Source organism: Diceros bicornis, chromosome 7 (assembly GCF_020826845.1).
Source record: "Diceros bicornis minor isolate mBicDic1 chromosome 7, mDicBic1.mat.cur, whole genome shotgun sequence".
NCBI classification, from domain to species: domain Eukaryota; kingdom Metazoa; phylum Chordata; class Mammalia; order Perissodactyla; family Rhinocerotidae; genus Diceros; species Diceros bicornis.
The window spans coordinates 56,387,198-56,459,286 of NC_080746.1; the positions used below are offsets into that span (position 1 = coordinate 56,387,198).

The 72,089-nt window shown below is 40.1% G+C and overlaps 1 protein-coding gene across 2 annotated transcripts; it reads right to left on the reverse strand.

The window, feature by feature from the left end:
• Positions 1–11,483: 11,483 nt before the first annotated feature.
• On the reverse strand, positions 11,484–56,717 carry POLD3 (DNA polymerase delta 3, accessory subunit). Of its 2 annotated transcripts, none has more exons than XM_058545608.1 (12): positions 56,510–56,717; positions 55,094–55,149; positions 46,643–46,745; positions 41,905–41,944; positions 40,266–40,398; positions 35,092–35,347; positions 33,830–33,902; positions 30,428–30,593; positions 27,878–27,984; positions 22,099–22,211; positions 20,544–20,622; positions 11,484–16,152 (listed from the first exon to the last, which is right to left on the reverse strand). In XM_058545608.1, exons 1-12 carry the CDS (start codon positions 56,567–56,569, stop codon positions 15,950–15,952), a joined length of 1,389 nt encoding a protein of 462 aa, XP_058401591.1. In that variant the 5' UTR covers positions 56,570–56,717; the 3' UTR covers positions 11,484–15,949. The 2 variants fall into 2 exon arrangements, with proteins under 2 accessions (XP_058401591.1, XP_058401590.1); XM_058545607.1 differs by having other exon boundaries at positions 13,882–16,152; positions 35,083–35,347; positions 56,510–56,716.
• Between the last annotated feature and the right edge of the window lie 15,372 nt (positions 56,718–72,089).

The window sequence follows — 72,089 nt, forward strand, 5'->3', positions numbered from 1 at the left end:
TTCTTATTGAGTTTTGAGAGTTCTTTGTATATTTTGGATAACACTGTTATAGCAGATATATCTATTGCAAATATTTTCTCCCAGTCTGTGACTTATTTTCTCAATCTTTTAACAGTATCTTTCACAGAATGGAAAATTTTAATTTTAATGACATCTAGCTTATCAATTCTTTCTTTCATGGATCATGTTTTTGATGTTGTATCTAAAAAGTGATTGCCACACCCACAGCTCTCTAGGTTTTCTCCTATGTTATCTTCTAGAGGTATTACAGTTTTGTGTTTCATATTTAGGTCTATGAGCCATTTTGTGTTAATTTTGGGGAAAGGTGTAAGGTCTGTGTCTAGATTAGTTTTTTTTTTTTTGGCATGAGAATATCCAGTTGTTCCTGCACCATTTGTTGACAAGACTGTCTTTGCTCCATTGTTCTGCCTTTGCTCCTTTGTCAAGAATCACTTGACTGTATTTATATGGGTCTACTTCTGGGCTCTCTATTCTGTTCCATTGATCTATTTGTCTATTCTTTCATCAACACCACACTGTCTTGATTACTATAGCTTTATGGTAAGTCTTCAAGTCAGGTAGTGACTTTGAACTTTGTTCTTCTCCTTCAATATTGTGTTGGCTATTCTGAATCTTTTATGTCTCCATATAAACTTTAGAATCAGTTTGTCCATGTCCACAAAATAACTTGCTGGGGTTTTTATTGGGATTGCATTTAATCTATAGATCAAGTAGTGAATTTTTTAAAAATTATATTTTTCAGTTCTATAATTTCTATTTGATTCCTTTTTATAATTTTCAGTTCTCTATTGAGATTCCTTATTTTCCCTCATTAAGTTTATACTTTTCTCTAATGCCTTGAACATGTTTATAACTATTTTAAGCTCCTTGTCTGCTAATTCCAACATTAATGTCATTTATGGATCTGTTTCTAAATTACTTTTCTTCTGGTTATGAGTCACATTTTTCTGCTTCTTTGCATGTCTACTAATATTTTCTTTTATGCTGGACATTATGGATGCTACATCGTTGGATGCCTGGATTTTGTTGTCTTCCTTAATGGGGTGTTGAGTTTGCTCTAACAGGCAGATAACTGACTTGTGGATGAGCTTGATCCTTCCGAGGCTGGTTTTAAAGCTTTGTCAGGGTGCATCTGGAGTAGGCTTTACTCGAGGGCTGGATTAGCCCTCCCCTTAAAGCTTGGCCTTTCTGAGAGCTCTAATGAATGCTTGGAGTACTCAATGAGATCTCTATATTCTGGCTAGTTAGCACTCAAACATATCTCAGTTCTCTGTGTGCAATGGTGGTTGTTTAGCTCACAGTTCTCCAGTAGTTGTTCTCTGCTTGGCCTTATGGAGTGTCTTCCTATGCATGTATGTGTAGGGGACACCTACGTGTATTTCTGGAGCTCCTTTTCTGTGTAGCTCTATTTTCTCTGAAACCCTGCCCTGCAAATTTCAGCTGCCTCAGTAGCCCTGAACTCCGATTTGTCTCCTTATCTTAGCAAATGTTCTGTTTGGCCTCCTCTTCCCTGTGTCAGCGTCTAGATAATGCCTCCAAATTGGGTGATAATGAGGCACAGTGCATTTTGTTTCTTTCTATTAGGGATCATATTCCTACTCTGCCTGTTGTCCAATGTCTGAAAACAGTTATTTAACATGTTGTATCCAGTTTTATAGTTGTTTAGTGGGAGGGCTAACTCAGTATCAGTTACTCTGCGTGACCAGAAGCAGAAATCCCTCTATCATTTTTTAATTGTGTGATTTTGGCAAGTCACTTAACCTCTTTTAGCCTCAATTTTTTTCATGTCAAAATCAGGCTAATAATAGCTACTTCAAAATATTGTCAAGATGAAAAGAAATAATATTTATGAATTCCTGATAGTCCCTGGAGCATGTGTAGAAGCTCCACAAATGACTGTTGTTTATTATTGTGGTTATGTTACTGTGTGTTAAAATCTGTATTGGGCAGATGCAGTTGAAAAGACTACCAGGAGATCAACACGGTCAGGTGGAGAATCATACCTGAAGCCACAAGCTCTCACCATCCCACACACCAGAAGCTCAGCAGCAATGGCATAGCCTGTAGGCTTTGCATTGTCCTAACCAGCTACTGACAGGCCTGGCTAAATGATGGTGTTCTTGTAGCCAAGGACCAGGTGAAAGGCACTGTCCATCACCAGAAATGAAAGTGAGAGCAGCAACCACAATGGAGGCAGCGGGACATAGTGAACAGAATACACAGGCTTTGGAGTCAGACAGGCCTGAGTTTCGATCCTAGATGTGTTATTTGACCGTAGGAAAGCCACATAATCTCATCTATAAAATAGGCGATAATACATACCTTGCAAGGTTGTTCTGAAAATAAGAGATACTACATGTAAAGTCTCTGGTATAGAGCTGACATGTAATAACTAACTGCTATTATTATCTTTATCATGATTATATCACTTCCTTGCTTAATAACTTTCCTTGGTTTCTTATTTCCCTTAAGAAAAAAATCCAAACTCCTTAGTATGGCTTATAAGACCCATAACCTGACGTCCTTTTATCTCTTCCGCCTTGACTCTTGCCACTCTGTGCTTCCTTGACTTTGCTTCAGCCACATTGAACTACTTTCTTAATCCCTCCAGGCCCTTACACTGCTTTTATCTCTGTATGGAACATTATTCCCATCCTTGACTTGGCTTACCTATTTAGACATCACTTTATCCATTCATTCTTTAGGTCATTCACTCATCAAATGTTTATGGAGGACCCATCATGTAGCAGGTACTGGGATACAGCAGTGAACAAGGTATATACAGTCCCTGTCCTCATTGGAATTTACCCTGTAGCCTTACCGTATCCACCAAGTCTGAACTTGGGGCCTCTGCTCTATGCTTCCATGGCACCCTGTATGTCTCCTCTCATAGCCTTTCTCTTATTACCTATAGTTAACCCTCACCAGATTGTAAGCTCAGTGGGGCATGAACTGTGTTGTCCTAATCTTCACTTTATTTTCTAGTGCCTAGCACCTTGAATATTTGTTGAATTAATGGAAAATTACTGAAAACTCAGCTTGGCTCTGCAGTATACCCAGAGCACCTACTCTGTGCAAGGCACTCTAGGAGATAAAGATACGGCCCATCACACCAGCCCAAGTGAGGGTAACAACCACCAAGATCTCTGGCTCTTGGGCGCGTGTCCCCACGCGCTGAGCTAACAAGCCCACGTGCTGATACTCTCTCAATTCTACTGGCAGTGATAACTCACCACTGCTCTCCTCACCGACTCAACTTCTGCTGGAGAATTTTTTTCCTTCTCAGTACTTTTAAGGCCCCCTATTCACAGAGTTCTGTTAGCTTCACAGGTCCTGCTTACGTCTCCAGGAACCAAAGCAGCAGCTGCACACGCAACAGCGCGTCCCTGTCAGTGAATGACCAGACCCCATGTGAGGCGCCTTTCAGCTTCTCCTAGGCCTTGGGGAGTTTCCTGCCTCCCTTGGGCACTATCTGTATAGCTTCATCTTCTTTCCTCAATTAAAATGGTCAAAGTCTGGTTGTATTTCCTGTCTCTAAATGAACAAAATAAGTGTGACTGGAAACTCAGCTTTATTTAGTTTTGCTTAGGTTAAATTAGATTGGTCTCTGTTACTTGAAACAGTGAGAAAATCATTCTCATGTACTGATGACAAGCATCAAAATCGGTACAGCCTTAGGGAGGGCAATTTGGCAATATGTGTTAAGAGTTTATTAAAAATTTATATTGTTTGACACAATAATTCTAGTCTTAGGAATCTATCCTAAGGATAATTTAAAATATATGAAAATTTGGTTGTAGTTATGCAAAATGTAAGCATAATACTCAGGAGAAATTTGTCTCTAACAGACTTGCTTAAAAGTTACTTATGAGACATTCAATTTTCAGATGAGAGTTATTATTACAAGGTATTTAGGTCCAAAACTTAGCCATTGTGAGGATTTGAGACGGAAAAAAGCTCTCAACGCTGTAATGTGGGGAGCATTGATAGGAGACTAAAATATCAGAATCAAGCTCCACCACTGACCTACTGACCTGCGTGGTGGTCTTGGTAAGTCACCTACCCTCCTTGGGCCTGTGTCCTCATCTACAAAATAGGGTACTACCTGCCCTCTCTACCTTGGCCGGGCATATAAGGAGGGGATCCAGCTTTCCTGTAAGACTGAGCTCTCTGTAATAATAGGACTGGTCTTCACTGGCTTCCCTTGGCCTTTAGAACGACAAAATCCTTACCACAACCACGAAGTTCCCAACAGTCTGGCCCAGCCTCCCTCTCTAGCCTCATCTTGGGCACAACCTGCCTGTTGGTCCCTGTGTTCCAGCCACATCTCCCCCAAGGGTCTTCACATACGTTCTTCCCTCTGCCTGAAATCCTGTACCCCTTTTGCCTGATGAACTCCTACTTATCTGTAAAATCTGAGCTTAAATGTCACTTTCACCAGGATATCTTCCCAGATGACCCCCAACATGGTTAGGTCCCCCTGTTACATCCTCTCACAGGCGGGCCCCCTGCAGATCCTTTGTAAGGCTTATCACACTGGTCCTTAAATACCTGTTTACACCATTATTTATTTGGTTGCCTCCCCCTTTCAAAACTCCATGAGGGCAGGTTGTGTTTCTGACTTGTTCATGACTGTATTCTCAGGGCTTGGCAGAGTGCCCAGCACAGAGACACAAGATAATTTGTTAAGTGAGTGAATTCTTATAATCTGAGAGCGTCAGGGATAGAAATCTAAGGCCTTCATTTTACAGCTGACAAAACTAAGGCCCAGAGAAGATAAAAATGACTTTTCCAGGATGACACGGCCAGTGAGTGGAAGAGGCAGTTTCAGAATTCATTCATTCATTCAATAAATGTTTTCCAAGAGCCTACTATGTTCCAGGCACTGTCCTAGGTGCTGGAGATAGAATGATGGCCAAGATAGCCCCTGACCTCCTCGAACTTACATGGTGGGGAGGAGGTGGCCAAAAAGCAAATAAACAAATAGCAAATACTATCTCAGATCTTATATATCTATGAAGAAAGAGGTGCTCTGAAGACAAAATTACATAGCCAGTGAGGACTCAAAACCATGTTTTCTGCTTCAAAGTGCAGGGCTCTTTCCACTACACCACGCTGCCTGCCCTGAGTAAACAAACAAAACCATAATTTATGAGGCTCCCTCAGCTGCCTCTGTGTGTGCTTGGTGGGGTGAAACCCTCACGCTGTCCATGAAAAAGGGCCAACATCATCAGAAGCAGCAGCTGACTGGCTTGCCTGCTAAAGCAGGTGTCATAGCATTAGCCAGCCTGGCCTCTACTGCCTTGAAACTTCACATCTGGCACCCAAAGAGAGAGGGAGTGTGTTTAAATAAGACAGCTATTGACCAAGTGGACTGAGGAGGGTTGGAGTTGGCTGGTCTCTGGGAATGATGCAAACCACGAGGGGACAGTACTCAGGAGGTGAACAGAGAAAACAGATGGGCTCAAACTGCAGGCGTGACAATGGACTGCACACCCCATACATCATCAGGGGAGGCAGCGGGAGGCCTCTTCGCTGCTGGAGATCTGTTTATTTTTTCACTTATAAAGGCACCCTCTGATGTCTGTACGTGGGGAAATAGAATGTACACTCAGACCACTGGCTTTCCTCTAAACTGTTTCAAGTAGAAATGTGGTTGAAACAAGAGTACAGAACGCACGCAGAGTGACACGGCAGCCCCCCTGAAAGGGTGCTGATGGATCAAAGGGGAGTCGTGGATTGGACAGGGGAGCAGAATCACAAGGATGACCACTGAAACACTGGGTCCACCAGCACTCCCTCCTCACCTGTCATAACATCAGTTTTGACAGCCCAATGTGTTGTCTGTAACATAAAGTGAACACTCAAATAAAGGATAGTTGAAAAAAAAATAAGTGACGACAACTCATTTTTCTCACATAGGTAAGATTAAAGCCCAAAGCACTGCTTTGAAAATAATAAACAGGCTCAGAGAAGTTAAGTGACTTTCTAGAAGTCACACTAAACGTGCAGTGATTTCCAGTCTGTCTGACTCTAAAGTCCATGTACTTTCTACAAAACCAAGAAGTGACAACCATGTGCCTGATAACAAAAAGCAACTGGTACCAGCTGCTCTGCCGCTTCTAATGTTTTGTAGGCTGGGAAGCCACATAACTCATACAGTGAGCTATGTGCAATTCTAAGTAAGGGTAGGGGGGCTTCATGCAGGAGCTTCAGGGTAACCGTTCCCTTATTTTAGGGGTGAGCTTTGGGGTTTGCAGCAAAAAACTTACTGCTAGAGTGGAAGCATATCATTGTACAGTCCCAAGTATAATGGCTGTTCAGTGGCTGCCTGATATGCACCCTAATTATGATATGCAAAACCACTTACTGCACTCCACACCACTGGAAAAGAACTCACGGCAAGAATGGATGACAACAGGCCACTCACAGTCTGCCCCTCAAATCCCAGCTCTCCCATGTGCTAGCTGGGTAGCCTCTCTGCCACTCAATTTCCTAATCCACGAAATTGGGCTGATATCTATGCCTCACAAAATTGTTACGATTAAATGACAAAGTATATGGAAGCACCTGGCATGGGATAGACGTACAATAAATATGACTTGGGATATTTAGTCTGGGACTATGGGTCATTTTGGCCCAAAGAACTCCGAGGAGATGCAGTCAGTTCCAGGTCTAAATCAGACTGTGCGTTCGTGCGTCAGAGAACGGCCTACATGTATCCTTAGTGGAACCGTGGAACCAATCCCATCTCCATGGTTTAACTCAGTCCATGGCTCAGGCAAGAGCCAGAGGATTTCCAAGCATGAGATGACCCAGCAAGAGGCTAATCATTCCACATTTGAAGTCACTCCCAATTCTCTCCTGTCCTGTTTCCAAGGCAATCAAAGCAGTCATTTGCCTAAAACTGAACTAAATCCAACTTCATATTCTTTTCCTGGGCTTGCTCTATCTCAAGATGCAGGTGCAATTTGGCTCTTACTTATGACCTCCTTCACATGGTAAATCTTTCTCTTCGGCTACAAAGGGTGATTTTTCGAATGTACAAATCTGACGTGTTAAAAATTCTTCAATGGCTTCCTATTGTCTATATAGTGAAGTCTAAACTACTGAGCAAAGACCTCTGTGATCTGGCCCCTGCCTACTTATTTGGCCTCATAATCCACCATTCCATCTCTCACCAAACCACCTATAACTCTCTAAACACCCCATGCTTTCTCTTGTGCCTGTGCCTCTTGTCTCGTACATCTGTTCCTTTTGCCTGGGATGCCCTTCCCTTTCCCATTTGGCAAACTCCTATTCTCCAGACCGCAGTTTAAGCACTTCCTCCTCTGTGAATCCTTAACCTCTAAGGAGTCACAGACAACCCTTCCCTGGGCCCACACTGACTTTTGGGCACATATCTCCTTTACACAGAGGAGGAAGGACATGGTACAGTGGAAAGAATACAGGCTTCAAGTCAGAAAGCCTAGAGTTCAAATTCTGGCCCTCCCTCCAGGCCAGCCAGACACCAACCAGAGGAGAGGAAGCCTCAGTCTCTAGCCTAATGTATAGTCCACTGGTGTGGTTTCCCTTGTAAATATAGATGCAGGGGATCGCAGCCAAAAGATTCAGTGACCTGAACCACTGGCAAGATCATCCCTATCTGGGATCGACGATTTTAACAATTTCTTTTTTTTCTTTCTTTTTTTTTTTTTTGTGAGGAAGATCAGCCCTGAGCTAACATCCATGCTAATCCTCCTCTTTTTGCTGAGGAAGACCGGCTCTGAGCTAACATCTATTGCCAATCCTCCTCCTTTTTTTTTTTTTTTCCCCCAAAGCCCCAGAAGATAGTTGTATGTCATAGTTGCACATCCTTCTAGTTGCTGTATGTGGGATGCGGCCTCAGCATGGCGGGACAAGCAGTGCGTCGGTGCGTGCCCGGGATCCGAACTCTGGCTGCCAGTAGCGGACCACAAGCACTTAACCGCTAAGCCACGGGGCTGGCCCAGATGGCCGATTTTAAAGGTGTAATTCATGTTGCTCCTTTTGTTCTAACCTCCATCGTAGCTCACCCACTCATCTGACGGGCAGTCAGCTTCCTATACAGGTTTGCTAATCACAACCATTCTAGTTTCTCCAATTTTTCTCTATACATTTATCATTAAAAATAACACATCTCCGGCCGGCCCCGTGGCTTAGCGGTTAAGTGCACACGCTCCACTACTGGCGGCCCTGGTTTGGATCTGGGCGCGCCCCGAGGCACCGCTTGTCTGGCCATGCTGAGGCGGCGTCCCACATACAGCAACTAGAAGGATGTGCAACTATGACATACGACTATCTACTGGGGCTTCGGGGAGAAAAAGGAAAAAAAAAAAAAGGAGGAGGATTGGCAATAGATGTTAGCTCAGGGCCAGTCTGCCTCAGCAAAAAGAGGATTGGCATGGATGTTAGCTCAGAGCTGATCTTCCTCACAAAAAAACTAAAAAATAAAAAAATAACACATCTCAGGGCCAGCCCAGTGGCGTAGTGGTTAAATTTGCGCACTTTGCTTCGGCGGCCCTGGGTTCACAGGTTTGGATCCTGGGGACGGACCTACACACTGCTTATGAAGCTATGCTGTGGCAGGCATCCCACATATAAAGGAGAGGAAGATGGGCACAGATATTAGCCCACGGCTAATCTTCCTCAGCAAAAAAATAATAATAATAATAACAACACATCTCACTTTTGTCACTGATTGGGCAAATCATTTTAACTCTCTGATCTTCCTTATCTTCATTTGTAAATGAAAAGTGTTGTGAGGATTAGAGAAAATGTATTTAGATATCCAGCACAAATTTTGGCCCATGGTAAGCACTCATAAATATATTATTATTATAGCACGTTATAATTATTTGTCTATGTCTCTCCCTTCACTAGGTAGTAAATTCCTCAAGGGCAAGAAATTCATCTTTGTATCCCCAGCACCTAGCACAACAGTGCTGAGCACACAGTAAACTTTTAACACAAGCCTGTGAAATGCACAAACATGCACGTTTTGCCTAATAACTGTCAGTCCTAGGAAGGCAGAGAATTTGTCACGTGCTTCTCTTATATGTTTCATAGCAGCCACTATGGTTGTTGAGCAAATCGGCAAGCATTCATTCAAGGTACACTTACGACTGGACTAACACGTCCTTCCTCTCAGGGGTTGCTTACAGGGGACAAGTCACATGACGTGAAGTCTGAAGACCTAGGTTCTAGCCCTGGCTCACTCCCTTACTGTGAGATGTTGGGCAGACTAGCTAAATAACCTGGGCTTGTTTTCTGCAAAATAGGAGAGAGAAAAACCTTGTGAGTTATCACAAGGATGAAATGAGAAAGTAAAACACCATATAAATAAAGGTAGAATATAACTAAGAGGGACAAGGGAAACGCATAGCAGGATTTACGGTTTGTAGGAAAATGGTTCTGCCTCCTGTACATCCCATTCCAGGATAGAATAAAAAAAGCACAATACCAGGACTATGCTATGTTTACGTAATCTTCGCACAGCTTTTAGGAAAACCTGGTTTTGATATTCAAAATGTAGAACACTGCCTTGGCCTAACCCAATGCAATCAGCAGGCAACAAAGGCTCTGGGGCCACTTTTCTACCTATGAACCTGCAGCACGGCTTCAATAGGGCAAAAAAAGCCAAATTTCCCCTTCCTTTTCTTATGAAGGCTAAGTCAAAGGCAAGGCCAAGAACTGGATAGTCTTTTTCGAGGAAAAATAGTGTTCTTGATATAAACTGAAATCAATTAAATGGATTGCTTAAGGAACTATGCTCTATTTAGAAGAGTTTCCTGGTGATCTAAAATTAATCAGAAAACAATTTTATTTTAGCTTCTCTGTAAATTCTTCTTAATGTTTATTAGTCTACTCATCTAACTTTCTAAGTTAGTAAGTATAGTATACTGAACATAACTGAATCTTGTTTATAGAGTCAGACCACTTGGCTGGGATGTAGTAGAGAGGACTTGAGCAGCAGATGAGTGGTTGAGCTGGAGAAACATTAAGATTGCCTTCAAATCTAACAATCTGGGATCTGAACAACTAGTTGTACTTTCACTTATAAAAACGAACATCCATCATCACTGGGCTGTATGGAGCGTGAACTAATATGTAGCCAAGAGCAGTAGAGCATCGTGGTTAAGACTGCAGGCACTAGAGCTAAACTGTCAACATTTATATCCTGCCTTTGTCACTTGCTAACTCTGTGACCTTGAACAAGTTACTTAACTTCTCTGCCTCGGTTTCCTTGTGTGTAAGATGGGAATAACAGTACCTATCTCATAGGGTTGCTAGGAGGATTAATTAATACATCTAACATACTCGGAACAGTGCCTGGCACATGGTAAGTGTTCAAAAAACTTGAGTTATTCTGCTTTGTGTTAGTTTAACATACCTCAGAATACTAGGGGCTCCCCATGCAGTATTTCACGAAAGCCTTAAAACAACCATGTAAGGTAGGTGGTAGCTCATTGTAAAGATGAAGGAACTGAAGTTCTCAGAGGATGAGTATCTTACCTAAGGTCAGTGTCGTAGGTAGGGGTCTGAATCCAGAGCCCTCTCCCTCCGGAACCCGGTTTCTTTCCATCACAGCACCCTACTTCCTCAGTATGCCAAAACTGTTGAGTGTGTACAAAACTGAGTTGAATTCATGCTAATCCAGTATATATCCTATAAGCTGCCTTTTGGAATAATCATTGGTCCCTGCTTGCTATCTTGTCAATATTCTCATTTTTAAGGTAGGACGGAAATAACTCCATTAAGGGTTCACTTAATCATGGTTTACTCACACCGTGATTGTGTAAATGGTGAGTGACGTTCAAACAGCTAAATAAAATCCACTAAAATGGTCAACCTTCCTCAGCCTGTTTCTTGTTTTAAATCCTTTGTTGTTCTTTGCACAGGACTATAAAATTTTGTCCATTATGATTATCCCAGTTCTTTTCTGAATTATTAAGTCCCTTGTCTACCACTTATCTAAACATCGTCTCAACTGCTCTATAATGCTATTTAGTGTGCATGTCTTGCCACTTCAAAGTGGTAATCTCTGAGCTCTTGCAATCTCTGAAGTATCTTATCCAGGACTAAACACAGTTAGCATTCAACAACTGCTTGACGCTTCGGATTTGAATGATCCAAAGCAGATACCAAACGTGGTTTTTCCATTCTTCAACAGCAGTCCAGTAAAAGACATGAAATAAGAACCTTAAGACAGCCTAAAAGACCAAAGACAGAAGTTAAAGAAGGACTAGCCATGAAGAACTTTGAGTATTAAAGATAAGACGGGGACAAGCCAAGGTGAAGCCTCAAGAAACAAGGCATCTGGCAAGAGCAAATGAGAAAAAGAGGGGGAGACGGGGGGAGCCAGACAACATTCAGAGTTTGAAATGGAAGGGGAATTCTAGAGTTAAGGTGGGTTTGGATCAGAAGCCTTACCAAGTTTCTCTAGCGAAAGAGCCTGGGTGGCAATCTGTGGGTGGCCCACACTTAAGAACACAAAAAAACTGGACACCGATACAAGTGGTGAGCAGTGTCATGCAGCAGGGAGTGGCAAGAGTCAATCCTACATGCAGTCTTTTGGGTACAGTGTGCCCTTCAGAGAGGGCATGGTGACAGAGCCAATTTACAGAGCCACCAGGGCAATAACTCAGAAAGCAATACTGCCTTCTCCCAACAAAACGAGGCAGCACCAGAATGTTTCACAGTGGTAAAAAGCTGCATTACAGCATACTAAGATCTCGGAACCAATGAAAGGAGACAAGTTTACCAAAACGAGTCTTGACACAGAGTACGTTTCTGGCAAATACGTTATTATGCACTCATTCTACTCAGGTCCTGGAGAAACTATTTCGTTTCCTTATATGGCCCTTCTCTTCAGCTCTCTCCTGTGTAATAACTAATGTCTTCTTAGAGAAACAAAGATAGAAAAGGAATAGAACTGTTCCACTCGTCCCCCCCACCCTGAGTTTTTTTTTCAGGGAGGTGAGTAGAGGCTCATATCTCTTTTTTGAGAGTGTGGGAGAAGAACTACCAGCTTTTGAAATCACTTTAAAAACTGAAATCATTTCTGCTGGAGAAAGCTAATGTTGACGGGAGAAGACAAGGGAAATACTGCAATTGTCTACGCTGCCTGCCAGAATTAAGCAGCCTTATTTTAACTGTGACATCTTTCTTTAATCCCATTAGAACTTTCATTTTAATACTACTAGAACTAAGATACAATGTGTATGCATGCGTTGAAACATTCACTATATGGCACATAAAATCAAGGAAAATGCCAGCTGTCACTCTTAAACGAGAATCAACTTCTAATGTTACTCCTCTTCTTAAAATCCTTCAATTGGCCCTCATAGTCTTCAAATAAATCCAAACTCCTTAGCAGGACCCCAACTTCATTTCTCAATATATTTTCCTCCCTACTCCCAAATTCTACAGTCCATTTCCTCCCAAAAGCCATGCTTCTCTGCCTGGAAAATCCTTCCCATTCCTCTTCGCTTGGTAAAACCCTACTCATCCTTCAAAAAACTGTTTGGCTTCCTCTCCTCGAGGAAGACTTCCTTGACACCCACCCTCCTGTTGTAACCGCGGGCCTTCTAGGACGTTCAACTGACCCCATCTTACCAACAGAGTAATTAAGAGTGGTTTTTCAGGAACTGAGACCCCTTATCCAGTTCAGGCCAGATGAGACCACCAACCCATCAAGTGGGCCTGTGCAAATGCTCAACAAGTGACCTTTTTGATGTCAAGGAGCTAAAAATCTCACCGTCAGATCATGGTAACGCTGCCATTTTGTGAACATGCATCCTATGAAGAGGCATGAAGCTTGACTACGCTTGCACAGATCATCAATTACCTCACTTTTCCTTACCTCTGATCATCAATCTCCACACTTCAGACTACCCTGCCTTTCATGCCATAAATTGTGCCCCAAGCCCTGGATTGGGGAGACAGATCTGAGAACATACTCCCCTGTCTCCTTGCAGATCGATCTCACAAAATAAAGCTACCTTTCTTCTCCCAAAAGCTGATGCTGTAAAATTGGCTTTTTTTATGCGCATCAGGTAGGAGAACCCCATTTGTGCGGTAACACTATGAACTCTCAGAGGATCCTGTGCTTATTTGTGGTTGCACTCACCATATGACATTATAATTTCATTTTACTGGCTTGTCTCTTCCACTAGATCCTGAGGACAAGTGCCAAATTCTAGGATTCTATTATATCTTCGAGTGTCCAGGTCAGAGGCCTGACATATAGTACATACACAATGTTTTAGTAAATAGTAAATATAGCCATCTATGAATCTCACTTTCTTTCAACAGGAAAATAATCTCTTTAAAAGCTTTCATAAAATAGGACAACTATTTTCCCCCTTTGACCATATTTACAGCCAGAATGATGACTGTGAAAGAGTGTAACATTTGGGTCATACCCTTGATAACATTTCAGGAAGTTGGTAGCTGACTGCATCATTAAGACATCAGGAAGGAAGCCATCATTTGGGGAGCACCTATGTGCTGCCACCATGTACTGAATTTATGCGATATATATATTACTTCAGTCTTGACAACCCATGGTAACTTGTTTTAGCTCTATTTTGAAAAAGAGCTTGAGGCTTAGAAATTTGCCCAAGGTCACACAGCTAGCAAGTGATGAAGCCAAACTAAAGTAATGTACAAGATCAGGACTAGATTTTCTTCTAAATGAACTAAAAAATGAGGTTGGCTGAAACTAAGATTTCCCACAGGGCTGAAAAAATGATGAAGGCAGCAAATAACTTGTCCATCTCAGACTATGGGTATGCAGTTTTAACAATATAAACTGAAAACCAGCCTTGTTCCTGGTTCAGAGTTTAAATAATTGCACACACTGCTGCCGTCCTGTCAAATAACAGACTCCTCAGACATTTAGTTTGAAGCACTGTTTTAAAACAACTTCTCAAATTTATTTAACTCCTGTGGATAACACGGTTGAGTTTTGTATAAAAAGACAAAAAAACCACCACTTACTACTTCCTAAGCTGTGCAGACAGCTCAGAGTTCAGGCAGCATATTGGGCACAGTAATCACAGGATCTGCATTATCCTTTCAAAGATGGAACTCCACCAGCACCGGAGTTTTCCAATTCAAAATTCAGTTTTATTAGAGATCCAAGCATAATAATTAAAAAAAAAAAAAAAGACTGGACTGTTGTTTTTTTCTTTAATTTTGCATTCCTATTTAGAAAAACAACTAGAGGCAATGACAAAAATAACCATTTAAAAGGGATTCCTCTCCAAAAGTTTTTCGTAAAGGTTTAAGTCCTAGCTTTCCATCCTTCTCTCCATCCTTTTACATTTTAAAAAGAAAGGGGTTTGGAATATGTCAAACTTTACTCAGCTTGCTACACAAAGACTCTGCCTTCTCAAATCCTAGATGTCATGCCAGGACTCATCTCCCAAACTCTGGTCTTAATCAAGTCCGTGGGGTGCCTGGCTGGAGAGCCCTGGGTGACGGTTGCTAAAGAAGCTCCTATTAATCCAAGGTCAGTCACAATCCTAACCTTAAACAGTAGACGGCTGACTACATCACTTACGACATACACCAAGCTAAGGCGGAAGGAGCAAGTCAGACACCCCTCATCTGTTAGTCATGAGTCACAGCAGCCCAGCCTGTGTTCCCCTCCCCAGAGCTCACTGCAAGATCACCACCACACCACCTCGATCCACTGAGCTCACTGTCCAGCCATCATGGAAGTCACTTAAAAGTTATCTCCGGAAGAGATGATTTTCCATAAGTAACAAATGAAAATGTTTTATTTGCTGTTTAGCTCTACCAATAACTCAGTCTCTCCATCCCTTCTTGGAGAGTCTGTACTTCTAGGCAAATGAGAGAGTTAAAAATACAGAGGCGCAACATCTGTATATAAATGTGTGCTTTATCTCTTCCTCATTATCCTCCTGGAAAATTGCTGTTTTGAACGTTCAGGTTCCTTGAGAGCACAAATTTTACTTAACTGTTGTATACAGTATACAGGAAGAGATATCTCTTTTTAGCCTTCATTTCACTGTATGAGTTTCACTCTCTAGGTATTGAGAGTGGGAAACGGAGAGAGGAGAGGAGACAAAAATCACAAAGAGCAGTATAAAGCATGCCGTGTCAGCAACATGACAAGTCCTCTAATATCATCAGTGCTGACTCTAAGTAATTTCTGGTGGAGTTGAATACATCATTACATTTCTATTTCTGCTCTGCCTGAGGCTTTTCCCTAACCACTAATTGTGAGTGAAGGTCTAGAGACAGAGCTTTTGTGAAAGGGGTAGAACACTGTAGCCTAATGTCAGTGTACTTTATAATGGAGGAAAAGAGGATTACAGGGAGATTTTTGTTTCAGCCTTTAGTCCAACCAAGATTTAAAAGACTTATAGAAAACGGCTTCACACAGAAGTGTGGTAGTGGGGAAGGGATGATAGGGAGAGTGGTAAACACATCTAGTAGAATTCCGGGATGAAAAAATACCCACACAAGTCCACAGAAGACAAAGGAACAAGGAGGAATACTTCCTGAGCCATAAACAGATCAGGGCATAGGGCAGGTAGAGTGCAGTGGATTAGTCACTAAATGGCTTCAGTGATAATTCTGAAACCTGTTCCAATTTATTTTCAGAGTGAATTCTTCTCCTGGGCAGGTCAAAGATTGTGCTTAAAAAATGTCATTAGAAGGTAACAGCTTTTTAAATATTCTTTTGCCTCTTGCTTCCAGGTGATTTCCTTTTGGTTAAAAACCATAAGCAGCGTAAACCGTAAAGGATGGAAGAACAGTCTCTTGATGCAGGCGAGGTGAGGCGCTGGATGAACTTACACAGTAAGTGAGAGTCTATATGTCTCGGTCTTCTCCTTTGACCACTCCATATCTCTGACCCAACAGAGATGGCAGGTCACTTCTTCTGGAAGAAGCCAGTAATGGATGGTTGTCTGTTGGTCTTGCCCAGAGCAGCAGTCCCTTTCTTTGGGCCCTTTCGTTCCTCTTTGGGTTCTTTTTTCACAGTCATGGCAGGGTGTCTGTGTACAGACGATGTCTTCATCTGAAGCTCCTCTTCACTATCTGTGCAGGATTCACTTTCGTAGACTTTTTCAGTCACTGGTAGAATAAGGAAAAATGGGATATGAGTGGGTTGAGTCATTCAGAACACTACTCTATCAAGAGAATGAGATGCCATGTTCACCCCTCAGACCCTCTGATCAAGGCAAGTGTGCTCACCTACTACCTAAGCTTTCTCCCACGGGGAGATCTGATCCAGCCTTAGGTAGGAAGTATGTATCTTGAGCTCACACAGCCTCTAGCTAGGGCTCAGAATCAACATTTACCTTTACTCCCTCACTGCTGTGTCCCATGCCTTTACATGGGCCCTGATCATTTGACTGCCCAAATCCTGTATCTAGGCCCTGGTCTATGCTAGCTTACTCTCTCAGCTCTACATCGGTATCTCAAACACCTACTTCTACCTCCATGCTTTGACTGACTTCTTCCATCTCACCTCCCTGATCCACAGTGCCTGCCTATTTGCATCCCTGGTTTTTCTGGTCTTAATCTCTGCTTTACCTGCCAGTCCCCATCCTATCTAGCCAGGCTCATAGCCATGGACCCTCCTGGCTAGCTCTATCCTGATGTCACCTACTCTCTGCATGTCCTAAGTACAGAGAATTGGGGATCAGTTACTCAACTGTTCTGTGCTTACTTCTGAGTGACCCAAGATTTAGTAGTTGTCTACAACATGAAGATAACTGTCCCAAGCAAACTCAATCAGATGACAAACCTGATAGTTTTAAGGAAGGATGATGCTAAAATGAGAAACAGAGTTACCATTTCTCTTACTCCCTATTAGCCAAAGGCATATTTTGCCTTCTCTCCTAAAATAAAATTCATCAAACCTTCTCAAATGGAAACTTTGAAACAAAGTTATACCAGCGAGCAGTCATTATAAGGAAGCTCCAAAGGGCACAGGCACAGACAACAGCTTCCAACAACGATGTCACAGAACCGATAAGAACTCTTCAATATTACTGGAGTGCACACACCAACCACAAGAAACAGTACAATGCCACCTTCCTGTGACTTTAGAGAGCTGCAGCAGCTGTGTAACCAATGTCAGCTAATTTCCTTCTCAGCCTTCCTGGTTGTAGCAAATGATGGAGAAACAGGAAAGGAAAACATCTTTTCTTAGCTGAACAGAGTAAGCTACTATGCATAATAAATGCTCAAATGATTAAACTGGAAGGTATTTTTCCCATTAAAGAACAACGATAGTTTTAAGCTCTTAATTATTGATCATTTCTAATAAAATATATTAGTCAAAGTGTTCTGGAAGCACAGGCTTTGGAATCAAATATATCTGTGTTCTAATACCTAGTCTGCTGCCTATATAATCTCAAACTTTAACGTGCATCAGATTCACCTGGAGGGCTTGTTAAAACACAGACTGCTGGACTCTATTCCAGAGTTTTAGATTCAGTAGGTCTGGGGTGGACCCAAGAATTTGCTTTTCTAACATGTTCCCAGGTGATCCTGATGCTGCCGGTCTGGAGACCACACCTTGAGAGTCAATGTTCTTTCCTCTCCTCTAAAACGGGGATAACACTGCCTCCCAGAATGTATGGATGCACCTAGTAATCATTAGCAAGTACTCTTCAGTACTATTTTTTCCCCTTACAATGGGCCACGCTGGAGGTCAACTGGCTATTACCAGTGGAGCATTCCTTCACCTTACCCATCTAATCCCATTAAAGTCACATAATTAACAGTCCCCTCCCTAAGAGTTCCTAAGATTTGTTATTACTTTCAAGAGCCTAGAAGTCACTTTGCTGACTCCTGCCAACTTAGAGGCTAAAAAAAACACTGATAAGCTTCAAATATATATTAAGGGTTCTCAAAGGCCTTAAGGTTCCACAGACCAGAGGCATTAGAATCTCCATGAGCTTATTAGAAATGCAGAATATCAGGTCCCACCTCAGGCCTACAGAATCAGAATTTGAATTTTAGTGAGATCTTCAAGTAATGTACATATTTAGCGAAGTTTGAGAAATCTTGCTCTAAGATACTTAGGTAATTTCGAAGGCATACCTATTAGCTCAGCAATTATGATTCCAGAACACCATCCCCATTTCATATGCAACTTGAAAGCATTATGTAACTGGATTATTGGAACAAATTATGTGCGTTATTTACTCAATATCTCAAATTAGGAAAGTCTGAAGAGCCATCTGCAGATATAGAAAAGAAATTACTACTAGTTGGTGGTATGACTTACTCCTTCTGTAAGCTATAAGCTGTATTAAGCTGTTAAGCTATATTCTGTATTCAAATGGCAACATGTCTATAATATTAAACTCTAGCACCAATTAGCTCATTATTTCATTACTTATTAATGAAACCACTAGTGGTCTCATTGCCAATTTTGTACAATGCATTGCTTGGGTTAAAAACCAGTGTGGGCAGCACCAACAAAATTTCTTAAGCAGCACACTTGGTATACTTGTAGAGCTAAAAGGAGCATTTCTATACTCAAAGCTGTAGCTACTTCAAACTACAGGAAAAAGGAGATTTCAACTTAAAAATACAGGACCTTTATTTTAGCTGAACATGATGCCACTTTTCTGGGCTGCCATAAAAAAAAGGCCCAGTTTAAGCAGTTAACATCAGAATTCTTTTCCATTTGACTGTTTAACTCTTAGAAATCCACCTTGTCCAGAAGTCCACCCCAAACTTATCTCAGGGGTCCAACTCTCAGCCCCTGCAGCAAACTCACAGAAAGGGAAAGATCAGCTTTTTAAACCCACAGACCAACTCTGATCCAGCACAGGACAAGGCAAGCCCCCTGTGCTGGTACATTTGGAACAGTCTGAGCAGAGAGAGAAAAGCAGAACTCCTTTGTTGGTAAAAGGAGCCAAGATTCATTAGGTTGAGCTTGGACTAAAAACTATAAAAAAAAAAAAGTGCTATGTGAGCACAGTTTTCATTGTTGCATCCAAGGCTCTTAATAGTCCTGTCTGGAGACAGGAGTGCAAAAAGTCCACATCCCATACCTGGCCAAAACTTGAGTACTGTTTTGAACAAAGCAAGAGGTAATTAGCCACAAATTCCCAATGAACTCTCACAAAGATATATTTGACATTTTTCTTTTGGGGTAGAAGAAGGAGGAAAAAACTAGTGGCACTGATGCTTTTGTCCTTTTAAATTTAAAAGAAAAAAAATGAGAAATTCAGCAGTAAAATACGTATATTACCACCAACAGTCAAACCAAGAGGCTTGAAAATGCACTATTAGAAGACTGAAAGAAAAAAAAAAAGAAGAGACCACTCAAAGTCCAGAATTCACAGGCTCACAGGAAATTTGGCACTGAAAAGACAGACCGTCCACATGTAAGGAATTATTCCCCAATAATATGCTACAATTCAAATGGCAGAGGCCTTCTCAGGGGACTGGGAGGTGGAGAACAATGGAATGGGGCTCACAATTCATGAGATGTCTTCACTAATTTCAATAACCACATTGCCTAGGAAAAGTTGATTCTTCAGAGTCAATCAATCTTTTTAAGACAAAAATTTGAACCAGAAAAGGAAAATCAAGAAAGGGAAAAAATGCTTCTCTAGGAGAGCCCAGCTGCGGCAGGTGCCACAGGAAAGGAAAAACGACAATTATGGGCTATCCAACTAACAAGAGGTTTAAGAACCTAAACCCACAACTCTTTCCAACCACAAAAAGACAGTACCAGGATCTGAGCATCCCATCAGGCCTTAAGTGCTAAATTCTAAAAGCCCCACAGAAGTCTGGGTCAATTGTGGAAAGGGTATAACAAGCTAAAACATGGCTGAAGAATCAACCAATGATTCAGAGCCTGAATTCTAACACCCCCCTAGACCCCCCGAGACCCAACGTGGCTTACAAACAGGAAACATAAAGGAAGTGATGTGGAGGAGTCACACCCCTCTGTAGAACAAGTGGGACAAAATACCAAGACTCTTGACACTCTCTTCAGAGTCTAATCATCTGTAACAGCTTCTTTTCCACTGTTCTTATGTATGAAACAACCATTTAAAAAAAAAACCCAAATGTTTCTCAATGTCTATGATAACATTTTAAGTTGGTATTGTAGTTTCCATCTTAAACATGTTTTCAGATATATTAATTACTGAATCTTCACAACAACCCCCAATATAGTCAAAATAGTTGTTTTACCTCCATTCCACAGACCAAGAAACTTCCCACCAGAGGTAACGTGACTTTTATCCAAGATCTCAAAGCCTGTTTTTATAGCATATGGCCCAAATAGAAACCCAGGTTTTCTGATGTTAGTTGTAGTGTGCTCTATACTCTGCTACTCAAAGTGTGGGCCACAGACAAGCAGCACAGCATCAGCTGGGAGTGAGTCATGTGCACATTAAAGTTTGAGGCACACTGCTCTGTAAGGGACTACGGTGCCTCTCTAAGGTAATAACTCTGTCTCTGGATTTGGAGTCAAAAATGTTTCTTACCCATGCAGCCTTCCTCATCCACAAAGGTTCTAGATTTCAGCACACGCTTTCGTTTTCTTTTGTTTTCTCCATTTGAGCTCTAAAAGATCATAGGAAGATCAGAGGATACAACATTAAGTTGACCAATGAAGCTACAGAGAAAAATAACAAAAGCTTTTTAATCTACAACAATCACCCTCCAACATTCCATGATGATAAAATGTTGAATAAGGAACTCTACAGATTTCCTTTTAGGGGACCAGCCATACCAAACAGACAAATTATGCTCATTGTATGTGCAGGCTCGATATTTTGTTGTTTGTGAGAAGAAAAGTAGCATGTTGAGCAAAGAACTGTGTTCATTCAGTCAACAAACTCTTGCTGGGAAATGCAGGTACCATGGCTAAAAAGACCAATAGGACAAGGAGCTTAGTGGAGGAGACGGACAAGGAGAACAGACCATTGCAATCCACTGTACTAAGGTTTTTTTTTTTTTTTTTTTTTTTTGGGTGAGGAGGATTAGCCCTGAGCTAACATCCGATGCCAATCCTCCCCTTTTTTCTTGAGGAAGACTGGCCCTGGGCTAACATCCGATGCCAATCCTCCCCTGCTTTATATGGGACACCGCCACAGCATGGTCTAGCAAGCGGTGCATCGGTGCGTGCCCGGGATCCGAACCTGTGAACCCCGGGCCACGGCAGCGGAGCGCACACACTTAACAGCTGCGCCACCAGGCCGGCCCCGTGTACTAAGGGCTTTAATGGAGGGCTGTAGCAGGTATTATGGGAGCACATAGGGAAGCCCCTAAACCAGACCAGAGGTTTCCACAGCATCTGCCCTTGCTTTAGACACATGCAATTTGAGCCTTAACACTGCAACACTACAACCATCTAATTTAGTCTCAAACAGGTATCACTGATACAAATTTCCTTTTCTCTCCACTGGTCTTTCATCCCATTTTCTCTTCAGCTAATGAGAAAATTAGTGCAAAATTTAAAGGACAGTCTTAACACAACAAATTAAGGAAAACTAATAGTCAAAAAGGAAAAAAAACTTGTCAGCACCCATCTTCTCAACTCTTCATTATCTATACTAATAGATGTAGCCAAGATGTAGCTTAAGACCATTCAAAACTATACTTTCCCATTTGTTGCCAGCTTTTCTCATCTAGCCCTTTCCAGAAGAGCTTCTGAAGAGCAACAAATCTGTATAAGTTGTTTGTTCTGCTCTATCTTTCACACACTTTGCTCTGATGCAGGCAAGACCTCATTTTGCACAATTCCACCAGAAGTTGAATAGCATAGCAGCCCCGATAGTGGAGGTCATGAAAAACAAAACAGCTCCCAGGATTGACCTCTGCCACCTTGCTGAGATCACGTCCTACAGCTGAACTCGCACTTCAGGTGAGAAGAGAGGGAGTGCCCATTCTGTACTACCTATGGGAGAGCAGAATGAGACAAGGGCCATCTGCTGGCATTTGTGAAGTCTACAGCAGCGAACTGGTTTAGCATAGCAGTTCTGGCTCCTTGGGTGATAAAGGAGACATGGACAGGCAACCATCCCAGTAAAGTTGTACCTTGACAGAAGGAGGCTCTGGCTCAGTCTTCGGCACTGGTTCAGGAGATGGAGAAGCAGCGGGAGGTGGGGATGGTGACTCAGCTTCATAAGCCCCAGGAGAGTCTGGCATGACTGAAATAACGAAAGCAGCTGAGATAAGAGAACTACAGCACTATCTGGTACACCACCTTCTCCACTGGCTCTCTAAACTTCCGTGTCCAGCAAAGGGCATTTTGCAAGCAGTAATTCATGACAACCAAGGACTCTGCAGTTATATATCTTTAAATATATATATATATATATATATATATATATATTTAAAATACATGTTTTATTAATTTTATGCAAAGAAAATCAGAGAATCAAAAATTATTTGAGCTGGAATGTACCTTAGAGACCATCTTAGCTAAATTTTTTATTTTACAGATAAGTCAGGGTATGAAGTTGTTTTAGAAATATCCACTGATCATCTACCACGGGTCATATATTTCACTTACATTGTTTCACTTTATCCTCACAAAGAGACAAGTATTATTATTTGCACATTAGAGTTGAGTTAACAGAGGCTCAGAGAGGTTAACTTACCAAGGTCACAGAGCTTGCAGGTGAGGAAGGAGGTTTTAAATCGAAGTCAATCTGATTCCACAGCCTCCCTATTCCCACTATCCCATGCTGCCTTACCATTGAGGGCCAGACATTTTCTCTTAAGATCAAGTAAGTGGAGATAATCCTCAGATTATACCAATTGTTCCATGCCAGAGTCTTTGTGACTCTTCTGAGGATTATTTGCAGTCTCCTGAGATGTTTGTTAGACTGAAATTTTCCAGCTGATGTTAAGAGCATAAACTTTGGGGGGGAAATCATCTTTGAAATGATGATCACAATTATAGCTCTAACAATTAAGACTTCCTTAATATGTTGTATGGGAACTACTTCTAGTGATTGCCCCACTGATGAAGCATGTTTTGCTACAGTGAGATTAGCAGGAAAGAAATACAGCTATGGAAGTGGTACCACTCAAGAAGAGAGCATCACCAGAGGGATCCCATCATTTCTGAATAGTTCTGGAAATAGTGGTCTTAGTATAAGGCCCATGAGAGGGGAAATGAAAATCCTCAGCTGACCTATTGCTTAATCACGACAAAGAAACTGCTGGTCAAGGGACTGGGTAGCTGCTTAGCCTCACCTGCTCCCTGCATCTCCTGGCTATATTCAAATTCTTAGCACAAGTCTTGGATCTGACATTCTCCCAACTGATTAGGTCAGTGTTAAAAACTATGACAGTGGAGGGTTCAAGGCCAAATGACCTGAAGAGGTGAAACAGAACAAGAGCCAGAATGAAACAATAAATTATGCACTTCAAGTATGAAATGGGCCCCAAAACTTTATAAGCTCTGGGAAATGAGAGACAGAAACATAAAAGGAAAGTGGTCCAGCTATTAACCCAGCTCTGGGAGGCTAGAACATGATGGGAGCTGAAGAAAGCAAGAGCAAAGTCAAACCACAGAGCCAAGCACCCATTTTTCTGAAGGTATAGTTATTAAGAAAGCTGTGTCACAATGTGTTACAGTGGTAGGAGGAAAGTTTATACAGTGAGAAAGCCAAAGAAAAGAAATTTTGAGTACTCACAGTAATAAATTTAGTAGTTCTTATTCTATTTCCAGTTCTGTAACCACTTGACTTAACCACAGAAAACACTTAATCCCAGTCGCACCCTCTAACTGCACTGTGTGGAACTGTTCATCTAGAGTCCCCCTCCAGACTCTAAGCTCCAGAGAGGCAGAGGCACCACCATTTCCCTGGCATTGAACACAGAGTAACAATAATTTTTTCTTAAATAAAGGAAAACAATCATTTTCTGAACTAAATTTGGGATGAGGGGCTTCTAGGTCATGAAGATTCAACACATACTTCTCTCTCCCTTCCACATACCCCCAAAAGGAAACACTATAATGATAACAAAGGAATGAAATGTTGTAACCCCCCGTAACAGGGAAGAGAACAGAAGAGGAGCCAAGAGCTCTTGATGAATAAGAAATTTCAACAAATCCCTGGAAAGTGGCAGGCAGATGGGGAAAAAGTTGACAAGAGAAGCATCGGTCTGTTAGATGAGTCAGTTAGGAGAGGTTACTATATATCATAAAACTTCTATTTTATCTGATTTTTGAAATTGTGTATTTGTATTTCTTTAAAAAAATTTTTTTTTTTTTGGTGAGGAAGATTAGCCCTGAGCTAACATCTGTTGCCAATCCTCCTCTTTTTGCTGAGGAAGACTGGCCCTGGGCTAACATCCGTGCCCACCTTCCTCTACTTTATATGGGATGTCGCCACAACATGGCTTGATAAGCGGTGCATAGGTCCACACCCGGGATCCGAACCTGTGAACCCCAGGCCACTGAAGCAGAGTGCACGAACTTAACCACTACGCCACTGTGCCGGCCCCTAAAATTTTTTTTTAAATAAAATATTTTAAGAAAGGAAGGACAGGGAAAACAAATAGAGTTTTCTGGGCTTTACAAACACTAATCATTCATTCTCATAATCCCACAAAAGCACTATTACTATTATTTCTGTTTTATATAACTGAGGTTCAGAGATTAAAAAAAAAAAACAAAACCTTGCCCACATTCATATGCTAGAATCCATGTCTGTCTGCCAAGCATTTATTATCAAGCCAAGCATTCTCCCTCAATATATTTTTAGTGACATAAACGTAAGAAATGATTGATGCATTGGTGTATTTTAAATATATTTGTAACAAATTTCCAACTCTTCAGAGGAAAGGTACTCAAGTAGTGAAATATCACTTATCCCAGGAAAGCAACCTTTGTTGGAGCAGAAGAAGAGTTGTGGTAAAATTAATTTTAGGAATCCAGCAATGTAACCACTGTTTATCAGAGAGTTTTCTGGCAGAGATGGGTAATTAGAATTCCTGGAAATCATTCACAGCTTCCTAGGAAATTTTTTTAAACTACCTATCTTAACCTGAAAAGGGGTCATTTCCTTAACATTCTCCATAAGCAACTTACAAGGACTGAAAATGTTAGCAAAGACTTAAACATATCTTCTTTTATATCAAAAGAAATATAAAACTATTTCTTCCTAGCAATGAAGAAATTACTCTTAATGTTCTTTCTGGGTCTGTTTTTTTCTTGCTTTACAAAGAGAGTATGTAGAACTGCTAAAGGTGCTTATGACTCTGCCAGCGAGAAAGAGAAAGGAACGGTCCTTTGGGTAGAGAGTTAAAGATACAAAGTTGAAGGGAATTTTCTGAGAGAAGGTACTGGCGAGTATATTTACTACTGTTCAACACCTACTGAACACCTCAATAGCAAAAGCGAAGGGAATAATAAGAAAACCTACTATGTGTCAAGCACTGTCCTGGCACTTGACACGTTATCTTATTTGATGTTCATAAAAAGCCTACACAGTTTGTAATAACATCCCCATTTTAGGGATGAGGAAACAAGGTATTAAAGAAGTTATCTGCCTAAAGTCACACAGTAAGCAACAGAGGGAAGATTTAACCCAGGTCTGTATGACTCCAAAGTCCTTGCCATTTCCTCCACCCCTGCTGCTCATCTCCTAACTTCTAGCTGAAGACAGCATATTGAACTAATAGCACATATTCAGTGCAACAGAAATAATAGGTTAGAGATTGTGTGAAGGTTTAAAATAAAATCTCACTGGCTTTGAGACAAAGAAAAAATTTAGGAATAAAATGGCAAAGGTTTATAAATTTAGATGCCAAAAATTATCTTTGCCAGAGAAAAAATCTGAGAGCCTCTGCTCTATATCATCTGTTATTATAGGTTGTCTGCCTCTATCACATTTCTTCTCACTCCTTTCCAAACTAAATAACCCCACTCATATTTCTAATCACCCACGAGTATTATTTTTCTGGGCTAAGGATCACAACTACAGAGAATATTTCAGAAGTATGTAATGAGTACTCAATCAACCACAGTAATTCCTTAACTTAGAGCTGACTCCTTCACTAATACCAGAGTACCTAGTTTACCTTTTTAATGTACATTAGGCTGATGGCATCAAAGACTTTTCCAAAATCTTCCCCAATTTCTTTTCCTGCTTGGAAATAGGGAAGACTGTTCCAATTAGCACATATTCCTAAGTTACTTCCTAATTATTTTCCTGCATTTTTGCATGGAGTTGCCTCTATTTCCTCAACTCTTAACTAGTCAGAATGTTCCTTGATGGTTCCTGTTTCATCCACACACTTGGGAATCTTCCTTTCAGTAGTCTTGGTCAAGGCATTTTGGTAAATGACATGGAACAGGTACAGAGCAACTATCCCTACTCATTCCAAAGAGTCATTAAAAACCCTAACTCCATGGAGGAGTCAAAGATGTACCTTCATCAGAGACATATTCAACTTCCTTGCACAGTTTCTTAAGTCAATTAATTTCTTTTGCCTTACTGTCATCTCTATAGAGAATTTGCTTTTTCACTCACTTGTACAGTTGAGCTAATACCTCCTTTTGGGGGGTGACTCTGTTGCTACTTTCAGTTCTTCTTACAGCTGTTTCTGCTAAGAGTTGAGTCTAACAGTTTAGTTCTGTTCTTCAACAGCACAGCAGCTTCCTTTTTCTGCATTCATTATTCTTCTTTAATCCCTTTCAGCATCAGTTTGTTTGCTTTTGTCTACGTACCTCTATGTGATGCTAAATTGCCTTGGACAAGAGTTCTGCGTGCCATTACCTAAAATGTTGTATACTCATTATGCCATGAATTCATGGAGAATAGATTACAGCAGCTCAAGTTTTCCACCATTGGTTCTCAAAGCAGGCTTTTCAGGGTACAAGTTGTTTGGCATATCAGTTCAACCTAGGTATCTTTCTCCTAAGCCTCCTTCTCTTTCTATACACTTTCATTTACATGATTTGGGAAGAGATCTTTGCTCTTAGAATACCTGATATTCTTTTAAAAGGCACACTAATTTTCCAGGTGAGAATCTTGTCCTTATTCTGTTTGCTTACCTTACAAGAGTGCCCACAACCTAAAATTGGAAGGGTCCATGGTGTCATTCCCTTTCAACAATAACAGACACTGTAGATTCTTCATCTTAGCATGGTTTTACTTATATGGTACAAAACACCACCAATACCCTTGATGCCTACAATGCCACCTGTTTTAAAGCATTCACATGAAGGTAGCCAAAAGAATATCTCCATTTTATTTTTTAAAAAAGAAAAGGTCTTTGATAATACATACAATAATAACTCTTATTCTCTTTCACTCTGTTTTTTTGGCAAATTACCAGGAGATCATGGATCTGGTCAAACGGTTAAAGTAGATTTTAAACAGAAATAGGTGCTATGTCTCTCAAAGCTAGGATTACTACTGTCGTTGTGACCCATAATAAATTACTTTTTAGCTCCTTGAGCATAATAAGAATCGACCCCTGCTATGAAGCGAATGTTTGTGTTCCCCCAAAATTCCTATGTCGAAGCCCTAATGCCCAATGTGATGGTGGGGCCTTTTGAGAGGTAGAGCCCTCATGAATGAGGTTAGTTTAGTGCCCTTAAAAAAGACACGAGAGAGATAATTTCTCTCTCTGCCACATGAGGATACAGCAAGAACGTAGGTCCTGCAAACCAGGAAGAAAGCTCTCACGAGGAAACTGAATCTGCTGGTGCCTTGATTTTGGACTTCTCACCCTTCAGAACTGTGAGGAATAAATTCTGTTGTTTAAGGCACCCAGTCTATGGTATTTCTGTTGTAGCAGCCTGAACCGACTGACACAATCCCACTAGCCAAAAATTAATAGCAATGCCTACCTTCATCCTCACTGCTATCAGACTCAGGAAGTTGGATTCTTCTCCTCTTTTTCTTCATGTTTTCAGTTTCTTTTGTATCATCATCAGATAACTCCACTCGCTTCCCCCTGTGGCCATCCAGGAATAATTTAAGCATGTTACACAAAATAAAAATATAAGTATTCATATGCTACTATGGGTCTTGCTTCATAACTCACAGTCTTAATTCCAGAGTGTAGAAAAGAAGAGTTCAAGTAGACCAATAAGGATTCTTTTTCAAGATACTCTGCTAACCTACCACAACGAGGTCACTTCATGAGGTAACCAGAATAAAAGTTTTCTCTAGCTCTCTCAAGACTCCCCTGTAAGCCACTACCAGGTTATCAAGAATTTTTCCAAATTCCTTCTTACTTCTCTCATTGTCCTTTCAATCATTCAACAAGCATTAAATAAGCAGCTACTACCTACATACAAGGTTTTTTGCTAAACACTAAGATGCATAGATCAAGAAAATACTGTTTTCAAGAAGGTCTGGCAGGAAAAACAGATATAAATACCACTAACTGTAATACAATGTGATAAATTTTACTGGGCAAATAAAATGTTACGGGACATGGGTCTTACTTGAAAACTTTAAAAGCTAAATAGGAGTTCATCAGATAGAAAAGGGAGACACATATTTTAAAGAGAAAGAACAATAACAACAAAGGCATAGACTATAAGAGCTTAAGGTGATTCAAATGACAATAAAAAAACTAGACTCCATCTTGACATTATTTAGCTCCTCTGTTTGGATACTCCATCACACTACTCATTTGATCAACAACCAATTTTTCAAGGGCCTACTGTGTGTTAGTGACACAAATATGTACAAGACGTAGTTTTTGCTTTCAAGAACTTTATTTCTACGTAACTAAATATAATTTATTTTTCTACCATAAGCTAGAAAAAGAACAAATTAAACCCAAAATAAGTAGAAGGAAATAATAAAGATAGGAGCAGAAATCAGTGAAATAGAAAATTAACAAAGCTAAAAGTTGTCATTTTTGGGGAAAAGATTAATAAAATTAATAAGACTTTTATAAAACTGATAAAAAAGAGAAAAATATATATTACTAATATTAGAAATGAAAGAATGAAATGTTATAACTACAAATTACCAAAGAATAAGGCTATATTATCAACAACTTTATGCCAATAAACTCAACAACTTAGATGAAATAAATTCCTTTAAAAACACAAACATAACTGACCCCCCCCAAAATAAGAAAATTTGAATAGCTCTATTTAAAGAAATCAAATTCATAATAAAAACTTTCCCACAAAGAAAACTCTAGGCCCGGATTCACTGGTGAATTTTATCCAACTTTTAAGAAAGAAATAATATATATCTTATACAAACTCTTTAGGAAAACAGAGGAGGAAACTCCTCCCAACTAATTTTATAAAATTAGCATAACTTTGACACTGAAATCTAACAGAGACATTACCAGAAAGAAAATAACTGATCTATAGCCCTCATAAGGGTAGAGGCAAAAAATCCCTAACATAATATCAACAAATTGAATCTAGCAATAAATAAAAAGCATAACACATCATGACCAAGTGGGATTTATCCCAAGAATGCAAGGTTGGTTTAACAAAAACCAATCAGTGTAATTCACCACAGTAACAGAAACACCATATGATCATCTCAATAAACGCAGAAAAAGCATCTGTCAAAATTCAACACCCATTCATAAAACCTCTCAGCAAACTAGGAATAGAAAAGAACTTCCCCCATCTGGTAAAGGGCATCTATTAAAAACATACAGTTCCCATCCTACTTAGTGGTGAAATGCTGAATGCATTCCTGGCAGTAACATCAACAATGAGTGTTGCGCCATGGTTGGGGACATTTTAATCCATCTATAGCACATGTTCCTAGGAGGTGAGGCCACCAAACAGAGCCTTGACCTTCTGAAACTTTAGCATTTTGTTGATGTTTTCTCCTAGAGTCGCCCCAACCTTGCCACAAAAGTCAAGTATTTCTGGGCCTATCAGTGCTGACAGTGTCCTTTAGAATTTCTTTCAACAGACTAATTCCTACCAACTATGAGGTAGTGTCTCAAATTCCTGGATCCATTTTTAATAGCTTGTGTGTGCTTTTTATTTTCTTTTCTAATTACATTTTACCACTTGAAAAATAAACCCATTGATATAAAAAGAAAACAAAGAACTTTTTCTCTTAAATTTCACTGGAAACAGTAACCTTCATTTGGCAATTTGAAGTGAAAAACAGGCACACTTATGCCATGTCCACAAATTTAAAATGAAGCAAAGGAGAAAAGACAATCAATTTAGATCAATGGGGCCCAAAAAACTGGCTTTGGTCTCTGAATCACCTCAACTGGCTGATTCCATAGTTCCACTTCACCAGATAAGCTATTAAGCTCCTCTCTCCATGTGTCCCTAAGGCAGTAAGTAGGATTTAGTGCTGAACTGAAAACTGCCTGCTGTCAACAAGCCCAAACAGACCTTTTCACCCCCAGCAGAGGCACTCTTCCCCTACGAGCAACAAAATTTTCCTACCTTTTTTTTTCCTTCTGCTGCATCTTAACAGGCTCTGCTTTTTTGCTGGATTTCTTCAGGCCTGCAGGGGCTGCCAGCTTTGGTTCAGTGACAGACACTGGAGGTTGCTCCACTAATTTTTCTTCTTTCACTGCTTGTTCTGAATCCAAATTGACTTTAAGTTTACCTACAAATAAAGTATAGCAGGCGATATATAACCTCATCGTGCAATATTAATCCATCATTCCTTTGACAGTCTACTAAGTGCCAGGAAATATGTTAGGAGCAAGGGATAAAGGGATAAAAAACAGGGAAAGAGGTAGTTCCTTGCAACATTTTAAGGCAACTGTTAAGGAAAATCTAATCACATTTTCTTATTACCTGAATGATCAAGTCACTTGTATAATCTGACTAATTAAAATCAACTCCTTTTTATACTCAAAAAAATATGAAATACCTTTTCAAGCAAAGAAAGATAACAAACGACGACTTTTTAATTTTGTCACCAATGACGTAATTTTTTTACATATAAAGTATTAAGGTTTTTGTTATTGAGATATAATTCATATACCATAAAATTTACCCTTTTAAAGTGTACAATTCAGTGGCTTTTTTAATTGTGCAACCATCACCACTATCCAATTTTAGAACATTTTCATCACTTCAAAAAAAGAAACCCTATACCCACTAGCAGTCACCCCTCAACCCCAACCCAGCTCTTTATAACCACTAATCTACTTTCTGTCTCTATAGATTTGCCTATTCTGGATGTTTTGTATAATGCAATCATACAACATGTAGCTTTTTGTGCCTGGCTTCCTTCATCTTGCATAATGTTTCAAGGTTCATCCATGTTGTAGCATGTATCAGCACTTCATTTCTTCTTATGGCTAAATAATATTTCACTGTATGGATATATCACATTTTGTTTATCTACTCATCAGATGATGGACCTTTGGGTTGTTTCCACTTTTTGGCCATTATGAATAACGCTGCTATGAACAATTTGTGTACAAGCTTTTGTGTGGATATACAGTTTTAATTCACTTGAGTAGATACCTAGGAAGTGGAAGTGGGTAACTGTGTTTAAGTTTTTGAAGTACTGCTACATTGTTTTTCAAAGTGAGCACATCATTTTACATTCCCCACAGCAATGTACAAGGGTTCGATTTCTCCACACCCTTGCCAACACTTGTTATTGTCCAGCATTAAGTTTTAAATGGTTCAAGTCCCCACAATCAACTCTCTTCATCCAACTCAAGCTTCATTTTCACTGTAATGATCTTGTCATGTGTCAAATACAATAAAAACATTCATAATTTTACTCTAAAAATTCAGCATTGAAAAAACATCTGTTAAATAAATCAGCTTTGTAAGCCACCCTTTTTATTAGGTGAATATTTAAATCTTTTATTTTATCCAGGGTTTCCCCTCCCTCTATTACATTCTATAACATCCTGTTATTCTCTGCCTAGCAATTACAATCATCAACTATTTTATTTTTCCTGTACTTGTCTCTCTCTCCCACTAGAATATAAGGGCCACAAAGGCAGAGACGTTGTTTGTCTACATTTTCTCCATTTTATCACCAGTGCATAATAGTGCCAAGCACACAGTACGTGCTCAATAAATATTTGCTAAATAAACACATGAATAAATACGAGTATACTTCCATAGTTTGACTGTTTTTTACAATTAGCAAATATTCATATCTTATGTATTTTAGAAATAATAATTTAAAAATTCACTGTTTTTTAAGGTTACAAATGTACACAAAAAACAACAAACATGTGGGCCTCAACAAAGTTGCCAAGAAACCACACAATTTGATTGGATATAGCAGACTCGTACCAGTTATGCAGGCCAGTGACATTAGCATGATCTATTTTCACAGAAGTAGGGAGCCCTCCTTGGGCACTGTGCCTGCCAATAACATAAGTGTACTTCCCAATAACCTGAAAGTAGCAAAATTTCCATATACTTTCAGAAACATAAAAGTGTTTTCTGATAGCTGTTATGACAAATAAAAAACTGTCCCCCCTAGGGGCAAGCCCGGTGGCGTAGTGGTTAAGTTTGCATGCCCCGCTTCAGTGGCCTGGGGTTCACATGTTCAGATCCTGGGCACGGACCTATGCACCACTCATCAAGCCATGCTATGGCAGTGTCCCATATACAAAGTAGAGGAAGATGGGCACAGATGTTAGCTCAGGGCCAATCTTCCTCAGCAAAAAGAGGAAGATTGGCAATGGATGTTAGCTCATGGCCAATCTTCCTCATCCAAAAAAAACAAAAAAAAACCATCCCCCCAATCCTTCCCCCAACCACCAATTTGACCATCATAAAAAAGCAGAATTCTGACTAATTTTGCTTGCATAGGCATATAACAAAATGCTTCCCCACAAAATTTTTGTAAAACTGATGCTCCAAGAAAGTGTGCCATAATTATCCTGCGGCTCCTGCATTCTTCCTGGTATTCTGCCACATACCCTCAGGGGATGTGTACTTGATATGAGAAGTATGAAAATATGTGACTATTGGTTCTTTCTATATGAAAGAATTCTAATCTAAATAAAGGAGATTTGCTTTCTCAAAAAGTAAATATTTTTAAATAGCCATTACTACCTGGACCCTTCTAATTTAAACTGAGGTTTATCTAGTTCATTACTATGAGTAATCTGCAAAAATCACTAAAGGCAAAAGATCTGTTTTTGTAGCCCCCTGGGGAACAGAGGTAACAATGGTCACATCAGGCAAACAGACACCGGCATCCAAGATATTAACCTCAACACTATACTGCATAACCAGGCAGCCTCCCTTTTATTTTAATCACCCATTTTCAAGAGACCTATGAAACAAATATTTAATTCTCTTTTCAAGGCAGGAAGTAAAAATAGGAACAGTAAACTATCCTCCAAGAGATCTAAACTGAACCCAGCTCACCCTTAAAACTCAAGTGTTGGGGCCGGCCTGGTGGCGCAGCAGTTAAGTGCACGCTCCACTTCAGCGGCCTGGGGTTTGCAGGTTCGGATCCCGGGCGCGCACTGACGCACCGCTTGTCAAGCCATGCTGTGGCAACGTCTCATATAAACTAGAGGAAGATGGGCATGGATATTAGCCCAGGGCCAATCTTCCTTAGCAAAAAAGGGGAGGATTGGCATCGGATGTTAGCTCAGGGCTAGTCTTCCTCACAAAAAAAAACCCCAAAAAACAAAAAAAAAACAAAACCCAAGTGTTCCAGCTGGAACTGGAACTTTTATCAATATATTGGTCAGTAGACTGCAAATTTATGTTAGGATGCAGGAATGCCACACGGTAGTGTGTAGATGGTAAAAACTGGACAAGGTAGCTTTCACCTCAGATATAATAAGTTATTAATATTAACATTCACGTATTAGTCAAAGAAAGGTAAAAAAAAATGCTTACTCATAGCAGCTTTTCCAAAAAAATTGCTCATCACATTCCCTTTCCCTGGTGCCTTGTTGCCTGCCGAAGATACCTAAAAGCACAGACAAGAAAACACACACGATTTTTTTCTAGTGTTTACGCTGCTCTTCAAGTAGCAGTTAAAAAAAGTCTCTTCAATAGCAGAACACACCATCATGATGGTACGGTCTCTATATAATCATGCCAAAGTGTGTAAGCATTAGATATAAGAACAAATACAGACCAGACAGATCTGGTGTTAATCTCATCTCCAAAGCTTAGTTTCTCATAGTTCTTATAAAATTATTATCCACTAATGTGTCTAAACTTTTTTCTTGAGTATATTTAAAAACTACTTAATTTGACAGAATTAAAACAGATCAGAGGCAGTATGGTACACAATGGGGAAAAATCTCCAAAAATTACATTTGTAATCATCAAAAGTGGATTTGAATGCTGGTTCTACCACTTAATAGCAATCTGACACGAAGGCAAATTACTTAACAAGTCTAGGCTTCCGTTTTACCACATACAAAATGGAGATGATAGTATCTACCTCACAGAATTGAAAAGAAGATTTAAACAAAGATCAAACTATTGGTACACAATAGGAGTTCGATCAATGTTACTGTTTTCCCTCTACCTCTCCTCTCCTTTCCCAAAGTGGAAGCTTTAAACTGACAATGATGGTAATATTAGTAATAACAATAATTATGCTTTTCTGGATTGTTTTTTAATAGTATCTTAACGAGACTTTCCTTAAGTCAATGCACTTAAGTTAGTTCAGATGACTGAGTAATAAAAAACTAAGGGAATAGAATGAAGAAAAAAACAAGAAAAAGTCATAAAATAGAACAAGAATGTTAAATACACTAGGAAGGAATGCATACAGGGCAAAGTCTGGAATATAAGATGTTCCCAAAATGACATGTTGCTAATATACAATTCTTTGTACTTTACAAATTTTCAAGGTGTTCTCACATGCATTATTTCAACTGGGTCTCTCAACAATCTTGTTATGTGCACAGGGTAGGCATTACCGTTTTACAGGAGAATCCAAGGCTTGGTGAGAGGCATTATCAAAAGAAAAAGGACTATTTCAGGTAAGAATATCAAGAATTAAAGGATTCAAACTAAAGTAGAAAAATTCAAATATCCAAACCTTATACATAATTAAACTACTACCACTGTAACTATTAATGCTTTTCTAGTTACTCATTCTGAGCTGTGAAGGCATATCTTTAAAGACTTACATTTGTTACCTCTTTAGCCTCTGTTTTGGTTTCCTTGTTGGCATCATGGATTTTAGAAGCAGCTTTAGAGGCAAACATTCCCATAATTCCTTTGGGCTGCTGGGAAATCTGTTTGGAGGTAGGTGGGCCATGACCATTGGTGGTCAACTCATTATTGGCTTGTGTCTCACTTGACACCTGAAGATCTGACTGCTCAAACTTTTCGGAAGATGAGGATTCAGCAGGAGCTCTAGGAACTGCAGCTGCACACCGTATGGCACTAAACCTGGGGACAGAAACGTTACATTACTGTCAATAGCAAAGATTATTTTCAAAAACTCTTGCTTCTTCCACACAATACCTTCTAACCCTAATACTATAAAATTAGAAAATTTTAGAACCAGAATGGATTTTATAAATTATTTTGTTCAAAACTCTCATTTAGATAAAGAAACAAGTATTGGAGAGAAGTGAATGACTTGTCCTAGGTTATACATCTAGTTAGTAATAGAACTAGGACTGGAATCAGGTGTCTTCAACCATACCATATTGAATATTTTTGCTTTTGTGAAAAAAGCATCCTAATTCAAAACAGTAAGAATACACCAAACAATAACAAAAGATTAGTAATTTCACCATCCTTGGGAAACCAAATGGTTATCTCTTGTTTTTAAAGATTTTCACCTTATGGGGCTAAATATTCAATAAATATTGACTGAACCAAAATTAAGAGCTTTAAATATTAACACATTTCCTGGCAACTCTCTCTTTCATGCTTTAAAACATGGAAGAAGCTGGGAACAGAGCCACTGGCTCCTATAATCTGTGGTCCTTTATAGTCATTTGTTAATAAGTTCTAATAATTCCAACTACCAGCACCAGATAAGTATGCTCAAAGCCAAGTGAAGAAATTTGGACAGTGTGCATGGCATGTTAAAGGGAACTTTCATCTCTTCCTCTCTAATCATTGTAGATGTGACACAAATCCATAATGTAACATTCCACATTGTGAGTAACTGACCCAGCCTTCTCGAATGGCTGCATTAAAGCAAAGTTCCCCAACTTTTCCTAACAAAGAACATTTTATTCCCCCTAAGTCTTTTGCTTATTGGGCGTGGGTGAGAGTTCCTTGAAGGTGGGAAAGTGTATTATTCATCTTTTGTATTTCAGGTACCCAGTACAAGACCTGGCATGTAGAAATATATGTTGAAAAAAAACATTATTTAGGGGCCAGCCCAGTGGTGCAAGCGGTTAAGTGCGCGCGCTCTGCTGCGGCGGCCCAGGGTTCGCCGGTTCGGATCCCGGGCGCACACTGACACACCGCTTGTCAAGCCATGCTGTGGCGGCGTCCCATATAAAGTGGAGGAAGATGGACATGCATGTTAGCCCAGGGCCAGTCTTCCTCAGCAAAAAGAGGAGGATTGGCAGATGTTAGCTCAGGGCCGATCTTCCTCACCAAAAAAAAAAAAATTATTTAAGTTACTGAAAGTGAGTCTTCTGGCTTCTCTCCCTTCTTTAGTGTACCACCTCAGCTTGGGGTGAGAGAAGATGGCGGTTAAGAAACTATGTGGTGATAGCAATTATCTTAGAGATCAACAGGGCATAACTTCGAGATTAACCCCTAGAATAAATGGCCTAAGAAAAAACTTCATGATAAATCATTTAATTTCAGAAGTAATTTTAGACTAAGTAGCCCCAAAGCCAGAGTCTACAGCTCCAAAAATCTTCCACTGATTTATTATGGCCCACATCAGAAAACCCTACATTAACACAAATATTTTGTGCATCGGAGTTAAGAACAGACGGAAGTCATTTCCTTTCACCCACCACTCTTCCTCTCTGGCTTTGCAGTGCCTCCATGTACAAAGAAAAGAGCAATGTTTTATTTCATTGTCAACATCTAAAGTTGGCCCCAAGACAACTCTTTCTCCATTTGGTCTACATTCCACACCTTAGGGTCAGGACCAGGAACTGGCAATGAGGAAGAGACCAGTTAGGCTGGGAACACGTCCGAAGAGAGAAGAATCTGCTCAGTCCTAAAATTTCAACTTTCTTCCTGTCACAGCACTTCTTAAAACACACGAAACAATGAGTCAGATCTCAGTTGGCCTATAATTCTCAGAACCAAATACAAACTTCTTTACTGGAGATAAATTCTTCACAGTTCTACTGAGGATAATTTAGTATTTAAGTAAAGTTTCATTAAAGGGCTTCCTATTACCACATTTCTACTTGCCATGTTTACTTTAGCGATCCCTGTGCAAACTTCATTTTGAACTTTTGAGTCACTTTTATTCTCATTTGCTTATTTGCTAGATACAACAGAAGGATTGATTTTTAGAGCTTGACATGCCACTAGCTCTAAAAATCTAGATTTTTACTACTAGATTTTAATACAAATTATTTTTGAAATCTAGGAATATAATTTACATAAACATACCAGGGTGTTCATGTTTTCTTGTAATCCTTCCCTAAAAGACATCAGACTCATAAATTATTACTCTTTAGCTATATTTATTTATTTAATAATATTTTATTTAATAAATATTTGCAGCCCTATTACACTCAAGCTTTTGAGCTAAAGAAAAAAACAACTAATGTCTATCATTAATTCACTCAACAATTATTTACTGAATGCTTACCATTTGCCAGGCACCATTTTGGGTATACAGTGGTTAACAAAATAGACATAGTCCCTATTCTCTTGGAACTTACAGAAACTATGTTTGGCAATTCTATATGTATTTCTCCTCAAAGACCTGGCTCTGTCAGTTATCCCATCTCCCCCAGTATCTTTAACCATTTCCTCTTTTATGGCTCTTCCCTAACAATACAAGTTCAAGGCATTCTCAACTTTAAAAATGTATATATACTCCCTTAGTCCCAATTCCTCTTTAGCTACCTCTCTCTTTTTCCTCCATTTTACAGTCAAATTTCCTGCAAAAAGTTGTCCATTTTTGCTGTCTCACTTCCTCATGTCCCCATTTACTCAGCTGACCAGAATCTGGTTACTCCACTGAAAATGCTTACCAAAGCTGTCACTAAATCCAATGGACACGTTCCAGTTCCTATTTTATTTAGCTTCTCAGCAAGGTCTGACACTGTCAACAAGTCCCTCCTTTTTGAAACTCTTTCCTTAGCTTTTAAAATCCCATATATTCTCCTGATTGTCCTCTTATTTCTCACCACTCCCTCTTAGGCCTCTCTTTTTCTGCCTGTCCCTTAAAAAATGGTTATCACTTAAGTAGTGCTTACTATGTGGCAAGCACTGTTCTAAGTGCTTTACATATATTAATTCATTTAATTCTCTACAACTCTGCGAGGTTGGTACAACTGCTAGCTTCATTTTACTGATGAGGAAACTAAAGCACAGAGAGGTTAAATAATTTGCCCAAGGATACACAGCTAGTAACTGTGGCCCCGAGTTTTACTTTCCACCCTTCTTTCATTCTATACATTCTCTCTGCATGACTGTATCTACTGCTGTGGCCCAATTAATTACCTACTTTTTCTGATCCCAAAATCTCTATCTTCACCCCAGATTTCTCTCCTTAGTTCTAGACTCACCTATCTATTGCAAAGGAAGCTCCACTTGGACTCCCCACAGGCTTCTCAAACTCAACATGTCCCAACACAATTCATCATTTCTTCCTCTCTCCCAAAGCCTGCTCCATCTCATATATTCTCTTTCTTAGTGATAGCACCATCATTCATCCAGCTGCCCAACTCAGAAACATGGCCATCATCCTCAGCACCATCAACACCCCTCCTCCCCGACACACACGCTCCTGGACCCCAACCACTTCCACAACATCCAGGTTTTGACGGTATGACTCTTTAACCCTCATACTTCCCCATCCCCAACACTACTACTATACTTCAGATAACTGTCACCTCTACCCTGAATCACTGTAATATTTCTCCTTCCTGGTGGCCTTGCCTCCAGATTATTCCCTCTGATCTGTCTTCACCATTGCGAGAGTGATCTTTCTATAACGCAATTCTGATCATTTCACTCACCTGCTTCAAAATCTTCAGTGGCTCCCAAATGCCCTCATAATAAAGTCTCAACTCCTTATCCTAGTAGTCAAAGCATAGACTCTGACTCCTACTTAAGTCTTATATCTCATTATGTCCTACCCCTTACTCTAAGTTCCAGCCATAGAAGACTACCGTGGTTCCGCACAAGCACCACGTTTTCTCTCAGCTCTGTCCTTACTCTCTCACTTCTCCTTTGACTGGCTGCTTCTGCCAGGCCTTCAGGTCTCACTCTAGATGTTATACCCTTCAAGAAGCCTTCTCTTCTTGCCTCCGCACTCTACCCTCACCAAAAGCGAGGGATGAATGCCCCTCAACATCATCCCCCACTATTACTCCTATTATAGCGTTGTCACACTGTATTGTAATTGCCTCCCATAGGAACAGCAGTTCCATAAGCAGGACTGGGCTATATGCACTCTATAATGTGTGGCATGTCATGGGTACTCATCAGATCTTTGTTGAATGAACTCAAATTGTCTTGCTTAGTACCTGTCAAAGTAGTAGGTGCTCAATATATGTCTAGAGAACTGTCCTGAACCCTCAAAAAAACTCCACTAAGTAGGCATTATTACATCCAATTTAAAGATGAAAAACCCAAAGCTCAAAGAGTTGAGGTAATTTGTGGAAAGCCACTGGGCTATTAAGCAGCAAAGCCACGACTCAAGCCCATAATCATCAATTCCCAAAAAGCACATGCATTATAGTCCATTGCCTCTCTGTGCTGTGAAAGATACAAAAGATGAACAAGATCTGATCCTGGCTGTGGAAGATAACTGCTTTTAGATGGAAGGTAGAGGGATATCAAATTAGGAATAGTTTTCTGGAGGACAACATTTAAACTGGTTCTTGAAGGATGGGTAAGATTTAGACAAGCAGAGACTGGGGTAAGGGAGTAACAAAGGGGCACAATAAACATTTCTGGTGGCAGTGACAGGATAAATATATGAGAAATAGATTTATGGGGAGTCCACTGGAGTTTTCAATATGGGTTGTGGCTGCTATTTTTTACCTTATGATGTACTAATAAAACCAGGCATGTGTCTTACTGCAAGATAAATGGGGTTTTACTAAACTTGGCATTCACTCTTAAGAGGCAGCCACTGTGTAAACATCTTACAAAATCAATTCGTAAAGAAGCCCACAAGGAACATTAAGGAGCTCACTTGCTGCAGTTCTGCAAGTTGCTTTTAAGGATGTCATAGTCGGTATTGAACAGAGGCCCACTGTCCTTTAGCATGGCTTTCTGGATGCTGTACACATGGATGCTGGCAGTCACAGCTAGCTTGGACTTCACTGCTACAAGTCAACAGGAAAAGCAGTCTGTTAATACACAAACTTCATAGCATGTGGGGACTTTAACAAGAAACCCTTCTGCATTAAAACCATTTGCAATCTGTGGTGGTCCAAAAAGCTCTAACAGGCCAAATAGCTACATATACGGTATAACATCAACTCTTCCGTCTGTGATGGGGACATTATGACAAGGTAGGTGGTGGTGAGTCAGTTCTAAGTACAGCACCTGTGAGGGTATCACTCATCCAGTGGACACTCAGTAAATATTAATAAATGATTGATGACGGCCATGATGTTCTTTTTTTTTCAGTCAGGAAAGAATATTACACTCTAGCACATAATTACGGAATAAGTCATTTCTATCTGAGAAGACTCACTTACGTAATTCAATTTTAGTTTAGAAAAAGCAACTCTATAACAAAAATACTACTAACCAGATAAGTCTGCAGAGAAAAAACATAGAACATCACAAGAATAAATTTTAGGTTCCATGAAGGAAGGGACTGTGCCTAACTTGTTCCAAGGCTCCAGTGCCTAGCACACAGCTTGACAGAGTAGATGCTCACTATGTATGTACTGAATGAATAAATCTTGCTTTGCCTACCACACAGTGGGAACTCAGAAACAAAACAATGGACATTTCTACCACCTTGAATATTTCAAAGTTAATTTGTAAGAAACGACTCCACTAGCAGGAGTCTTTATATACAAAGTATGACAGTGCAAGTTTTGCCTTGAGACATAGGTCCAAGATCACATGCACCCCAGCTGTTATAAAATTCCTTTGAACTGGTTTTTAAAAAATAGAACAGTAGCATTAATAGTCTTGAAACAGGTGGAAAAATTTAATTCAGAAGTTATATTAAGTCTTTCTGACTTTAGAAAAGCATTCTTTAATTTTTTTCCTAAAAAAATTGTCATGGGGGCCAGCACAGTGGCATAGTGGTTAAGTTCACAAGCTCTGCTTCAGCGGCCTGGGGTTCACAGGTTCAGATCCTGGGAGCGGACCTAGGCACCGCTTATCAAGCCATGCTGTGGTGGCGTCCCACATATAAAGTGGAGGAAGATGGACACGGATGTTAGCCCAGGGCCAATCTTCCTCAGCAAAAAGAGGAGAATTGGCAACAGATGTTAGCTCACGGCTAATCTTCCTCACCAAAAAAAAATATGTTATGGAACACAACACAGTATTCAGAGACAACTGTCTTTTTACAGTTGATGAGGTGTCCCATATGGCATTCATGAGAGTTTTTGCACATCTGTCACAGGTTTTGAAATCTTGTGATAAAAGTACTTTATTAATGTCAGCAGCTATTGGCTTTAAAAATGGGAAGTTAGGCAGATGTAGTATCATATTTTAACATGTTTCAGAAACTACTAATAAAAGGAATATATGGCTCTTCAGTTAAACAGCTACATATATTATATGAGATGTTAGGGGCAGATTTTTTATTGTGCTTACATTGATGCCATAAGAGGAAAAACTTGCTAAATCACTATAACACTTACCTTCCAATTTATCTTCTCTCACTACTGCAACCTTGTGGCACTGTAAGGAAATAACACTTCATTAATGTTTAATGCAGTACAATTTGCAATTTTAAAGTTTCCTTGCCAATAATTCAATTGCACTTGGATGTGAAATTAGGAACATTAGATAACCCTGAAAATATATGCTATATTTTAATAAAGTCAGATTCATTTTTAACTTGCTTGCTTTAAAATTTCTCAATCAGGTTAAGGAAAATGATAGAGTATCGATATCAATACAATAAAAAAAAAAACCAGCATCTCAAATCAGCATGAGGAAAAGAGGACTTTTTAGTAAGTGATGTAATGAGAGTTACTGTAGAATCATATGGACCCAGATAAAAATTGGATCTCTCACGCCATACAACAGAATAAATTCTAAATGGATTGGAGATCTAAATGTAAAGAATGAAACCATATACGCACGGAAAGAAAATATGCTTGAATTCTTCTATAAACTGATATAACCTGAGAATGAGGAAAGGTTTCCTAACAATAATTCAAAACCCAGAAATAACTGAAATAATCCCTAAAAACTAACAAATAACTTTTAGATGACCAAAAAAACCCACTTTAAGCAAAGTACAAAGACAAGTGATAAAGTAGGAAAAATATCTGCAAATTATATCACAAAAGGTTAATATATAGCTTCTACAACAGAGAAAACAAAGACGAACAATCCTTTAGAAAAATGGGCAAGAGATGTGAACAGACAGTTCACAGAAAAAGAAATGCAAATGACCCTGAAACATACGACAACATGTGCTGTGTGGAAACAGGCACTCTTGGACATTGCTGGTGGGAATGAAAAATAGAGGTATTTGGCAATCCCAACAAAGTACATATGCACTCTACTTCTAGGAATGTAACCCTAAAACACACTGGCAAAAATAGACAAAACACATATCCACTGAGCTATTCACTGTAGCATTATTTGTAATAGCCAAAGATTGTAAATAACTCAAATAACTATCAATAAGGAACTGCTAAATAAACTAAGGAATATCTGTCAAGGTAGTATCATGTGGCTGTAACAACGAATGGGGAATATTTCTATAACTGCTATGGAGTGATGTTAAGGATCTACTGCTAAGCAAAAACAAAGCAAAAGTGCAAAACAGAGTGTAAAGTACAAAAACTTTTATCTAAGAAAGGGGAGTAATACAAATATATATTTGCTTATATTAAAAATATATATAACAACAAAAACAATGAAAGAAGAACGCAAAACTAATAAAAAGAGTTACCTGTAACGGAACGGAGGGAACCTAAAAAGTGAAAGTGGGGAAAATATTGAATTTAACTAGATACTGAGTTGGTGGCTTAACCACAGAGAGAAATTATTTCAAGTGATTCTAAAACACAGCCTGATTGTGCATCCCTAGTAGTGCATCCCCTTTATATTTATATTTGTATCCTACAGACAAAAAGAACTGCACAGAAATTTGAAACTGTTTTCAATAATCATATTGTTAGTAAAAATATTGGTTTTGCTTTTCTAAATCTCATATATTTAGCTAAGGCAAATACATATTTATGTTAATGTTAGGAACCACCAAAATTTACAACATAAGAGAAAAGAGCAATATAAAATCAAATAAGTTTTTTTTAACGTAACTGTAAATTTAAACTGGGAATATTAGTGTTTTCATAATGTGTTTTCTCTTAAAAAAAGAAAAACAAAGAACAGGCATTCCTAAAAAGGTCATGTTTTGCAAAACTGTACAATGAAAATTATAGAGCTTATGAGAAAAACAGCATTAGGAACTAAGCACTCAAACCTATGTAACTTCGTAATAACAGCCCTAAAAACAATAATTGTTACCCTCAGGAAAAAAATCTGGACATCCCAGATAGTTCAGTGCGGTTAAATGCTGCCTCAGGGGATACTGAAAACGCATAAAAACGACACAGTGGAAATGCCAGTTTGTTCGTGCTAAAACAACACAGACCAGAGCAGAGTTCTGATTCAGTGGGTTCCTGTTAAGGTGGACACAGGAGTAAGTTCAGCATCCACAAACTCAGAGCCTGGCTGGGGACAAGCCCCCTGAGTTTTTTAGCAGTTAAAGAAAAAGGAGAAATATGGCTAGTTGATGAGAGAAAGTTCTTTATAGAAAAATTCCAGTCAATAAATCCAGAAGGAGTGACAGAATTAGAACATCACAATTTTGTAACTCCTAGTGAATTAAAGATCTAGTCAATGATAAAAATCAATCTCAGCTAAAATCATTAGATGAAAAGCTAATGGGAACCTTAAAGGATGGATCAGGCTGACAACCTCTAACATCACAAAAAGAGAATCAACCAAACATTCCCTTGAAATTTTCACATAATTCTCTGAAAGACTCTTCAGGACGAGATTAGGAAGCTTTTACTTTCTATGTACTATTGTTAAACATTTTCACCATAATAATGATCATTGGAAAAATAAAAATTATTTATATTTTAAAAAATCCATACAAGGTCTATAATGTCTTTTTTCTTTCTAGAAACACTTAAAACTTAAAAAAGAAATTAGAAGGAACAAGAACAAAACCTCCCCCCTGATATTATGCTTAATAATCTGCCTTTCCTTAGGAGGGCTCTCTCTAAGACAAAAACCATGGGTAAGCATCTACACTTGGTCAGTAATTCTATAGGGTTCCAGAGAGCTGCCCTATGGGGCTGTGAGGAGGGTGAGTACAGGGCTCCAAAATTCTCACAACCACTTCAACCACAGCAACCTTACTCAATATATTTTATATTAATATATAAAATATTTATTTTAATATATTAAATATATATTTTTAATATAAAATAAATACATATTTTATATAATAATTTTATTTTATATATTTTATATAAAATCCTAATGGATTCTGATTAAGATTTCATTTGAAAAAGCATTCTGCTGCTTTAAAAAAGGTGGGCAAAATTTAAATGCCCTCAAATCTAGAAACAGAAGGACTTCTATGAGCAAACCACAGCATTGAAATTTTTAAATGATTATGGATTACACATCATTTTGAAAAATGGTCTCAAAAAATGCGCTGAGGAACACAATTTGAATGCCTTTCAGGAGTTCATCCAAGAATCCCCTGAACCCTGAAGACCAACCCCAAAGACCATCCAAGGATCCGAAATTAAGAACTTCTGTCATACGGGTTAGAATAAAAATCTACAACTTTATCTTAAAACATAAATTCTTAACCTTGGACCCTGTTCCAGAAGATGTGTTAACACTCAAAAGTTTATGAATATGTCAATATATGCATTTTTCTTTCAGATTCTCAAAGGAATCAGTGACCAGAAAAAGAATGAAAACCACTACTTTACAGGAACACAATGAATCCCAGGTAAAGAACTGACTAAGGCTAGCATTGACTAAACTAAAGAAAGAAATAGAAGGGGGCTAGTTAACTGTAGAAACAAAAGGAAAGAAGACATTCAGATGCAAACTTCAGCAGTATCCATTCAAGAGCCATACAGGGAGAGGATTCTGATGGCATGTTTACTTCTGAGAGCAAATGAATCAGGTCTGCTTGATTTTGTGTTTCAGATGGATAATGGCATCTGACTATCTACACATGCAAATATCTCGATTATTACCTGGCTGGCCAAATAGCTTACCAACAAGGAAAGAATATGCTGGTCAGAAAATATAAGGATCTGATCCCTCTAGCAGTTTTGTTTCTCCTTGTAAATTACTATATTGTCATGCCAGTTTTAAATCTCACATGCTTGGGACTCTACTGCTACAAGGCAAATCCAGTGAATATTCTGATAAATCAGGCTTCTGAACTTATGAGACTGATGGAAAGTGAAAAGGGAAGAGGAAAACATATTAGTGCATCTCTGAGAAGGAGCTCTGATCCTTGGGCTAAGTTCCTTGGGGCTAGTGGTGGTGGTGGTGGGAGATAAGAGGTTTGGGGAAGTGAAAACAGATGAGGTGTGCCTTACTTTTAGGGAGAAGCCAGAGAAGAGGAATTATCAAAGTTCCCAAGGATCAGTCTGGTGCAGCAGAAGGAACGAGTTATCTGTGCAGAGCTTCTGGTACCCACCAAGGCATGGGAGTGGTAAACTGATCCCTGTGCTACTGAGAGGGACATGGAAGTAGCTAAGAGAAAGTCAGCAGACCTGAGAAAGCTTTGTGGCCAGGATGATGACAATGCAGCAGTGACATGTGTTGATGGATGACCAGATACCAGATGGGACTATAAAAAAATACACGAGAATAAAGATGTTCCCAGATCATGCCTCTGCACTGCATTAGCTCAGACCCCTGCCAACACCCCCATCCTTCAGCCACTTAGACATAAGCCTACCAAAATGAGAGCTCAAATTAAAATCAAGTTCAGTTTACAAAAATAAAGTTGTACTTTCTGAACACCTGAGTTTGTGGCTTGACATTTGAACAGGCTGGAAATTAATCACCATTGTCCCCAATATACCTGCAAGAGGAAGAAAGAAGAATAACAGAAGCAGTCTCCTAATGTCTCGTTGCCTAGGAAAACTGATGACATAGTCTCTGCATCACACCCAAGATATTACCCAAACTTCTCAGAGTTTTAGGTTTAGTTTAAAAATCCAAAATCATCATCATCTTCAAGTAGCTTTTTAAAACTTCCATAATACTAAATAAATCTTGTTTTTTTTTTTTTCCTCCTTGTGTTATGTTATATACCACGGTTTACAGCTCAAACACATTTAAGCTTATTATAAGATTCTGAGAACTTACGGAATGTCCATTCTGAATGAGACTGCCAGACACTAAATAGGTGACATGCAGTTGGGCTCCTGAATTTTCCTTTCGCTTCCTTTCAACATAATCATACAGCATCCTGTTCCAAACAAAAGGCACAAGTAAGTCATCACTAAGAGTTTACCTCATCAACTCTTAATTTGTGACTTAAAAGTTAGATATATCAAATAGAACAGTCCAAATTTTCTACAGAATATTTTTGTTCAGTCTATGGATAGAGGGTTAAAAAAAGATGGATTTTAGATGGGACATAGGAGTCAACTTGTATTGAGCTGGCACAGTGACACTGAAATAAAAAAAATCTAATAACAGGTCAAGAGGAACTGAACCCGCATTAAAACAACGGCAATGACATATAATGGACAGAACAATGAATCAAGAATAAGTTCAGTCACTCTCTAGCTATGTGATCCTAGGTAAGTTAATTTTTCTAGGCCTCTTAATTTCCTGAGATTTAAAATGGGAGGGCTGTACTAGATCACTGATTCTCTTAATCTGGGATTCATGTGGCCATCTCCACCCCCAAAATTGCAAGCAAAATGTATGTATTTTTTTGTGGGGAGACAGTTCAGGGGTTTCAGTAGATTCTCAAAAGACTCGAAAACATGAAGAACTACTATGTAGATGATCACAAGTGTCCAGCTCTGAAATTCCAATTTTATGATCATTCAGATTCAACGCTGTTTCAGAAATGCAGAATGTAACAGCTTACTCACAATGCCCAATATTCAAAGCATTCACTAACCTGACATTGCCAAACACTCAATGTAAAAATAATGTTGCTTTTAGTAACATCCCTAAATTCATTTTTATCCTTTAGATCCAGCTAGTATTAGAACTTGGCTCCCCTTAATAACTTACTGTTGAACAAAAACAACAAAAAAGACATATCATTTGTGTCTTTTATTTCAAGAAACATATACTAAGCCTATGTAACATGTCATACTTTTCCCAAGAACAGCTAGAAACTCAAAAATTCCAAGGGAAACTCAACCTACACTGTTGACCACTCTCTTCTTGAGGCATGCACTCTCTTAGCTTCCGTGATCCCATGCCCCACTGGGTCTCCTGCTACCCCTCTAACTGCCTCTGCTCCACTTCCTGCACAGACTTGACTGCTTCTTCCTTTTCTGTACTGTTGGGGTTCTGTCTTCAGCTATCTTTTCACTCTATATATCAGAGTGACCAACCATCTGGTTTGCCTGCATGTGAGGGGTTTCCTGCGGCATGGACTTTAAGTGCTAAAACCGACGGTCCTGGGCACACCGGGATGGTTGGTCTATTTCATTCATCCCAGAGGCTTCATTTATTCTCGACAACAACATCATTTACTCAAACCACCCAAGCCAGAAATCTGGTAGTCATTATCTTTCACTTCTCCTTATCCAGTGAGTTGCCAAATCTCCTCAGTTCTCCCTCCCAAGTAATTCTTGACTCCTTGCCCTCCAAATCTCTTGACTGGACTATTTTAGTTCCAAGTGTCAGTTGCCCCCACACCCACCCCCTTCCCAGTCATTATCCACAAGGCTTCCTCGTTGAAGTTTTAAAAATGCAAATCAAGTCATTCTGTCAACAAAACTTTGCTGAGTGGCTACTTCATGTGCTATGCTTTGGGGATAGGGCAGTGAACAAAGTAGTCACAGTTCCTACTCTTTTAGAGCTTATATTGTAGAAAAGACAGACAAACAATAAACAAACAAGTAAATATATGTCACATGGTAGTAAATCTGTAGGGAAAAAAAATAAAGGTAAGAAGAATAGAGAGCACCTAAGAAGAAGTTTTGCTATTTTATATAAGGTGATTAGGGAAGGCCTCATGAGCAGAGTCCTGCAGGAAGTCATGGAGCCACCAATGTGGATATCTTGGGGAAGAATGTTCCAGGCAGAGAGAACAGCAAATGCAAAGGTTCTGAGCTAGGAATGTAAGCAAGGTCCAAGGAATAGAAAAGGGGCAAGTGTGCTGAGTAAGGAAGAGTGGTAGGGGAGAGAGAGCCAAGCGCCAGACACGTACAGCTTAGTGGCCGTGTGTACGGCTTTAAGCAAGGAAATCATTAGAAGGTTTAGAGCAGAAATAACATGATCTCACCTTTTACAAGGATTCCTGACTGCTGTGTGGAGAATGTACTGTTGAGGTGCAAGGGAGGAAGCAGGGAGACCAGTTGGGAGGCTACTGCAGTAATCCAGGCTAGCGAGGATGGTGACTGAGATTAGGGTGGTAGCAATGGAAATAATAATTACTGGATGAATTCTGGGTAATTCAACAGGATTTGCTGATGGACTGATTGTGGGGTATGAGAAAAAGAGGAGCCAAGGATTACTGGACTAAACAACTCAAAGAATGAAAGTGTCATTCACTGAGATGGGGACAGGCAGGAGAGGCAGGTGTTGGGAGGAGAAATTGGGAGTTAGGTTTTGGGGCATGTTAAATCTGAGATGCCTATTAGTCATTAAGTAATGTTGAAAAGGTAGTTGAATATTCTTGTCTGAAGTATTATTCCTTGTTCAAAAGTATTCAACAGCTCCCCATCCCCTAAGGATCAACTCCCACTCCCTAGCAATGACATGTAAGACTCTTCTTGTTCTGGCCCCTGTATCTCTCCCCATTCTCCCATACTCACACAATTTTCAGCCTCATGAAACATTCTGCAATTCCTCTTGCTTCTTTGTATGCCTCTCCTTCTGCCTGGAATGCTCTTCTTAAACCTCATCCATCTAACTCCTCATCAAGCTAGCAGCTCATTTATCACCTCCTATGTGAAGCCTTCCGTAACAGCACCAGGAAAGCAGGGCACCCCTGCCTTCTAAGTTCTAACAGAACCTATCCTTTATCTGTTATTATAGCACTTACCACACTGTATTCTAACTAGTCAGTTTATATATCTGCCATCCCCACTAGACTATAAGCTCCTTGAGCCCTATTCAGAATTTCTGTTGATTTCTCCATCTTATTCTCTTTAGTGTTTCCTTCCATGCAGCAATTATGTTAGGAAAGATAAGGTAATACAGTTTCACGAATATCTCGGTTTACTTATGCTAGTTAGGACCATGCTAGTAAAAGAAATGATAGGCAGGTACCCTGCCCAAGATAGTCTCAAGCTCGCTGGCTAAATGCATTGTCTTTTATCCACAACTCATCGTCTTGCCTGTATCACCACAGTCATTGTCCCTTATGCGCTTGTCTCCCCAAATCAACCCAGTTCTCTTTTACATTAATAAGAAGGTCAAAACTGCACAAATTTTTTTTTTTCTTCTGGTGAGGAAGATTAACCCTTGAGCTAACATCTGTTGCCAATCCTCCTCTTTTTGCTGGGGAAGACTGGCCCGCAGCTAACATCCATGCCCATCTTCCTCTACTTTATATGTGGGACGCCTGCCACAGCATAGCTTGACAAGCGGTGCACAGGTTCCCGCCTGGGATCTGAACCTGCGAACCCCAGACCGCTGAAGCAGAGCGTGCAAACTCAACCACTATGCCACTGGGCCAGCCCCTGCACAAACTTTTTTACAAAAATAATTTCTGCATATCTGTTGAGTCTCTAGGACATGTTTACCTAATTTGATCATACCATTTTATTTTTACCAACAAAATATGCAAAATATTCTTAAATATGAATGACAACACATGACTTCTTACAAGATGCACTTCTTACAAACATAATTAACTATTCTTCTCATTTTAATTCATTATTTTTCCCTCCTGATCAGTTCTACCCATAATTTTCCCCAGGATGAAAACAGAGTATAGTCTATACTGCCTTCCCTAACCTAGTTTAATTCCCTCGCAGCATTTTTACAACCTAAAATTACTTGTTTAAGTCAATGAAGGAAAAGACCTTGTCTGTCAGATTTGCTGTTCTATGACAGAGCCTAAAATAATGCTAAAAATATAGTAAGAACTGAAAAAATACTTCTTTAATGAATCCAAGCAAATCAGTAACAACCATGCCCAGTCACAGTGATATTTTAAATGCTTCCACTATAAGTAAAAAAAAAACAGTGATGGACGCTGTCTCAATTTTTTCATCTGTTAAAAGAAGTTGATAACATCCATCACATTGGATTGTTATAAAGATTATGTGAGACAAACGCTTGGGAAAGTATCTACTATAATGCTTAGTACTCATTCAACAAATGTTTATTGGCACCTATTACGAGTAAGGCGCCGAAGATACAATTGTGGATACTGTATTTCACAAAGATGGCTGCAACAACACTTCCCATCTCACATGCTCTTTGACATCTTCTCAGAGAGAAGTGGAGTGGGATTAAATTCGGGAGGGCTAGTGATTCACTTTAACCAAAAGAATGAAGCAGGCTTGACTTCTGAGGCTAGTCAAAAAAGGCAATCAGCTTCTGCCTTGTGCTGGAGCACTAGCTTTTGGAGTCCCGAACTGCTGTGTTAAGAAGTCTGACTACCTAAAGAAGCCATGTTCTTAGGAAGCCCAGACCACATAAACAGAACATATGCAATAACTGGTCAATAGCCCCAGCTGAAGTCCCAGCTAATGGCCAGCATCAACTGCCAGACATGCGCATAAAGATGCCTACAGATGATCAGGCTCCAGCCACTGAGGCTTTCCAGCTGAGGTACCAGACATTATGGAGCAGAGATAAACCATTCTCACTGTGCCCTGCCCAAATTCCAAACCAAAAGAATCTATGAACATAATAAAATGTTTGTTTCAAGCTGCTAAATTTTGGGGTAATTTGTTACATAGCAATAGTAACCAGAACAGTGGTGAACTTGATAACTATGTTCCCTGACTTCATGGAGCTTATATTCTAGTGGGTGGGACAAACAATAAGCAAGAAAATGTCAGATAGTAGTAAGAATTATAAAGTGTTGGAACAACTGGATATCTACATGCAAAAGAATGAAGTTGGACCCTTTCCTTACACTACATACAAAATGATTCCTGGAAGAAATAGTGACTATTTACCCATTTTAGTGATTTAAAATTGGCTTGAGCCAACACCTGATTTGAAAACTACAGTGTACTCTTATTGTGAGGACTGAAGCCATTTTTTTTTTCCTGAGGAAGATTTGCCCTGAGCTAACATCCACTGCCAGTCCTCCTCTCTTTTTGGCTTGAGGAAGATTAGCCCTGAGCTAACATCTGTGCCAATCCTCCTCTACTTTTTTTGTATGGGGGACACCTCCACAGCGTGGCTGGTGAGTGGAGTACGTCCGTGCCTCGGATGGAACCTGCAAATCCAGGCCACCAAAGCAGAGTGCATGGAACTTGAACCACTGGGCCACGGGGCTGGGCCCCTGAAGCATTTTTACTATCTTTGCAAGCACGCAATACATAGAAACCTTAAATATAGTGATAATTATTGACGTAAGAGCTAAAACCACAAAACTCTTAGAAGAAACACAGAAGTAAATCTTCACAACTTTGAGTTAGGCAGAGCCTTCATAGATAACTATATAAAAAGCACAAGCAACAAAAGAAAAAAGAAAAAAATTGGCCTTCATCAACAATAAGAACATTCGCGCTTCAAAGGGTGAAGTGCAAGACAAGCAAGTGCAAACACAACCTACAGAATGTGAGAAAATTTTTGCAAATCATGTATCTGATCAGGATCTTGTACCCAGAATATATGAGAACACTTAACATCTCAACAATAAAAACACAACTCAATGAAAAAATGAGCAAAGGATCTGAAGTGAATCTTCTCCAAAGAAGATATACAAATGGCTAATAAGCACATGAAAAGATGATCAACATCATTAGTCATTACAGAAATGCAAGTCAAAACCATAATATCACTTCACACCCACTAGAATGGCTAAAATAAAAGACAATAAAGAGTTGATAAGAACGTAGAGAAATTGGAAACCTCATACCTTGCTGGTGGGATTGTAAAATAGTGCAGCCACTTTTGAAAAACAGCTGGTCAGTTCCTCAAAATGTTACATATGACCCAGAAATTCCAATCCTAGGTATATACCCAAGAGAATCGAAAACACACGTCCACACAAAAACTTGTACACAAACGTTCTTAGCAGCATTATTCATGATATCCAAAAGGTGGAAACAATCCAAATGTCCATCAATTGACGAATGGATAAACAAAATATGGTGTATCCATATGTTATGGGTTGAATTGTGTTCCCCCAAAAAGATAGGCTGAAGTTCTAACAGCCAGTACTTCAATGTGACCTTATTTGGAGTAGGATCATTGCAGATGTAATTAGCTAAGATGAGGTCACACCGGAGTAGGGTGGACTCCTAATCTAACCTGACCGGTATCCTTACAAAATGGCTATGTGAAGATATAGACACACAGGGAGAATATCATGTGACAACAAAGGCAGATACTGGGGTTATGCAGCTAAAAGCCATGGAACGCCAAAGACTGTCAGCAAAGATTGCTAGGAAGAAGCAAGGAAGGATTCTCCTCTACGAAGGTTTCAGAGGGAGTATGGCCTTGCTAACACCTTAATTTCAGAGTTCTAGCCTCCAGAACTGCGAGACAATAAATTTCTGTTGTTTTAAGCCACCGAGTTTGTAGTATTCTTTTATGGCAGCCCTAGAAAACTAATACACCATGTAATGAAATATTATTCAGCCCTAAAAAGGAGTGCAGGGCTGCTACATGCTATAACATGGACAAACCTTAAAAATATTATGCTAAGTGAAAGAAATCACACACACAAGATTACATATTGTATGATGCCATTTATACGAAATGTCCAGGATAGGCAAATCTACAGACAGAGTATATTAGTGGCTGCCTAATGCTGGAGGGAGGTGGGGGGGGGGACCGAAATAGGGGGAAAATGGTGAGTGACTGTTCATGGATACAGGGTTTCTTTTTGGGGTGATGAAAATGTTCTAAAATTAATTGCAGCGATGACTGCACAACTGTGAATATACTAAACACTACTGAATTGCACATTTTAAATGGGTGAATTGTATTGTATGTAAATTCTATCCCAATAAAGCTGTTTTTTAAAAAAAAGAATTATGAAAGAAATTAACAGGAAGATATGACAGAGAGCTAGGGAGTGGTGGGGATACCTGAAATAGAGCATTAGGGAAGGGCTGTTACAAGAAATAACGTGTGAAATTGGAGCTGAAACCTAAAGGATGAGGACAGCTGGGAGAAGAGCATTCCAGCCAGAGGGAATGGTGCAAATGTCCCAGGGTGAGAACGGGCTTGGGATATATGAGGAACAGAAAGGCAAATACGGTTAGAGTATAAGTGAGGTAGAGAGTGGCATGGGATGAAGTTGGTAGATAGGCAGGGCCTAAACAGTATGTTAATTCTATAAAAATTACAAGTAATAAGAGTAGCTACAGTAAAATTGCAGGCAAATTTATTTCATCTCCAGTCCTCAACATGCACCTTTAAACCCCAACAGGCTTATCTAATAGTTACCTTATTTTATATTTAAACGTTCATAACCGCAACAAATTATTACTCTTACAGGTGTCCATTCTCAAAATTACCTGAACCTCTTGGGTTTGGGCCAGGACCGGTCTTAGCAACAGCAATCTCAGTCAAAATCAGTCCAAACCCATTCCTGGGCCAAGAGTTTCAGGTCTTGAAGGCATAAACATCACAGTCAAAATCAGATTCCTAAATCTGTCAAACAGCAAACCAAATAAAGCCAAATCTACCCATTTTAGAGATCCGGGATTTTCTAAGACTCATGGAATGTTCCTATGACTCAAGGAATAGGGAAAATCAGACTACCTTCAGGAATAAAACAAACTAAATGAGTATTTCACGCAATATATGTGCCCTCAGCCTGTTCACCAATTCCTCCTCTTGGGACATAAACAACATCTGCATATTTGCAGGTCAAGAAATTTTTGAAGTTAATTCCAAAGTTTGTTTCTCCCTTTTGGCCTCAAGTTGGACTATAAGTTTCAGCAAGGAAAAGTGATATGGCAAATTCAAGAAAGGTAATGCTCTATGCCATCCTAAACACTCGCTTTTCAGTTTCACTATTTAAGTGAAGTTAAAAAAACTATTTAAGTTCTCCCGTCTCATACTATTATACAGCTTGTGTAAAACACCTGTTGACCTCATTATGGAAGTATGTCAATAACACCCAGAGATGGGCCTAAGGAGCACGTGTGAAAACATAATGAAGATGTGAGATAACAGGCATATAAATCTGAGGTATAAACAGAACTGGCTAGTCTGTTTAATAAATTTGATATAACAAAGTGATATTAACCAGAGGGCAAGGTTACAAATAAACCCAGTAAATGTATCACCACACATTTGAGTAGAAGTCCACTTATCTCCAAAATAATAAAAGTAGTAAAAGGTAGTAAAAATAGCATGCTTTCCCATTTTTCCAGAAAAAAAAAAATAATTCTAACCTAGAGGTCATCTGTAAAGCTAAAAAACAAAGCAAAACGAAAAACTCCAATGCGATTAAAATTAGTAATAAATTGGACTTACTGTTTGGCCTGGTTGACGTGAACCCCTAGTGTATAGCTCAGCCATTTGTACGTCACCTGCAAGAAGAAATTTTTTAAACGTTTTATCAGATGACTCCAGAGTGCAGGTCAGTCCCAGGGGGTCCTAAAAGGTCCTACTCTTAGATGATTACACTTTATAAATTACAATAGATGCCACCCCAGTTTGCCAAGAATGATCCATCTGGGCAGGCAGGATGGAGAGATTTCTCTTACAAATACTAAGAAGTTTGTTTCACAGACCAATTAATGCAAAAGAGTCTAAAAAGAAAGGTTGAATATACATAGAAAGAAAAGGGCTCTCATTTTTCTCACACTCCTTGTTTTACTAAGGCTCTTTTTTTCACATTCTGTCCCTTTTTGGGGCCACCACCAAAAATTATCTTCAAATTCACCCAGAAGCTAGATTTCTTTGAAGTGTATGACTTGGAAACTTCTAAGGAAAGTTGCAGCCATACAAACAAACATTAAAGGGCACCAGTGGTGCAGGGGCCAGAGAATGAATGAAGTGGATGAATACTGCATCAGAGGGTAGACTGGGAACTAAATGCATCAAGCCTTGATCTTCCTTCCATCCTTCCTTGAACTCTCCTGTCACTTGTCGCCTCCTTGCATGCCTATCACTCTCCTCTCAAAGTCTTCCAATTCTAAATGCTGTTTCCAATAATTAGAAGACTTACATAGGTTAGGCAAAGGCAGTATGATGTAGAAGAAAGCATTAGCAAGAGACAGACCTAGGTTGGAAAAATGCCTATCCCCTACTAATTCGTATAAATCCTTACTTTATTTGTATAAAGAAATTATTTGGCCCCTCTGCTTCAACTTCCTTTTCTAACTCTCGGTAGGTCACCGTAAAGATTAAATGCAATAATGTGGATCCAAAGTTCACAGCAGGCACTCAATTACCCACGGTTTGCAAAGCGCATTCACATCCATCATCTCACTTGAGCTTTACTCCAACCTGTGAGGCAGGTCAAGCCTGTGTCCATACCAAATTTACAGGAAGAGGAAACCGACTGTCAGAAAATTCAACAACTTGTCACTTAACCCAGTTAAGACATAATTTCCTCAACTGTAAACTTGGGACTTAAACGCCAACCACCTTATCAGACAGGTGTAGGGACACCCTAGAAATATTATCAACCAACGCCCCGCCCTCCGCGCCTGACCTCCACGGCCCCTGGGGCGTGGGCACGCCCACTCGAGGGACGCGGAGTTGCGCGCGCGCCAGAGGGCCTCTTCCGCGAGTCCTCGCTGGCCCTGAGGCACGAGGCGTGGACCCCCCTCTCCCTTCGCCGGTCCCCACGAGGACACACGCCGAGGGGTCAAGACCCCCGCCGCCCTCGCTGGGCCCAGGACCCCCGTCGCACGCCCGCCTTCCCCAGTCCTAGCTCCTCACGATCTTGTTCTGGTCCGTGACGAACTCGTCTATATTTTCCAGATAAAGCTGGTCCGCCATGGTGCTGCGACGCCGGTCCCCGCCGCCTCAGAGCTCCCCTTGCCGCCACAAGCGCAGCTCCCGCCGGCGGGAAACGTCTTTTCTCCCACCCAGGTCCCGGGTCGTTTCCCACGGCAACGGAGGCGACGCGCTACGGCGGCCGTCCGAGGGTCAAACTAGTCTCCGAGATGGCGCAGGCTGAAGTGGGCGGAGCTTGTAGGAGCGGGCGGAAGTGAGGAGCTGGGAGAGCGGGCGTGGACTAGACGGGCTGTCTGGGAATCTCTGGTTTCAAATCTCAGCTCTGCTAGTTAATGACTGACCCAGGGTAAAATACCTCACCTCGAGGAGCCACAGTCTCTCCACATGAAAGTTGATGAAATAATCCTTGCTCTTGCATCCCTTTATTCAACAAATATTTATCAAGTACCTATTCTATTTGAGGCACTTCTTTAGCACTGGGGACCCAGCAGTGAACAATAGAGACGGAAATAAACAAGTAGTATTAGTAAAGTAATGCCAGCAGGGATAAGGTGCTGCTTGTTATAAATCCCTCAGAATCGAACATTCGGGAAGGTTTTCCAGAGGGGATGGGAGAAGCAGAGTGTTTCAGATACAGGCAGGAGCGTTGCTGGTAAGAGAAAAAGGTTCACCATAGCTGGAATGTTGGGAGAAGAGGAGAAAGAGGAGGAATGAGACTTGGGAGAAGCCAAATCATGCTGCGCCTACAAGGCTCTGTGAAGGGGCACATGGACTTTATTCTCGGGAAAAGTTTTCAGGTTGGGGAATTGCAACTAAAATTTCTCCTAACATCCACTAAAAAACAACCTTTATCATTGACTTCAGCATCAGCCAATGTAGTTCAATGCAGCAGCATTATGGATAATCCAGCAGTTATCTAGAGTTAGAGCCTGGATTTGAATCCTGGTTTTGATATTTGTTGTATGACCTTAAGTGAGTTATTTAACCACTGCAAGTCTGTTTCTCCATCTATAAGATGAAAGTAATAATAGTACCCACTTCGAACGTTTGTTGCTACATGCATTCATTCAAGACATACTTAGCAAAAGCCTACTAAGGGCCAGGCACTGTTCTGGGTGCTGGGGTGCTGGGGATACAGCTATGATCAATAATACACAGAACCTGTTCACATATAGCTTACAGCCTTGTGAAGAGATTTAAGTGACGGATGGTAGTGGCTTAAAGTAGGATAGTAGTAGTGGAAATTGAGAGACCTGAGTGACTTGGGTCTTCTTTTTAGAGTCAGCAAAACCTGCTGATGAAGTAGATGAGAGGAGTGTGGGAAAGACAGGAATCAAGGAAAATGCCTAGATTTGGAACCTAAATTGTTAGGTAAATGGTAAAGCATTTGACTACTGAGATGTAGAAGACTGAGAGAAAGAGAAGATGAGGAAATCAAAGAATTCTATTTGGCCAGAGTTATAAACAAGATAATATACATAAACCCCTCACACTATGTCTGCACACAATAAAATCAATAACATTTGGCTATTACAGTACTATATACCAGGCACACTGTACCAGGTGCATTGAGAGTGAGATTTCATTTAATCCTGATAGCAACCCTGCAAATGCCTTGTGTTTGTCCAGATTTTATAGACTAAATTGCCTAGGCTTAAGAGAGGAGACATGGCTGGGTCTGGCTCCCTGGCCTGGTGGTTAAGTTCAGCACACTCCACTTTGGTGGCCCAGGTTCACAGGTTTGGATCCTGGGTGTGGACCTACACCACTCGTCAGCCATGCTGTGGCAATGTCCCACATACAGAATAGAGGAAAATTGACACAGATCTTAGCTCAGGGAGAATCTTTCTCAACAAAAAAAAAAAAGAGAGAGGAGACATGGATTTTCTAGGTCACAGGGTTAAGTGGTAGCATTGGGATTGGAACTCAAGTTTCTTGTCATTGCTACACAGGAGTGGGAAATAAGTCAAGATAATTCACCAGAGAGGAGTCTGAATACTAACCCTATGCCAAAGGGAGAGATGATAATGCTGGCCCACCGTGGTCCTAGATATACCAATATTAAGAGAGTTGCATGACTTTTAGAAGCCAGATTAGTGGTTACCCTTTGGAGAGTAGGAAGTGGAAGGCTTCGGAGAAAAGGGTGATGTTCTGGTTCTGGATCTCGGCACTGGTCTCATGGGTAGGTTGAGTTTGTGAAAATGATTTGAATTGTACACTTCTGATATGTATAGTTTTCTGTATGTATGTTCACGCCAATAAAGAGTTTAAGAAAAGTGATTATTTGAAGAGTCTTAAATACTGTCCCAAGTCTTGTCAAACCAGGAAAATAGAAAACAGGTACAGGTATTGGAAAGAATGGATTTAGTCTTAACCTTAGACAAAAGAAGAGAGATTCTGGGAAGAAGGGATAATGGGTAAAAATGGACCCCAAGCAAGATAGTAATGGGATTATCAAATAAGATAAATGACCAAAGGCATCTCCAAATCTGAGGTGGAGTAATGGTACTAGAAAAGAATGACCACGGCCCAGGAGTGGGTAGGCTGGGAGTTGGGCTTGTACCTTAAGGGTAAGGTTGCCGGAGGGGGAAGGGAAGGGTTAGCTTTTCTGTTTGTGGCCGAGGCCTACCCAGCCTGAACATTCCCACCTCAGGGGAGCATAGCTGAATAGAAAGCATGTGGGCTTTGGAAATAAAATTTTTCTTTTAAAAAGCAAGCAAGCAAACAAACAAAAACCTGGGCTTGAATCCCAGCTCTACCACTTCCTAGCTGTGTGGCCTTAGGCAAATCATTTAACCTCTCTAGTCCTCAGTTTCATCTTTAAAGAAGGGATAATAATATGCAGTGGTATACTGATAAATGTTTAACAACCAATTTACTGAATAAAAAAGCCCTCATTTGTAGTGGTTGCCAACTTCTGTGGTGTAAATATTCCCACCATAGCAGACTTCAAGCTACCAATATTGATGTCACGGATTGCAGAGTTAGGAAAAGGTACACAATATCACACCATTATTTCCACCACTCAAGTACAATAAACAAATAACCTCAAGAGCATAAATAGTAGTAAAATGCAGTAAAATAATTAGGAAGTGATGAGATTCGAATCTTTATTGTCTTTGTTTTTAATATAATTTGTTTAATTATAAATTTATATAATTTAATTTTTAGTAATTGCCTTGTTTAACAACTGACTTGCAAACTTTCTGAAACTTCAACATTTGGCTCTCCTAAGCAAACACAGACCAGCTCTAGAACACCAGTATAAATAATTTACCTTTTGTGATTAAGGGGATTGAAAGTAACATGTTCTGTGGCTGGTAGATAGCTAAGCTTTTTATAAATGATAACTAGTATTTTATAACAAACACTTATATACCACTAACTATATGCCAGGCTCTGTTCCAAGTGCTTTACAAATATTAACCCATGTAATGTCCATAAGAACCCTAGAAAGTAAGGTGCGTTATTATCCCATTTTTCCACATAAGTAAACATTGGCACAGAGAGGTTAAGTAACTTGCCCAAGATCACAGAGTAAGGGGCAGAGCTAAAACTAAAACCCAGGCAGTCTGGCTCCAGCATCTATGATCGTAAACACTGTGTTTTGCTGTCTCGTTATTAGTTTACACCTGCATATAGGAAAACCAATAATAAATACAGTGAACTCAAACACATTTATTGCAGAACTTTGGAGGAATCCCTGTGCACATCAAAATGAGAATTGCGGAAGCCAAGAAACAAATGGTATATGTTGATTATCTACAGGTTGTGGGAACATAGAATCCAGGCAAACAAGTTAACCTGGGAAGTTTTCAAGGCAGTTGTTGGAAGGGCAGTTGTTGGAAGGGCAGGGGACAGAAAGTTAGATTAGGTTTAGAGAGTTGGAACTATAGCTAGCAAAAGCCAGTAAACAAGAATAGGACTATGTCCAGGAAATTAGTGTTTTTTCTAGATGATGCCTGAAAGCTTAGTTCTAGGGTCAAAAGTAAACCACAGGGGCCAGCCTGATGGCATAGTGGTTGAGTTCGCACGCTCAGCTTTGGTGGCCCAGAGTTCTCGGGTTTGGATCCCGGGCACAGACCTACGCACTGCTTATCAAGCCATGCTGTGGCAGCATCCCACATATAAAGTAGAGAAAGATGGGCACGGATGTTAGCCCAGGGCCAATCTTTCTCAGCAAAAAGAGGATTGGCAACAGATGTTAGCTCAGGGGTAATCTTCTTCACCAAAAAAAAACAAAAAACTAAACCAGAAAAGAGGACCTCTCTGTACTTTCACTTCCATAAATCATAGGTGTGAAAGTCTTTCAGCTCGTGTGCATTGCTGGGATAATAACTATTGTCTATTGAGCACCTACCATGTGTGGGTACCTTTCGTAGAATGACTCATTTCATCCTCAAATAACCCTGCTATTCTATTCTATTCTATTACTCCTTCACCAAAAAGGACTCAAATTTGAAATCAATTTTATGTTATCAATAGGAAGAGTGAATAGGAAATGATTCGATATAGGTTCCAAGACAAGCTTTGCTTAAACTAATAACTAAGTAGGATTTTAGAACTGGCCTCCTTCTAACATAACAACAACCACATCAGCATCTAATAGGTTCTTAGTAAATGTTTATTGACTTAACTTCAATTACACTGAAGGCAAGATTTAAGGGGGAAAAACACTGGATTAAGAAACAAGGTGACCTGAGATAGTGTTCACTTTTTCTTATCATTCATTGAGTATGTAAAGTATATAAGCACCATACTAGACCCTTTACTTGAATATTCTCATTTAATCCTCAAAACAATTCTGTAAAATAAGTAAATATTATTATTTACCTACTGTTATCCCTGTTTTGCAGATGAAGAAGCTGGAGCTCGGAGAGGTTAAGTAACTAGCCCCAACCATATGGGTCATAAGTGGTGGAGACCTCTTTCCACCTAGCTGTGCCCAAAGCCCCTGCTCAGGCACTGTCAGTGTCTTTAGGAGATAGCATTTGGTTGATCTTTATTCTCTTCCTCATTTTATTTTTTCTTTACTCGTGTTTGAATTTTCACAAGAGTTTGTATCATTTTTATCATCAGAAAAAAATAACACATTTTCTTTTTTTTTTAAAAAAATAGAGCATTTTGCAATGTAAAATTAACTCATCTTCTTATTCCAGGCATCTGTAATGTTTTCCCTGTTTGAAATGGAAAAGGCAATCTCCAAAAAGGAATAGTATCACCATTCCGACCTACACCTTAAATGCTGCTTCCTTAAAACAACAAAAAAGACAACTCACTCCCTGTTCCTTAACGATGAGGTTTAACATCAATGTGAAGAACAAGAACATTCTCCAGAAACCAGAACAACCAATCAACCAAAGTATTTGCTAACCCAGGGAGGCCAGACAACACTCTTGGGGATGGTGGTGTCAGGTGATACCAGCAGTGGGAGCCAGAGGATCAAGACTCGTCAGGCTCCATGTATCAGAACCTAACGTTGGGGTTAGAAATAGAAGGCTGACCCTCCTCTCCTCTTTACCCCCACTTCATCCCAGAAATGATTGACATCAGAGTCTAATGATTCTGACAGGGCACGGAGTGGGAAATCTAGATGGGGCTCAATATTGAGGGGTGGGGAGGAATGGTCAACCTCTATGCAGGTAGGATCCCCAGACTCCAAGTAGGGGAAGGGGGCCTGTAGGAGCACTCAGAACCCCACCAGCTAGCTGGGCTTCAGGGCTGCCACAGGTTTCTGGGTGAGAGCGTTCCAGGCAGAGTAACAGGTCAGAACCAAGGAGTTTAGTCTGTGGGGAGTAAACAGCAATATAGTATGAGGGAAGCACAGGGTGCCATGGGAACGCAGAAGAGGCAACTAACCCAGCCTGAGGGTCATAGGAAACATGGGGAAAATGGACTTGGGTATCCAGGACTAGATACCATGTAATCCCTCTTTTTGCTTTAGGCAAAATATATAAGAAATGAACTCAAGAGTGCTGTCATTGTTATAGCTTTTACAACACACAACAAGCCTGTCTTTCCTCTTTTTTAAAAGCTATTTTATGAGAACATGTGTACCTTGTGTAGACTGTCTTGTGGAATGTACAGCCACCAAGGCCAGGACACATCAACCTTCCTGACAGCTGAGGAGGCAGGAGTGCCAGTGAGGGTGAGGTAAGCCTCCAGGTGCTGTTCTAAAACACTTGATGAGTTCTATAAAAATCAATGTAAAACCCCTCAGTTACCAAAACAGGGAGAGCCAACAGGGTACTCAGACACCAGTTCCTGTGTTTCAGACCCACTGCTACCCCGCTGCACCCCCAGCCCACTCTCACACCCAGCTGGTTTATTCCTTAGCGCAATCACCAGAGATTCACATTGCTCCCTGTGCTGCCTGGACGTTCAGAAAAAGAGGAAGAGGCCTCCACCTCCACCCTTGTCTCACAGTTGCTTTGTATGTTGCTTTCCTTTTCCATTCCCTTGGGGGCTGGAAGAGTGCTTTGGAGGGGTGATGATAAAGGTGAAGATAATTAGAAATTGGTTATCAGAAGTTTTGTCTTAAGCACATCATTTCTGAATTATTAAAATTGGAGCAGGGGGTTGGCATTCAGGGCTAGAAAGAAGCATATGATCCTTCTCTCAGAGACTGTTGCTCTCTGGCTCACAAACACCGCTCATTCGGAAGACTGCCTGAGAAACTGTCATGTGGCCTCAGCGTTAGTCTCGAGTAAAGAAGGGGCAAAGGCCATTCCAGACACAGTCTTGATGGAGTGGGCTGCTCTCTTTGCCTCACAGTCTCTCTCTTGGCATCACTGCTTCTCTCTCTATGACTGTCTTTTTTCTTCTCTGGCTTAACCACAGTTTCTGCTTCCTCATAATTTTAGTTTAAGCACAGCCATTGGTTGCCATGGCTCGTCTCTATCACAACCTCCAGCTTTTGCCTTGTCACTACACATTTTCTCAATAGTTCCCGTTTTGTAATTCCTAAATGGTTGAATCTGATTTGCTCAGCTTATCTCAGGTTTTCGGGGTTTTTTTTTAATCTCAAATTATCTTTCAGGATACTGAGCAGCCAGTGGACAGGTTCCTCTTGGATAGGTGCTCATTCATTCATTGTTGAATTGTTCACTGAGTTCCTTCAATGAACTCACTATATATATGAGATACAGTAGAATACAAGAGACATATGGTCCTGGTTGGAAACAGAGAAGTTAACAGTTACAAGATCATGTTATAAGAGAGGAAATGAACAGTGTGCATGCATTGGAGATGTCCAGTAGGCTGTGGGATATGTCTGTGCTCAGATGCAGAGTTAGATTGGGTATCCACAACATATAGATGGGAACTGAGGCCATGGGAGGGGATTAGATCACCCAGGGACAGAGCTAAAGGAAGAACCCCAGGGAACATCAGCAGTTAAGGGACGTGCAAAGGCGGAAAGGCCTAAACAGGGAACTGAGAGGGAGAAGGAGCATTGGGAGGGTGTAGTGGGGAAACAAAAGGAGAAGCAGGTTGAAGGAGGGAGTTATTAACAGTGTCAAATGCTTCCCCAAAGTGGTGTTGAGTAGGGATTGAGAGGAATGCATTCGGCAATTAGAAGGCCTCTGGTGACATCGGCCAGAGGAGTGAGAGGCACAAAAGCCAGATTGTAGTGAATGAAGGAGTAAGGAGTGAGAAGAGGAGCTGAAGATAGAGGGTAGAGACAACTCTGGCCAATTAACTAAGTGGAAATGGAGAGGTGGGTGGAGGTGAGGGTGCTCATGAACTTCACAATGTGTTTGCCTAAGCAATAGGGGTGGGAGGTGGTGGTGGGCATTTGTCTTAGAAAAAAGTAGAACAGGTATTCTGGAGTCTTTTACATCTAGAATGTCCTTAGTCAGAGATGCCTTAGAAACTGCAGGCCTGAATCTACAGGAGGAGGGCATGTGGTAGATCCTCAGTTCCCATGGAATGGGAATTCTTCAAAGCTCTTTTCATCCTTGGATTCCCAGCATCCAGCGTGGCCATAGCTGGCATGGGTTAAGCGCTTAGCAAATATTTGTTGAGTGATAACTGAATGGCTTAATGAATAGATGGATGAATGGATGGATGAAATTTAATTAAATATTGTTCTGCTCTCTAATTCCTTTTGTTGATCTACAGAATATTGTTTGTGGAAGGTGTTGTCTACCTTTCCTTCCACTGCTGAAATTGTTACATAGTCTGTTATCAGGGTGAGCATTACTGATAAGCTAACCAGGGAAATCCAGCTTCCTTCAAAGGCCCAATAATCAGAAATGGTGGGGGGGGGGACCTTTTACGGACAAAAGTTAGGACTTAGTCCAGGTCCTAAACAGGCTTGAAAGCTGTAAAGAGCACTGCTTGCTGGAGACCCCAAAGGGAGGCTTTATAAGTTCCTGTACATATAATCTTTATACATGGTGTTTTATCTAGTAAACACTCCATATGTTTTGGGTTGACTAATTTGAAGTATCTTACCTCTCAATATTTTCTTCCAAGACTTTAGAGTTCTAAGAAAAAATCACATGGTAAACTTCTCCCAAACAAATTCTCCTCATTTCCCCTTTCTCTGTCCCAGGAGAAGATGCCTCCATCACACCTCTGATCTCCTTGCCCCTGCCCTATTTCAGACCCTCCTTATCATCAGTCATTTTTTTTTTAACTTGTTTTTCTGCTTATGAAAGAAATTCATTCTCATCCTCATCTTCTCTAGCTTCATCTCTGTTCCAATCTGCCCCCGACCCCCAGTCCATCTTTAACACCAGTTCCAGGGTGATGTTTCTAAAACAGAGATCTTATGATGTTACCCGCCATTTAAAACTGCAATTCAGTTTTAGAACACTTCCGTCATCCCCAGAAAGTTCCCTTGCGCCCTCACTCCCCACTTACACAATCAATCCCTGTTTCAACCCTGGACCCCAGGCAATCACTGATCTGCTTTCTGTCTCTGTAATTTTATCTATTCTAGAAATTTCATATAAATGGAACCATACAACGTATAATTTTTTGTGTATGGCTTCTGCTATGGGCTGAATTGCGTTCCTACTCTCCCAATAATATGTTGAAGTCCTAACCCCTAATACCTCATAATGTGACTGTATTTGGAAATAGGGTCTTTAAAGAGGTAATGAGTTAAAATGAGGTCATTAGGGTAGAGCCTAATCTAATATTACTGGTGTCTGTATAAGAAGAGGAAATTAAGACACGTACGCATACAGAAGGAAGACCACGTGAAGATACAGGGAGAAGACAGCCATCTACAAGCCAAAAAGAGAGACCTCGGAAGAAATTAACCCTGCTGACAGCTTGATCTCAGACTTCTAGCCTCTAGAATTGTGATAACGTCAATTTCTGTTGTTTCAGCCACCCAGTCTGTGGTACTTTCTTATGGCAGCCCTAGCAAACTAATACAGCTTCTTTCACGTAGCATGATGTTTTTGAGTTTCTTTCACGACAGTGCAAATATCAGTAGTTCATTACTTTTTAGAGCTGAGTAGTATTCCATTTGTATGGGTATACCATATTTTGTTTATTTATTCACCAGTTGATGGACATTTGGATTGTTTGCAGTTTGGATGCTAAAACTCCTACTAAAAATTTGCATAAAATTCTTTGTGTGAACATGTGTTTTCATTTCTCTTGGGTAGAACCCAGTGCTTTCAAGATCAAGTTTAAGGTTTGTAGGGGAGGAAGAACTATTCCTCTACCCTTTAGGTCCTTCTGGCTGGTCTAAGAATTAAATTGACATGAGACAGAATAACAGGAGAAAAGCAAAGTTTAATAACATGCATACATGGGAGAAACTCAGGAAAACTGTGTAACTCACCAAAATGGATGAAGCCACCACCTTAAACACCGTCTTCAGCTAAAGACAAAGGAGGATGTTGGGGGTAGTGGTTTGAGACTTCAAAGTGGAGGAAGGCAATTTACATGGAGATGGAAAAGCAAATGTTTGATAAACAAATGTTTGCTGGGCCAGCTATAGACAATGAGACCCAAGAGAAAAGTTTGATAAAAATGGGCTTGCTAGTGCCTTCCGGTCTACCACACCAAGTTTATATTATAATATGGTTATCTTATGGTATTAGCTCCTTCCTGGAACAGGCCTTCTAAATTCTTTTAAGCTGTTAGGAGGAAGGTCGAAGTTTCTTTCAAAGTCTTTTGTCCTTAAATATAATTAAGCCAAAGAGACATATTTTGGAATGGCCAATTCTGATCCTCCACAGAGTCTTATCTCTTCAACTTCACCTCTCACTTTCATTGCTTCTTACCTATGCTCCAGCACCACAGATCACCAATAAGTCCTTGAAAATCCTATGTTATTTCTCACTTACATGTCTTTGCATATGCTGTGCCCTCTTCCAGAAGTACCCTCCCCAGTTTCTTCTGCCTTTAGAAGGCAGGTGCCTTCTCTGACTTCCAGGATAGTTTAGGGCTTCTTCTTTTTGCTCTCATAACCCTTTGAGCTTCTCTCTATCAAATGAGATTACAATGTTTGCTTAACTGTTTCTTTTAATAAGCAACAAGTTCCTTAAGGAAAGAGATGGTGTGTTACCTGTTTCTATATTCCCAGCGTCCAGGACCTATGACATAGTTGGTGCTCAATAAATGTTTGCTTAAAGAGTGAATAAACGACTGAATGATTCAGTCATTTGATAAGTCTATACTGAATGCTTACCATGTGTTTGGTATCATGCTAGCCACTACAGGGGCCACCAAAGAAATAAAAGACATGTTCAAAGTCCTCAAGGAATGTTTAGCTAAGTTGGAGAAACAAGACCTATTCAGGAAAACTGATTAGAGAACAAAGTAATAAAGAATTAAGTTGCTGAAGAACACTGGACACGTAGACCTCTGTTCAGATTCTGGCTGTATGTCCTTGGGCAAGCCACCTAACCTCTCTGGACTTTAGTTTCCACATCTGTAAAATGGAGATAATAATCAGATATCTTGAGTTTGAGGTACTTGTAGAATATAATACTAATAATTAAACAACACTTCTCGTCTGGGCGGTGCTTTATAGAAGTTTAGAAAGCTGATTCATACCCTTTATCTCCTTTGATCAACTCTGAGATAGAGATTATAGCTTAGCAGCTATGGCCAGGAATTATCCCCTTCCCTCTATCTACACCTTTTGAAAGTGTCCTTCCACACTGACTCTGGTTTGGCTTTGATCCACTTTGACTGGAAACATGCCTGAGCTTGGGGGCTTGCCTTCTCTTGTTGCACTTGGAATCCTGAAACAGCCATGAGAATGAGCCTAAGCTGGGCTGCTGGAGGACAAGAGGCCACGTGGAGGAGAACCAAGGGGCTCCAGCCAACAGTCAGCCAGTGACTGCCCATCACTAAATATGTGAGTGAGACCGTGCTAGATCATCCAGCCAACCCCCACTCCCCGACTCGCCAGCTGGCCATAGACCCATGAGGGAGCCGAGCATCTTTCAGCTGAGCTGGCCAAGATCAGCCAACCTATAGAATTGTGAGCTAAATAGAATAATCATTGTTTTAAACCGCTGTGTTTCAGGATGAGTCATTTTATAGCAAAAGCCAACTGATACGGAGAGTCAGCGCAATAAAACTTTGGAGCTAAGCAGTCCGGGTTTGAATTCTAGCTCTGTCACTTACTAGCTATGTGGCCTTGGGCAAGCTACTCCATCCTTCTGAGCTTTGGTGTCCTCATCTGAACCACAGTGCCCCTCCCCTGGGGTTGCAAAGATTCCATAGGATAACAGATGTCAGACATTAGCCCGTATGCCACTTGGCTCAGTGTAACTGCCTCACAGAAGGAGCCATTGTTCAGATGGGTAAACTAGAGAAGAGAAAACTAAACTCTCAGATGTTTAGTGACTTTCCCCAAGATCACACAGCCAGAAAATGACTGAACTTGGGACTCACACTGGGACTTCTTGACCCCGACTCAGGCTAGGATTCCTGATAGACTAGTAGGGGAGGTTGGCTGAGGGGCATTCGGTGTCCACCCAGTGGCAGATTGCCTTGTGTCCAGTCTCAGTATGAAGCCAAAATAGGCTGGAGTTGATGAATGATCAAACTGAAGTTTTATAAATGTTAATCTGGTAGTACAAAGAATGTCACTGGCAGGCATTGGCCAGTCCCACCCCTTCGTTCTCTGGCCTCCAACTTCCTTTGGTGTCTCCCGCTCCAATCCTTTCTCTTCTCCCCTCATCCGTCTCCAGCCACACTTTGGGATCTGTGCCAGCACATCCCTGAAGCTCACCCAATGCTGCTCGTGGATTTTACCCAGGAGCTGTCTAGATGGCTTCTGGGTTTTGAGATGAGAGACTTCTATAGGCCTCAGACACCCCATCCACAAAATGAGGGGCCCACGATAAGGCCTTCCAGATCTGACTCTTTCTGAGGGTGACACCTGAACCCTAATAAAGGACTGGCAGGTATGTACCATCAATGGGCAGCAGATGGCAGAGTTACCTCTCCTTTGTCATCTCCCATTAGGAGCTGTGGGTGCTTTTTCACATGAAGAATAACAATGAAGCCAAAGCCATCTTGAGAAAGAACAAAGCTGGAGATATCACACTCCCTGATTTCAAACTATACTACAAAGCTATAGTAATCAAAACTGTATGGCACTGGCACAGAAACAGACACAGAGATCAATGGAACAGAATAGAGACCCCAGAAATAAACCCATGCTTATATGGTCAATTAATCTACAACAAAGGAGGCAAGAGTATACAATGGGGAAAAGATAGTCTCTTCAATAATGGTACTGGGAAACTGGACAGCTACATGCAAAAGAACGAAACCGAACCACTTTCTTACACCAAATACAAAAATAAATTCAAAATGGATTAAGGACTTAAAGGTAAGACATGAAACCATACAACCTTTAGAAGAAAACAAAGGCAGTCAGCACATTTTTTGGATCTGCCTCCTCAGGTAAAGGCAACAAAAGCAAAAATAATCTAATGGGACTATATCAAACTAAAAAGCTTTTGCACAGTGAAGGAAACCATCAACAAGACAAAAAGGCAACCTATTGAATGGGAGAAGATATCTGCAAATGATAAGGAGTTAATGTCCAAAATATGTAAAGAACTCATATATAAAATATATAAATATATAAAAGAGTTAATGTCCAAAATATATAAAGAACTCATACAACTCAATATCAAAAAAACAAAGAACCTGGGCCAGCCCCGTGGCTTAGCGGTTAAGTGCGCGCGCTCCGCTGCTTGCGGCCGGGGTTCAGATCCCGGGCGCGCACCGACACACTGCTTCACCGGCCATGCTGAGGCCGCGTCCCACATACAGCAACTAGAAAGATGTGCGACTATGACGTACAACTATCTTCTGGGGCTTTGGGGGAAAACAAAGGAGGAGGATTGGCAATAGATGTTAGCTCAGAGCCGGTATTCTTCAGCAAAAAGAGGAGGATTAGCATGGATATTAGCTCAGGGCTGATCTTCCTCACAAAAAAAAAAAAAAAAAAACAATCTGATTAAAAAATGGGCAGAGGACCTGAACAGACATTTCTCCAAAGAAGACATACAGATGGCCATCAGACACATGAAAAGATGCTCAACATCATTAATCATCAGGGAAATGCAAATCAAACCACAATGAGATATCACCTCACACCTGTCAGAATGGCCATTATCAAAAAGACAAAAAACAACAAGCGTTGGCAAGGATATGGAGAAAAGGGAACCCTTGTGCATTGTTGGTGGGAATGTAAATTGATGCCGCCACTATGGAAAAAAATATGGAAGCTCCTCAAAAAATTAAAAATAGAAGTACCATACAATCCAGCAATTCCACTTCTGGGTATTTATCCTAAGAAAATGAAAACACTAATTTGAAAAGATACATGCACCCCTATGTTCATTGTAGCATTATTTACAACAGCCAAGATATGGAAGTAACCTAAATGTCCATCGATAGATAAATGGATAAAGAAGAATACTTCATAATATATAATATTATATTACTCACACACAATATAATATTACTCAGTCATTTAAAAAAAGTGAAATCTTGCCATTTGTGACAAGGATGGACCTAGAGGGCATTATGCTAAGTAAAATAAGTCATTCAGAGGAAGACAAATACCATATGATTTCACTCATACGTGGAATCTAAAAAATAAAACAAATGAACAAACAGAAACAAATTCATAGATACAAAGAACAAACTGGTAGTCGCCAGAAGGGAGGGGAATTGGTGGGCGAGTGAAATAGGTAAAGGGGATTAAGAGGTACGAACTTCCAGTCATAAAATAAATAAGTCACAGGATGTAACATACAGCTTAGGGAATACAATCAATAATATTGTAATAACTTTGCGTCGTGACAGATGGTTACTAGACTTGTCATGTGGTGATCATTTTGTAACATATATAAATGCCGAATCACTATGTTGTACACCTGAAACTAATATAATACTGTATGTCAACTATACTTCAATTTAAAGAAAAAAGAATAAAAATGAAGATAGGACCTCAGTAACCAACTAGAAAACACTCTGGACCAAGCTTTAATTGAATTAATTTCCTGAATTTAAAGAATAGGGAATTTCATATTAAATTCAGGCTTTATTTATTAATCCAAACATCTGGCTGCCATCTTTTGTCAAGGCATGTGCTCCATCATGGGCTTTAGTCCTTATGCCTCCCTATGATCCCCCCAGCACTTAGTCCAAGTGTCTTTTACCATTGGTCAAAGTACTTGTACTGTTATTTTTCTTAAACCTTTTCCTTATAAGTGAAATACTTCTTGGCCATATCTTCAACAAAAGGAAGAAAATAAGAGCTAGATTGAGAGGACCACAAGTTTCAAAAAATAAAAGGCAAAATACCCATTTCTTTGTGAAAAAGAAGTAAGCACAGTGTGTCCGTGTTGAAAGAATACAACCTAAGATGCCATTATGAAAATAAAGCACAATAAGACCTAAGAAAAACAGAGAAAAGATGTGAGATGAAAAAGCAACAAAATGGAAGAAAGGACTAAAATTTCAACAGAATTTATTCTTTTGAATACAAATAAGTGTTCTATAAACTAAGAGGTAATAAATTATAAGTGAATAAAATATAATTGAATAAATGGGAACAGTAACAACCTCGAGAGGCTGTAGGCATCCCCGCTTTTATGGATGAGATAGCTGAGGCCCAGAGACATTGGGTACATTGTCCAAGGTCACAAGGCCAGGAAGTAGCAAAGCCAGGAATAGAAATCATATCTTTGGACTCTATAGCCTCTTTTTCCATATATCTTATGGTCACAGAGCTTGATAAACATTTCTTGAGTTGATGAAAGGAAGCATAGTGTAGGAGAAAGAACATTAAGTTGAGATGGAGAGTCCTAGATTCTAGTCCTAGCTGTGTGACTGGCTGTGTGACCTTGGGCAAGTCACTTTCCCTCTCTGGAACTCATTTTCCAGATCAAAGTACGAGGAAGGCTAAACTCAAGACTTTGAAGATTAATTGGGTAGTGTGTCACATTAGTCAGTTAGAGCCCTTTTGTCCTGGGGCTAAGAACGTGGCCCCAAAGTAAAGGAGTAAAGACCCCATGTTGATGTGAATAAGAAATAAATTTCTTAAGACGATCAG

Excerpts from the sequence above, each read along its gene's own strand:
- POLD3 (XM_058545607.1), bottom strand. The coding sequence starts at position 56,569 with ATGGCGGACCAGCTTTATCTGGAAAATATAGACGAGTTCGTCACGGAC. Across the intron at positions 55,150-56,509 it reads TCACGGACCAGAACAAGATC|GTGACGTACAAATGGCTGAG; the intron begins GTGAGGAGCTAG and ends TTCTTCTTGCAG. Across the intron at positions 41,945-46,642 it reads TCATTCAGAATGGACATTCC|TGCCACAAGGTTGCAGTAGT; the intron begins GTAAGTTCTCAG and ends ATTTCCTTACAG.